This window comes from Argiope bruennichi, chromosome 1, assembly GCF_947563725.1.
Source record: "Argiope bruennichi chromosome 1, qqArgBrue1.1, whole genome shotgun sequence".
Taxonomy (NCBI): Eukaryota; Metazoa; Arthropoda; class Arachnida; order Araneae; family Araneidae; genus Argiope; species Argiope bruennichi.
Genome location: NC_079151.1, coordinates 135,002,136 through 135,074,224, shown reverse-complemented (window position 1 = coordinate 135,074,224; position 72,089 = coordinate 135,002,136).

Genomic DNA, 72,089 nt, shown 5'->3' with positions numbered 1-72,089 from the left:
AAAAGAACGTTATCAGAAAACAAAAATAAGAAAAGCTAAATTTTACAAGAAGTCACAAGTAGATCACTTTTCTTGGCTTCGAAGTAATTCTGGAAAAGAAATTGCTTCAACTTCAGAAATTACAATTCAAACTTCAACTGGGGAAGAAATTTCTACCTAACTACATCGCCTTGCAATCAAAAAGTTGAAACGTAAAATTTGTTGAAGAACCATGTGTTTATACAAATGTGACAGAATCAGAAAATAATCCGAAAATGACAGTAACAAATATGATCAAGAGAGTATAAATGATCCTGGTTTATGGCCAAGTATTATTACTTATAATATTTAGAATGTTTTGCGTTAAACTATGACCCGTGCAAAACAAAGGAAATTTTGTTAAAAATGCTAAAGGTAGAACATTTTCCACTACATACTACTTTTAAAAAATGCCAAATAGTGAAACTCAATTTCGCAACTGGTTAATTTATTCAAAGAAGCAAAAATACGCATTTAGTTTTTGTTGTATATTGTTTTTTAAAAGAAGAAGTGATGACCAAACTACACGATTTATAGGTGGCTATAATAACTGGAGAAATCTGTCAACTATAATCCAAGATCATGAGCGTTCGAGTTGTCATTTTAATTTGTTATTGCTTGGGAAGAATTACTAAAATGACTAAATTTACGTTGAACTATTGATAAAACAAATCAATTTAAATGGTTCTATTTTTTTTTCTTTACAAAAAATTATGATTTTAAATGACTTTTTGCATCCAGGTCCTTTTGAAAAGAATACCAGCTTTGACCATAAGACCTTTAATCCACTTTGTCATAACCGGCTATAAATATATGGCGACGAATTATGTTATGAATTTGTAAATTTTTGTCACTATATTTTTTTCAAATTCAATTCATTATAAGATTCCTTCATCAGATTTATGATTGTCAATGCTACTGATTTTCTGTGTGTGAGTTCTACAACAATTCTTTGTCAAATTTCATATTTTAGATTCATTTTTTTAATTTTTTTACGAAAAAAATATATAATTCTTACGTATATCTGAAAAGCATTGCAGTTGTTGCTACCATAAATACACGTTCTGGATGTTCTGAATTTGATGCTTGTAATGGAATTTTGGGGTAGTAAAACGCAAAATCAAAAGTTAGATATGTAATTTTGTCAAACTAAATAAAATGGCTACGATTTGTTTCATACTTGAGTAGCCTCTTAGCCGATGCAGTTCTAAAGAACTGCAGCGTTACTCAGGGAACAACACGTGGAGGTGGGCTACTTTTGTTCCCCGCTCACCCACCCTCCATCGCTGCTTCCGAACGCAGTTCTGATATGAAAACTGCATCGGGCAGACGACAGTTTGGATGTTAAACTGTGTCCTTCTGTGACCGGTATCTCACTGGGATATCCAAGGCTAAGCAGAACTGGTAGATCTCAAAGAATTCCACTACTGGCACTCCGACAGGAGCCATCCGTGCAGGCAAATCCAGAGCAGAACACAGCTTGTAGACCGTATAGGATTCTACAACAGGGGTATCAGACTTCTGGATTGCAGATGGAGCCAGTTTCGATGGAAGTTCTAAAGCCTGGCAAATCCTAAATACCGTGTAGAAGCCGAACCACGGGGACGGATTCTACTCTAATCGTAGGTGGATCAGATGGTGTATCAACATCTTGATCCAAATCGGGATCAAAAAACAGATCTCCGATTGAGGGTAAGTGGGGGAACATGTAATATTTCAACAGTTCCCAGATCGTCCATAGGACGATCCATCCAACGATGCCCGTAGCCTCATTGAAATGTTCACAAAATGCACCAAGCATAGCTCAGCAAAAAAAAAAAAAAAAAAAAAGTCACACAACGATCAGTTGCGAAAAGAAAAATGATTCTTAACTGAACAGCAGAAAGTTGATTCATTGTTTCATCTATCATATTGTTTGTATTTTGCGCGTTTGTTTAACATTAAACAGTAATATTTCTGCTGACAACAATAATAGGAGTGATTGTTGAAACTTTTTGCATCTAATTACAACTCAAGTATAACCAATGATTATTACTTAGTTAACTATGGAATAAATCTAATAATTAAGCATTGAATACTAGAGGGGGCAAAGAGGGGTTAATTATGTGGGTTAAATAGAGGGGTTAATTATCTGGGTTAAATAGAGGGGTTAATTATGTGGGTTTAAATTTATATATATATTTTTTTTTCGAATATTAACTGGATTTTCATGAGGGATTTAAAACGAATACTATCGATCGAGATTGAAATGGATTAAAATTTGTAAAAAATGTTTTAGTAAAATGTGAGAACAAATTTCCTTTTTACTTAATTTGTTAAGAAATACGGTTCTGCTCTGAGCTGAATTTGTGGAAAACTGCCATATCATATTAGTGTAGTAATTAGTTAAACAAAGAAAGTGGAAGGTAAAAGAAAAGTGGAAGAAAAAGAGAAAAAACGCGCAAAAATATGTTGAAAGATAAAATTCCCGCAAATCTAATGCAGAAAAAAACATCAATTCAAGAAGCACCAGTTTTCAAATTCCCTTGCATGAGCGTTTAGTGCTTCGTAGAAGAATTCAGAAAACCGAATATTCATTTGTCAACCAAAAGAAACTCAAAATTCCATACCAAACTATTTTAATGATTTTTAGATTATTGATAATTGATTGATTACTGATAATGATTATTAGATTTCAATTATTACATTAAGTCGCTGTTACTACGTTTACACGCTTGTGAACGAGCAGATCGACAGACGGTCTACAAAGATTTTAGATGTTAATTCACCGGCATGCGGCCTAGGGGTAGCGCTTCTTCCCCGTTATCTGGGCGTCCTGGTTCGGACAGGGTTGTTTTTCCCCTTATGTTGTATCTGTGAGGTGTGTGAAAGAGCCCACCTGTAAAAAGGGGCTGTGCAAGCAAGTGTGTGAGTGTTATCTTCATGTGAGCCGGAAGTCAGAGTTCTGTCCTCGGGTGTTCACTGATCTTTACCCTCAGAAACTAATGGATCCCTCTTTCCTTTGTAACGTGGATACGACATCATCAGATGTTAAATCTGTACTTCAAATTTAACTCAATTAGCTTTCTTCGTTTTGTTGCTATCGTATTAACCCTTTATTTACTGAATTATGTTGCCATCAATTTTTCAACTTCATTTTTGCACTAGTAGTTAAGTTTTCTTGCAGAATAATCCTAGGGAACCCAAGAAAAATATTTTAAGTAATAGAAATATCTTAATTAATTTAATTATTAATTAAATATTTTTAATTCCTACTTTTAGCTTATATTACCTTCTTGCTATTTGGGTTATATTCTCCTTGTTCTATAGAATACCATCAGCAAAAATTGTTATATTATGAAGATATAACCAGATTTAAATGGTACTTTTAAGTACCGTCAGCAAATAAAGGGTTAAATTGCTTTCGGACCACCGAATTGACACTCTGAATGCACTTCGTTCAAAATTTGATAGAAATTTAAAAATCTGAAGTAGATACCATATACAAAATGTCATCCATCACGCTAAAAACGCTTTTGAATAATCGTGTTCACGCATAGGCGTGATTGTATTTTAAAAAATAAATTTCTGAGATTCTGGGAGATCTAAAACGTGCTAATTTGAGAAAATATGGAGTTCGAATTTTTTTTAAAAACTATTATAAGTGCAAACTATAAAACTGTACTTAAACTATTATTTATAAACTATGAACTATATTTTTTAACTATTATATGTCCACGATTTTGTCATGTTTTGCAAGTAACTAGACATTAATCTGAAGTCTTACCAAACCTTTAATTACTGTGTCTTACTATAAAAAATTATCCAGAAACTGAATGGAAGCTTCAAGTGGCACAAATAATACTCAAAACCTGGAAAGTGAAATACAATCATTCATTTCGTCAAATTTTAATAATATGGAACGTATTAAATGTAATTAGCATTTTGTAGCTTTTTTCATTTTCGGTTAAACTCATCTTAAATTAGGAATCTGTTTTTTACATGTAAAAAATTAATATTTTGAAACATGATGATATAAATAATTTATATACCTTCTTCATACATTTATCCTTTAAGCTTTTTACATAATTTCAGTCTTAAACTCATAGAAACCACAAAGACGTCAGAAAAATTGAAGTTTATTTTAGGTGAGATATTGAGCTATTGAAGGTGTTTGCGTAGCTGTCGTCAGGCTTTGTCACAAGACACAAAATATGAATTAGGGAAATGTTCCAAACACTTTGTAAAGTTTTATAACACAGATGTAGATGAAAACCTTAACCAAGAAATTAGTTTTTTACTGGATTTGATTTTGAATGAAAGAGATGTAAATAACGAACAAGACATATTGCAATGCATGCTAAATAATAATTATAATGACTTATTTCTAAATGTATTAACTGTGTTAAAACTTTTCTTTAATTTGAAAGTTACTACAGCAAGTGCTGATGGCTCTTTCAGCAAATTAAAATTATAAAAGAATTTTCTTCTGTGAATCATGTGTTAAAGTGTTAAATGTACTTGCTATATTGAGTATTGAAAAAGAAATTTCGAAAAAATGTAATTTTTCTGAAGTAATTAATGTAATAGCAATATATATATATATATATATATATATATCTTAATATATATAAATTACGTGTCACGTTGTTTGTCCGCGATGGACTCCTAAACTACTTAACCGACTTTAATCAAATTTGCACGCCGTGTGCAGTTTGATCTAACTTAAAAGATAGGATAGCCCTTTTTTTGAATTTTTAATTAGAATTTTAATTATTAATTAAAAACTAACTTTCCCGCCAAAAAAAATCGTTTCATTTTCCCCACCGCCAAATGAGTACGGCTTCAGTTTTTTTTTCCCAACAGTCATAAGGCTTAAGATTTTTCGGCTGATTATTTGAAACGATTCTATTTATTTTCTTAATGTATGATGTATTTAAAATTAAACATTGTTAATTAATCGATCTTTCAGATTCATTCTGAAGTACTTTTGAATTAAAATAAAACAGAATAAAGGAAATTAAAAATTTCTAATCTGCATAGCGTTACCCCAATGGCGTAGAAAAACTCACGCATATGCGTTACGTTTCGAATCCGAATTATTTATGATCCTATCCGAAAACGTTTCTCAGGAATAAGATATCATTTTCCACAATTATTTTTTAATGCATACAATAAATTTGATACGTTGCAACGGATAAAGTATCACGATCTTATGTTTGAATTTTGTATTACTGTGCACGGTGGCTATTATCAGAAATGAGATATTTTATTTGAAAATGATTTATTGCAAACGTTTTAACGGATCACTGATTAATATAACATCCACAATTCAGCTTTTTTTAATTATAAAGGAGTTTGGAAAAATACTTGGAGGTGCACACGGATAATTATTACTTTTCGTTTTGAATGAATTCCGATTCTTTATCCGACTGTTTACTAAGAAAAATGTTGTACGGCAATAACATTTGTTACCTTCATTGAATATTCAATTAAATGATATTATTTCTTTTGTTAAGGATATCGTAAAAAAGGTAAGTGAACGAACCAATAATAAGTTCCTCTAATCGGATAATAAAAAAATATTAACTCATTTGTATGCTAAATTAAATTAAATCTTTTTTTATATAAATTATTGAAGATATGATAATAAAAAATGGTTACAATAATAGTTTCAGTTTTTCATTTCTTTACTAATAAACTGCATGTACGTATCAAGTTATGTCAGCTATTATCAACTCAGCTATCATTCACTTCAGCTACAATGCTTATCATTATTTAATAAATGTTTCTGAAACTGATTTCATTTTTTAAATGAATTTTGAATTATTGCAACAGACAAATGTATCAATGACGGAATAAATCTCATGGCAACTTCATGTGTGGAATACAGAACTTTTTTTTTTTTAATCTTTCCTTTAAGCTGAGGAAGCCAGAATCTGTATCACTGAAGTTAGAGGATTTATTATACATCATAAAGGGTTTATACTAAGAAGGAAGGTTTTAAGAAGGAACAAATTATTTGTTGATTATTTGACAGTCACAGTTATCTGTTAGCTCCAAGCGATTCTAACAGATGGCGGTATCTGTTGACTGGATTGAGTAAGTATTCTAACAGATGGCGCTGTGTTAAAAGTACCAACGTTTCACATAAGCTACAATTTAATGGCATAACCACCACGTGCTGCTGAGGCTAGAGTATAAGTTAAATTTATTTCGTAGTAAATGCAATACAATGAAATTCAATTGTTCTTACTTTTTTCAATTTTTGGTATTAGCATAGCCGACAACGTGTTATTTAGACTGAAGTATAAATTGAATTCATATTATAGTAAAAGTAATACAGTGGAATTCTTCTTGCTTTTTAATTATTAGTGCTTCATTGTTCAACAATGCATAATTTATTTCCCCATTTTATCAATATACTGTGAAGTTTCCTTTTCAAAACTCAATTATAATTTCTAACTTAACATAATAGTAGTTGAATACTTAGATTTGCTATGATTGTTACTTAAAAGAAATTTCACTGCATTCTATTTTTTGCAAAAAAGGGATGAATCTGTATTTTTTCTGTTATTGCCTGTTTTAAAATTTGATCAAAGCTTTGAATTTTTTGTTATTTTCAAGAACTGATTAAGAATGTTATAAAATTTTGTTACATTTATTGCAGAAATTTATTGTTTCAAGTAAAAAGGAAATATGCTTAAAATAGTTTTTAACTGCCAAATAGTTTAAGTTAAATCTTGATTTTAATTATCATTCTTTTCATATGATATTCTTTGTGGTAGCTATATTATATTTTTGATTAAATTTCCAACTTGTGTCATCATGCGAATTTTTTTTTTAAATCTGAAGCTGATATTGTGTTTTTATACTTTTTGAAAAGAAAATTCAAATAAAAGCTTTCCATTTCCATGATTCTGTTTATCTATTGTATGTTGTTATTTTTGCCTATAAATCCTAGAAATTTTTTATTTTCTGTTTATTGTACTTATTTTAGTTGATACAGATAAAGTCATTTATCAGACTTATTTCATTTATACTTCTTTTTGAAAGCATTGGGTAAAAAGATTTTGAGAGATTTTTAAAAAAATTATATTATTAAATGTTTTTAAAGAAAGTATCGTAGATAAAACTAAGCAACACACATTTTGTTGCTGGGGAATATGATTTATGCGTATTTGGTGCATTTTCATTGTTTCATCATTGCTTTTCTTTCTTTACTAGCTTTAAGATAATTGTAAATTCTATTTTTCTTAATATTTATTATTTCCCAGAAATTTGCATTTTGTTATTTTTGTATGTTTCAATGTCCTATCATATTATTTAACAATTTTAAAAACTATAAACAGTAATGAGAATGGTTTAATTTTTTTTCAGTAATCAAATGTATATATTAAAATGATAATATGTTTATAATACAGTGTTGTCATCGCCTGTTCAGAAGGCTCTAAAGCCAGTTCTATGTTCATTTTTTTTGGATGAACCAGGTGGAACTGGAAAAAACATTTCTCATTTCGCTAATTCTCGCCAAAATACGATCTAATAATGGCACTGCATTGGCCGTTGCATCATCTGGCATTGCAGCAACTTTATTGGATGGAGGCAGAACAGCTCATTCAGCATTTAAGCTGCCACTGAATATTTAAAATAACCCAGATGCAGTGTGCAACATAAAAATACAATCGTCCATGGTCACGGTACTGAAAAAATGCAAAATTATCATCTGGGATGAATGCACTATGGCACACAATTCTCTTGAGGCGTTGAACAGAACACACCAAAGATAAAAAAAAACCTATTCGGCGGCATTCTGTTACTCCTTTCAGGTGATTTCAGACAAGCCCTTCCCGTCATTCCACGTTCAACTTACGCTGATGAGATCAATGCTTGCTTGAAATCATCGCCACTGTGGCGTAATGTTGAAAAAGTTCAGCTAAAAATAAACATGCGCGTCCAAATGTTAAAAGATCCATCTGCTGATACACTCTCGGACCAATTGTTAGATATCGGCGATGGAAAAGTTGCTGTCTATAAAAATACTGGATGCATAAAATTGCCCACTCATTTCTGCACTATCGTTGATTTGAAAAATGCTCTCATTGACCGCATATTTCCCGAAGTACGCACACAATACATAAATCATGCTTGGCTGGCAGAAAAGGCCATTTTGGCAGCAAAAAATGTGGACGTCGACGATTTAAACTTCAAGATACAACAGTCATTGCCAGGCGACTTGGTATCATGCAAATCGATCGACACAATTTACGATGCTAACGAAGCTGTAAATTATCCAACAGAGTTTTTGAACTCATTGACTTTTCCAGGCATGTCACCACACCTTCTACGTCTGAAAGTTGGATCTCCGGTTATTTTACTTCGGAATTTGAACCCACCACAGCTGTGCAATGGCAAGCTATTGGTCATTAAAAATTGATGAAAAACGTTATCGAAGTCACCATTTTGAATGGCAAATTCCGAGCAGAAAATGTTTTGCTGCCGCGAATTCCAATGATTCTCACAGACGTGCCAATTGAATTCAAACGCATTCAATTTCCTATTAGTCGTAAGGCCAAACGATGTCTGTCTGTCTTCGATTTGGACACACCATGTTTTTTACACGAACAATTATACGTGCCATGTTCTCGCGTGGGCACACCATCGAACTTATTTGTGTTGGCTAAAGAGAACTGATAAAAAATATCTTACACTCAATTGCTCTTCGAAACGAATATTGATTTTCTTTATTTCATTTTTATACTTTAGGATATATTACTTTTTTCACTTTACGTTTAACTTTTAAGAGATCAAACAATGTGTATGTTCTTTGCGTTAATGAAATACATTATATTGAGAAAATAAATGGTTGGTGTTTTTTAGTTTTTATCGGCGATCATTGTCTACAGCGCTCCATTCCTCTTTCTGTCATAGATCCCATCCCCACACACTTACAATACATTTGTTAACATCCAAAATATTCAATAGAAATAATTTATATGGCAGAACAACGTTTGCCGGGTCAGCTAGTATATATATATATATATCACGCATTAAATAAATGTACCTTAATAATATATTTTCAGATTTTTTTTTGTTTTACAAAAAAAAAAAAAAAAGAAAAAGAAAAAAGAAAAGGGCTCCAAATGATTTTTTACACTCAAGCCCTTTTGAAGAGAAGGCCAGCTCTGACTCTTGCATATATATTTGAGAAATTATCACCTTTCATTTTTATTTCATTTCATACAGACACGGATTGTAAACTTGTTTTTTAATTTGAGTTTTTTTGTTTATATGTTAGATATATATGTTTGTATTGACTGTCTAAAATAAACATGACATCTTATAGATGTTTAGAAACTATCTTAGGTCAATGGATTAGAGAAATACGACTTGAAAATTGTAATTATTTAATTTAATTAAATATTGAATTTATTTAATTCGATATATTGAAGGATATTACTATGTTAATTGCGGAAAAGGCTTTTAATTATATTAGAAAACGTACTCGAATATCAGAAGTATCTTATCTTATAGATTTTATAAGGGATAGAGCATAAAAATAGAAGAAAGATATCACAAATAATTGAATGGTTACAATTTTGCTTTAATTTTTTTCCATTAGGAACACGTTGGATTGACAATAAAAAAAACAACAACATTTTATTGGATTTACTTCCAATCATCTAGTCCATGTCATTGAGAAAGAAATTCTTTTCAAACAAGTCCAAATTAATCCACATAGTATATTTTTTTGTGGTAAAAGTTTTAAATCACTATTACTATATCACATACGAAAAAATCGCTCTGGGCAAATTAATAGCGCTTTGCCATAGAAGTGATTCAAACGCCAAAACCAACATTTTCGAAGGAATGAAAAGATTTGGGGGCGGGTAAAAGAGGAAATAAAATGATATTACGAGTTTCTTGTTTTTATTAGTTGCTTTCTGAGAATTGTTTTTACTTAGTGGATTTCGGAGAACTCATTAGAGTTCTGAAAGACTTTATGAATTGGTTAGAAAATTGGTAAGGCAGCAATGAATTATCAATATAAAGAAGTTTCTCATCCCTTTTCTTTCATGTCTTCTTTTTTAAAAGTATTTGAACCAATTTTTTTATTCCTGAAATATTATTTCAAAGCCTACTTACAAAATTTAGGATAAATATTTATCGAGTCCATATTTATTATTCCAGAATATGTTAAGAATAAATTAACCATTTAGTAACATGATATTTAAATTTTATATTTTTTTGGTTCAAGCTTAAATGTACAGTAATATGATTGTTAATATACTGAACAAATCTTAAATAAAAACGAAACATAAAACATCGAAAGTAATTGTGGAAAAGAAAATAAATTATATATTATAATTTGATTTTCTGGTAAAATGTTTGAGTTTTAGTTAATTATTAGCAAATAATAGCAGATACATTAGAATTAGTCATTATTGTATACAGGGTGTTCATTAATTATTGTCGGGGTTTCCGTACCTCATAACTTTCGAATAAAAAATATTACGCAAAAACCAATTACGTATTCGTAAATTACAACTCAAAGAATTTTATTAATGATATCAAAGTGTAAAGCTTGCACAATTTGCACTTTGTAGGCATTCAGCTGAAGGCGATTATGTATTCGTAAATTACAACTCAAAGAATTTTATTAATGATATTAAAAAGATTAATGAATTTGCATATGGCTGCCCTTCGTGGCTCGTAACAAATCGAGACGAAATTCGATTTCAAACCCAGTGTTCTCCAGCATTTGTGGGGTAACAATTTGGATCGCAGTAGCAATTCTGCGCTTCAGTTCATCAAGGGAGGGCCCAAGGGTCTTTTACACAATGTTCTTGACAAACCCCCATAGAAAGAAGACCAGCGGTGTTATATCTGGTGATCTCGCAGGCCATGGGATTGGTCCACCTCTTCCACACCACCTGTCGAGAAAGTTCTCGTTTAAAAAGTCACGTACAATCATGCTACAATGTGGGAGTGCACCATCTTTATGAAATATTACATCTGGCTGATGTTGCTGCATCTGATGAACCGCATAAATATCCAGCATGTCAAGGTATGTCACGGAGTTTATTGTTGCTTCAGCAAAGAAGAAAGGTCCAGTAACTTCAGCATGTGATAAAGCGCACCAAACATTCACCTTTGGGCTATCTCTTTCCAATTATCGATAATCGTGCGGGTTCTCCGAGCCCCATATTCTACAGTTATGTTTATTCACTTTTTCTGACACATGAAAAGTGGATTCTTCACAGAAGAACCATTTCCGAAGGTAATTTTCATCATTCTCAATTCGAGTCAAAATTTGTTCAGCGAACACAACACGACGCGGTTTATCATTCGGGTATAAAGCTTGCACAATTTGCACTTAGTAGGCATTCAAATGAAGGCGGTTATGGAGAACGTTCCATATCGTCGTATGCGGCATATGTAACTGCACAGCTGCTTGTCTCGTTGATTTTCGTGGACTGCGAGTAAACGTTTCTTGGATGCGATCAACATTTTCCTGCGAAGTGCTCGGTCTTCCCTCTCCCTTTCGGTGTAGTACGCTACCAGTTTCCTTGAATTGTGTTAACCAGCGTCTGATAGAATTATCCGAAGGAGGATCTTTCTTGTACGTGGTCCTGAAGCGACGTTGAGTAGTTATGACTGATTTAGTTTCGGAAAACCACAATATACACGTTGCTTTTTCTTGCACGTTTGCCATTTTTATTTATGACGTCATAATTACCCAAACTGCAAATGCGCTAAGATCGCATTGTTGCCACATAAAATTCTTTGAGTTGTAATTTACGAATACGTAATCGGTTTTTGCATAATACTTTTTTTTCGAAAATTATGAGGTACACCAACCCCGACAATAATTAATGAACACCCTGTATATTGGTATGATAAGTATATGAAATCTGAAATGAGAACTATACTACTATCTGAATGAAATTTCTGAATCCTCAAATGAATCCTCATCTTTCTCGTAGAATGTAGCGGTATAATGTCTTCATGGAACACACTGTTATAGCTTACAATAAAAAAAATCTTAAAATTGTTATCAAATCTACCACTTATGATAGAATCACAAAACATAAAATTTACTCCTTCAACTGGCAGGAACTTAGAAAGTGATCTCAATGAGCATTTTCAATATTTAAATTCCATAGTTATCATCACATTATTTAGCTAAATTAAAATTATATTTACAGTGTAGGAGGTTGTGAGCAGAGCATTCAAATAATCCTCGTAGTCGATTCTCTTCAATAACTATTGGAAGGTACAGAGTCTTTCTTTTTTGCGTTCAATCATCATCGTCTTAGAATGATTCAGATACTGGATAGCTGCAGACTAATCAGCTAAATTATAGTTCTAAATTTATAACTTAATATTTAGAAGCTAACAATAATCATCCTATTCACTGGCAGACATTTACGTGCAAAAATAATCCTCGTCGTTGATTCTCTTCAATAACGATTGGAAGATACAGAGTCTTTTATTTTTTACATTCAATCATCATCGTTTTAGAATGATTCAGATACTGGATAGCTGCACACTAATCAACTAAAATATAGTTCTAAATTTATAACTTAATATTTAGAAGCTAACAATAATCATCCTATTCACTGGCAGACATTTGGGTGCAAAAATAATCATCGTCGTTGATTCTCTTCAATAACGATTGGAAGATACAATGTCTTTTATTTTTTACGTTCAATCATCATCGTTTTGGAATGATTCAGATACTGGATAGCTGCACACTAATCAGCTAAAATATAGTTCTAAATTTATAACTTAATATTTAGAAGCTAACAATAATCATCCTATTCACTGGCAGACATTTACGTGCAAAAATAATCCTCCTCGTTGATTCTCTTCAATAACGATTGGAAGGTACAGAGTCTTTTTTTTTTACATTCAATCATCATCGTTTTAGAAAGATTCAGATACTGGATAGCTGCACACTAATCAGCTAAAATATAGTTCTAAATTTATAACTTAATATTTAGAAGCTAACAATAATCATCCTATTCACTGGCAGACATTTACGTGCAAAAATAATCCTCCTCGTTCATTCTCTTCAAACGAATGGAAGATACAATGTCTTTTATTTTTTACGTTCAATCATCATCGTTTTGGAATGATTCAGATACTGGATAGCTGCACACTAATCAGCTAAAATATAGTTCTAAATTTATAACTTAATATTTAGAAGCTAACAATAATCATCCTATTCACTGGCAGACATTTACGTGCAAAAATAATCCTCCTCGTTGATTCTCTTCAATAACGATTGGAAGATACAATGTCTTTTATTTTTTACGTTCAATCATCATCGTTTTGGAATGATTCAGATACTGGATAGCTGCACACTAATCAGCTAAAATATAGTTCTAAATTTATAACTTAATATTTAGAAGCTAACAATAATCATCCTATTCACTGGCAGACATTTACGTGCAAAAATAATCCTCCTCGTTGATTCTCTTCAATAACGATTGGAAGATAAAGTGTCTTTTATTTTTTACGTTCAATCATCATCGTTTTAGAATGATTCAGATACTGGATAGCTGCACACTAATCAGCTAAAATATAGTTCTAAATTTATAACTTAATATTTAGAAGCTAACAATAATCATCCTATTCACTGGCAGACATTTACGTGCAAAAATAATCCTCGTCGTTGATTCTCTTCAATAACGATTGGAAGGTACAGAGTCTTTCTTTTTTACGTTCAATAATCATCGTTTTAGAAAGATTCAGATTCTGGATAGCTGCAGACTAATCAGCTAAAATATAGTTCTAAACTTATAATTTAATATTTAGAAGCTAACAATAGCCATCCAATTCACTGACAGACATTTAAGTGCAAAAAAAGTTTTAGTTATTCACTATTCGTGTTCCAATAAATAATTTCCTCTTTTCTTTGTAAAAAAAATGGAAAACAAAATATTAAATGAAAAATAGAATTCCATCTTGCTTCAACAAAAAGGACAGATATGGAACTGATCTTTTAATGAAGAAGAAATGACTCTTCATCCACGTGTCTTTTATCTTTATATGTCCACCAACCGATACCAGACAACAGTAATTTATTTTGTATAAATAACCATAATAAACATCAGACCAACTAAGTTTCCTCAGTTTCCTCAAATTTAGATGTCTGGCATTAGTATTTTCAGATTTCGAATGGACGTATAGAATAGCTTTATTTCTATATGTCCAACGTATCTCTGTTAATCTGTGAAGAAAACAATATTTTGTAAGAACAGATCAAGATGAGTTTTTGTCTTATAAATAATCTTCATCTTTTCTCATCGGGGGAAAGCAGGGATTAATATTGCTCGTCTTTGACGTGAAATATAAATCAATTGCTATGGACTGATTTTTCGCGTGTATTTATGAAATTATAATAAAACATAAACGTTATAATAAAACATAAATATTTTAATACCAAACTGAAATGAGGAAAACTAAGCCATCTAAATAAATTAAATATTTTTTGAAAACTTTTGCAGAAGCCAAACGATTCAACCAAAATGGCTGCTAATGTAGAAAGTATTTTATTTATTTATTTATTTATTTTTTTTCATTTTCACCTCTTGATACTATATTGCACCACCAAACGAAACAACAAATAGCTCAACTATATTCAGGTCCCACTCTCCCTTAATTAACTGTCACACTACTTATTACTGAAAAAGAATTTGTATTTTTAAAATGAGTATTCTTGTAAAGCTTATTATAAGTTGTCATACTGGAAATTAAATATAGTATATCTCATTCCCGACAAAGACACTGCGTCTCTTTAAGATTTTATTTTCATGTAAATTGATAATAACCTGTTATGTATTTCTCTTATATTATTCAGAAACAAAATTGATAAATCCACAAAATTTGATAAAAAGGTAGATATTTTTTTCCAGAAAGTTTTATTTAGTTTTTAAAGGCTGGATAACTTTGTAATAAAGAATTCATCAGGTTCATAATCAATGGTTGCTTTATCACTTAAAAGAATCCAAAAAACATTGCGTAATGGAAAGATTTTCTTTCTTATAAAATCTAATCTATTTGTTTTGAATTGGAAAAAAAAGCATTGGTGATAAAAGCGAATGTTATTCGATGAAATCTTTTCTTTTTTGTTCCAATTACTTTTTCTCATTTTGAAGGAAATCACTTCCAAACAAGGTATTTCCATTTATCCAGCCGAAAGTTTTTACGTTTAAATTATTTTTAGTACATCCTATTTACTCCATTGGAAAAAATCCCTTCAGGCAACTTAAAAGTATTTTGAAAAAGAAGTGATTGGAACTAAAAAAATAATAATAAAAACTAAGAGGTATTTGGTATAAAGACTGAAGGAGGAAAGAGATTAAATGATATTATGTGTCTCTTGTTGTTATTGGTTAGGTTTGAGGTTGATTTTGTACTTACCGGATTACAAGGAATTCATTAGATTCTCGAAAGATTTGTTGTATTGATTCTAAAGAATTCTAAGGATTAACGCGCAGTTTTATGATATTTCTTTTTAGAAAAGTATTTTTTGAATTCTATGAGATACATCTATTAAGAGAATTGGGAATTGAATGGATGCTAGAAAAGTCTAAGATCTAAGATAAAATTTTCTATAGTTTTATATCATCAATGCAAGCGAATATATATTAGGTATTAGGATTTTTACGTCAAACTCAAACATAATATTTTTTATTATTGAAGAAATGCATTTTATGTTGATTGTCTCCGAAATAACTTAAATAGCTTGGCATTGACACGACAGTTGCATTCAAATGTAACAAATAATATCTTTGTGTATATTTCAATATTTTCTTTTATCAGAAATCTAACCTCTAACGCATCTTGATATAGATAGAAAAAAAACTTGGATACACTTATTAAAGAAATTATGTTGCTAAATATGTACACAAATGCAAAAAAAAAGAACTTATCGAATATTTTATTCAAATTTCTAATAAGGATTTTAAAACCCTGAAAAATATAAAAATTTCATGGTTACTATTTTAAATTTTTTTTTTTATGTCTGTTAAGATTTTTTTTATGAAAGCAACAGCTGAAGCAGAAGATGCAGGTGAATAGGAAGAATTCCACGCCATCTTAGATGAAACATTATACAGTACACTTCTGAAATCCCGGCCTAATGTGACGGAGGGGCAGGCCAGTAAACCAAAAAGCCGGATAGGCCGGAGCTCTATAAACTGATTTATTTGCAGACGAATATCATAAGACAAAGTTTCTATACTAAAACTTACTATTATACTAATTTATTCCTCACTTCTTATTGAATGTTTAGCCCTCCATTTTTCCCAAGCCACGTAGATTGTGAACGCTGCCGCGGTTCGGTGAATCATAGAACAGTTGCCGAACAGTTAAAATAGAAGACTCCATATTGGTAGTTTATGTATGCGTAGATACTGTACTGCACGTTCAAGAATTTTTTAGAGAAAAAGTAATTCATAGGGTATAAACTGTTCACATTTTAACAAATTCTGTAATGCCTAAATTAAGTACAACATAAAACTTTTTTTTCGCTTATCACCCATTTTAAAGTTGGGAAAAAAAGGACTATTTTGGGACGGACCTCGTAATTTTGAACCACGGTCAGATGACGAGGACGACACCTGAGCTGGCACCCCCCTCTCCATACCACACCACACCAGCAGGAGGACGTTTGGTCATGACGGATTTAACGTGCACCAGACCCCCTTACACGATGGTTCTTCGGTGGAATCGGGTCTCAAACCTGAAACCCTCCGGTTCCGAAGCCGAGACCTTACCACCAGGCCACCGCGGCCCACCCATTTTAAAATCTTCACTGTGGTACACATAAAAGACATTAAGTATAACCCAAAAACATTTTTCGAATACAGTATATACTGTGCAATTATAATCTGGAAAAGAGGTAGCAAGTGCTTTTCTTTACACACTAATGAAACAATGAACAACGAGCAGGACGCTGCTCTTTTCCTGTCACGAATTTTATTTTGCATAAGACACGTTGAAGATAGAAGCAGAGGCCCGCTGCCAATGCCTTGGCAACGTCGCCAATGCAACATCTTGCCTTAAAAGAAAGCAACTAGGCCAGGTAGTTGCGAATCGGATGCTCCGGAGTATAATATATATATATATATATATATATATATATATATATATATATATATATATATACCTAAATACAAAAAATAAGTCTACGCATTTACACTGGAGCTTTTTTAAGGAATTTGGGATTGAATTGCCAATGATAATGTCATGTATATCTAGTAAGAACATTGCTTTTACTGATAAAAATGTTTACATTAATACAACTATTGATATATATATATCTGCCCCAAATTTTCAGCTTTGAATTCAAATAATTTAGAATAAATTATTGACCACAATATCCTGTCCACTATTTCCTGTCATAATCGTGACCTCTAAAAATATTGCTGGATCTTTTATTCTTTATTTTAATAATTCCTTGTTCTAATCATGGAAGTAGATAAATTACTAGTTTTAGCTTTGTGAAATGTATTCACGAAACTTAACGAATTTCAAAGTAAAAAAAGGAAAATATATAATTTAATATACAGTTATGCAGGAGAAAAGCTCTACGGACTTCTTTGTCGTCCCCTCTGGACTTCACTTTGTCAACTGTAAATCGAGTTTCTGTCACATAAGGTCATACATCAAATCCTTTCCTTTGACATCTTCAGTAAAAGAATGAACTGTATATGAATTTTGGGGTAGAAAGGGCAAAAAGAATGATGGAGAAAGAAAAGAAATCCTAGATCGTGTCATTCCATGCTGGCAGCGAAAATCCAGTTGTAGTATTAAAACTCAAGTTCTGTTTCAGAATCTAATCTATAAATTGCAAATGGTTTAAATATCCACATGATATGATTATCTTCATTTTATAGTATTCATTGTTTCAACAGAATTCAATTATTTCATAATAAGTGTTTGGTGGGTGCGATATTTTTAATTATTATTATACAAAAAGTAAAAGCTTTGTAAATATAAGAAAAAAGTATTTCAGCTGTATTAAGAAAGTCACTTATTTCTAAATAGACCAATTATGTTTTATCTGTTTTTATGTTCTGATTTAAGGTATTAAAATATTCTTTCCAAATATTAAATAATAAAAATTTATTAAATCAATATATGTCAATATTAACAATTATATGAATTTCAGACTAAGAGGTATTTTTATTTATTTAAAAAAACTTTATAATGATAAATAATATTTCCATATATTCAAGAAACACATATTAAAATTTTGAATTCTTATGCTATGACTCCTTAAGAAATTAAAATGTACATGCAGTTGTTTTAATATAAAAATTGGAAACAAAAAATGAAAGAATTTCTGTTTAACGAAAATTTGTCTTTAATTCTTTTGAATTTTTAAATTGCTACATACTTATTTTCTTTGATTTATCTTTCTTGTACTATTTAAAAATAAATTATAAAGTTTGTTTTATTAAATCTTAATGACAAAGTCTTACATGAACTGTTACTCTCCTTAATCAGTTGCTTTCCTCTTTATATCATGAGAAAAAAAATCTTTCAAAATGCATCGTTTCTTTCAACTACAAGCCTTATTGTTACATCATAGGCGTAACATTAAAAATTCAATTATACAAACGGTACAAATAAGTGATTGTCAGTTTCAATGGTTTAAATAAGGGAAATAATATACGATCAAGTAGAAAATATTTATAAATTTTGATATATGTAATGCTATGTCTTATTAGATATTATATTTCCTGAACATCAAAGCTTTTAAAAATAAATCTGTAAATATTTAACACTGAAAGGAAAAAAACATTTCTTACTGCCTTATAAACTTATTATTTTTTATGTAAACAATTTTATTTAAAAATATAATTTCTCAAGGTAATTTATTTTAAATAATGTGTGATACAAAATAAATAAATAAATAAATAATTACATATAAAAGTTAAATTATTATTTAATATGGACACATTTATTTACAATGTTTTATTATACTGCGGCATGATTAATGGAAAGTTTACCCCTAAATAGAATGTAAGAGATACAAAAATTCTATTTTATGTTGTTAACATAATGATATTCATAGACTGGATAAGATCAATAAATTTCATTAGGTAAGCGCCATTGAAAACATTCTGCATGGTAGTACTTAGGATAAAGAAATACGATATTTAGTATGTGGTACTTAGAATAATAGACACTTAAAAATGTGTTTTAGGAATTGTATATAATTTTTTCAATAAAAGAAATCGAAATTTTAGTGTATGCCCTAAGTAACTTCAATACAATCTATAGCCTAATGACAAATTTTATAGCATTTAAAAAATTACAAAATGCTGTTCAGTAATCCTAATATTTATTGCTCATAAATATCTCTGTAATTTTAATTTTGAAATAATATTAAGTATGCTTTGGAAATTACTTTTCATTGATTTGTCTTTTTACAATTATATTCCGATTTGTTACAAGAACCTTAAATATATGTTGTAGGTGTACTTATCACTGCTATAAAAAGTAAGATAAAATTTTAAGAATATCTAAATAAAGATAGTTAAAGCCTAAAAATTATCATTCTGCGATGCTTCAAATTAAAGGTTTGTGTATATTTAAAGGTCTTTTCCAGAATAATTCCTGATATTTTACTATTATCATCTTTCTAATAATAATTGATGAATTATATAGCTGCCTTGCTTCTTTCTAATCCTTCTACAACATGCAGAGTTTTCAAAATAAAAGAATGGGTTCCAATTTTTTTTAAGTTAGAAAATGATACAATAAATACCCATTTCGGAGTTTTGATTCTTTTCCAAGCAAGTCCAGCATCTCTTTCTTAGAGTCATTCATTAAACCTTTCTCTCTGTCATTCTTAGGAAAAGAAAGAAAAAAAAATATGTATGAGTTTATGTGAATATAAAGCATATATATATATATATATATATATATATATATATATATATATATATATATATATATATATATATATATATATATATATATATATTTATAAGTCGTAGAGAGAAAATGGCGAGATATGTTATCAATTCTGTATCCGAAGTACACAAAACTAGCTGTTATAATGATTCTTGTATTCATTTCTAGATCTCGGAATTTGACCTTGGGAATGCTCAAGAAATAGTTGCCTTAGCCACTATCACTCATGGAGTAATCTTTATTGCTCAAGAAATCTGTTGAGGTTGACCTTGGTCTTATTTATTTTGCATCAAAGACACTTTTTCGCTTGTAATATAAGTACCGCTTTTGGTGACGCGGATCATCAAGAATATTGATCAGAATAATTTTTTGTTCCATCCCTTATCTGTGACTTGGTGTTCCTAATTGAATCAAGGAATTTTTAAGCACCAAACTATTTCTATTGTTACAACGGTCGTGCGCATTAATATTCCCAATGAAGTCATGTTACAGGACATCAAAATGCTATAAATAAATAACTGTCCTATATTCTATATTCAAATGCCATATCGTATTTTAAAGTAAATAGTAAATTATCTTTCATATATATCGCATGAATTGTGCAGATTATAGATATAATCTTCTATCTTTGACTTTCAGTCATGGTAGAAAAATATTTCATCATGCAAAGAAAATGTCTGAAATTCACATTAACAGTGAAAATGATTTATCAAAACTAAGCAAAATATATATAGTTAAAAAGTATTACACATTTTAAACGTTAGTTTAATAGGTACTATTAAATACATTTTTTTAATTGTAAAATTATCTGATTTTAATCCACGATATATTGTCATCATTAAAATGAGTACTGTCCTCAAAGTAGAATGTATGAGATCAATCGAGTTCATGAATTATGAAAAGGTTTTACTTTTTATAAACAATACAAAATACAGACGTACATCTATTTATAAAGCGATAAAAACCTAACATTAACAACATTAACATCTAAACATTAGTTCTTTTGTTCGAATTCAAATTGTGGTTCATTGTTTAACTTTTTTTTCTGTTGAAAGGAAAATAAGATAAAACGTACAGGCACTTCAATAGAGAACATTCAAGAACCAATATAACACTTTCAGATTAATATTCAAGAACCAAAAAATAGTTTGTATAGTTTATAATGAATTTTAAAGTTGGTTTCTTTATTTGCCATTTTAGTTCCTTTAAGCAAAAATCCGATACAACCTAAATCTATATATATATATATATATATATATATATATATATATATATATATATATATAATGGTTAGCCTACAAGTGCGAAACCCTAAAGAATTCAATATTCGAGAAACTAAATGGTTTTCGATTCATCTTAATGCCCCTGCATCTGGATATACAGATCTACATATGATTACTTTGCAGACAGAATATATTCAAAAGGTAATCCTTATCCAAATTTTAGTGATAAAATGAATAATGATCCGATTGCATTTTTGAATATTTCATCCGATTGCATTTTTGAAATATTGAGTTTACATGCGTAAGTGAAAGCACAACTGAACTTTCAATAAGATAGATTTCTCCCAAAATTTGACATACATTTTCATATCGATGTTAGGCCAGGCATGTAGTTTCATTCTTCGAGCCATCCATTTTTCTGTTCATAGAATTACGAGCTAAATTCCAAGATAAGTGGGTGGTTTATATTCAAGGAGATCTGAAAAATGGAGATTTGTGAAAATGTTGACACTTGATTCTTTGGAAATTACAATAATTTCTTTCAGATGAGAAAAAAATATGGAAGCGAAACAAAACCAAAAAAGGAAATGGCCATATCATGGAATTCGAAATCATCATTTCCATAGTGGACGTCCTTTGCTCAAATACCCAGGTATCAATCTCAAAGTTTAATCTTGCGAAAGAAGATAATTTAAATGTTATTGAGAGCATTTAATATCATTAAACTCTATTATGTAATATGGTGTGATTGTTATACAAAATAATAGATTAGATAGAAATCTTCATGATTCAACGAGAAATGATGCTTCAGACTAAGATATTATATTGAACAGGTGTCACGGATTTGCCACAACATCTTGCGTGTATTTGGAAAAATGATTCTGAGTTTTACTGAATTTGAACTCAATATGCAAAGTTAATCAAAATTATATTGCGTATTCGTCAAGAATAACGTTTCACACAACAACAGCTATGATATTAAAGTGAACAAACTTCTTAAATGGAATATCTGCACATTGGCTTGAGATTGGAAAAAAATGCCTAGAATTTCAATGAAACATCTCAGATTGAAAATAATTTCAAATTTCAAATGAGATCTACACCCAATTGAATGAGAATTTTTACATTTTGTAAAATATTGGTTCTGTAGAATAATATTAAAAAAAAAATGTTTTCATCATTTTTTAAGTTTTTTCCGGACAGCAGGTAAGAATTATGGTCCGAGGGTACATCTAGACGCGTGTATATCTAGATGTACGCCGAGGGTTTTTTTTTTCTTCCCAATCACGTGCTTGACAGTGCATCATTTTAGACCTATCGCGTTGTGGTTTCTTATGGCACTTGTCATGGACAAGCCGGCTGTTACGAAGTTAAAAATATTCAACTCCTTTGAGGAGGGATAGGGGAATGACTTGGAATTACGAAATTACCTTTTTTTATTGCTTTTATTATAATGGGCATGTGATAAAAAAAATTTCACTTCTAGTCGATGTTGTATTGAAATTATTAAATACTCTGGCTAAATTTCGGACTCAAAGAAAAAGAGAGAAAGAAAAAAAAATAATAATACGTCGTCAAATTTTCAACTTCACGAAGAAAAACGTGAAATAAGTTTTTTTTCCTGATTTAAGATACACTTAATACTTTGATGTGAGTGTAAAATTTATTAGATATTTCTTCAAATAAGATTTTTTTTAAAAGAAAGCGCAATGATCCATGTCTTCTATCTGTTGTTGGAAATTTTTCTTTCCCCTTTTTCCATTGTCTTTCCCACTTTTTCGGAAAGCTGCAAAATCGTAGATGAATTGAGAAAGGATTTCACGGAGAAAACAGCAGTTATCACAATGGTATCAGAAAAGTCAAATAAAAGAAATTGACGACATTTTCCCAATATTTTTTATTATTTCATTTGTCTTTATTGGATATAGATCAATTTCTTTTTTTTTTTGTCATTGTCTTTTCCTATGCTGTGGGCAGCATTCACGTATTTCGAAAAGAAAGTAAATGTACTTATTAATAATAGCTGCACTTTTAAAGTAATAATTGTATATATATCTTTAAAAGAGATACACGAATACTTTTTCTACAGAACTTAATATCACTTTGTCTATCATAACAAGAAAGTTTATACATTTATCATCATTTCTCAAGCACTTTTCTTTCAAAATAAAAAAAAAAAAAAAATGAACTACGTATCACATTTGCAAAGCAATAGGAAATCTATCTCACCTACTCTATAATAAAGTGGTATCCCCCTTTGCGAATGAAATAATGGGGCAAGTCTGTGAACACCTCAACTGCTCATATTTTTATTTTCACAGTCCCACATATGAGTGATGTGTGATCTGTAGCAGAGTAAATAAAACCGGTATTTGTGTATTAATTTTATTTGAATGGCAAACAACAGTTACGAAATATCGATCTTTGATGTAAATCTTGTTGCGATCGTTGGAAATATGTTTGACTATTAATCAATGGCATGCAGTTAATACACTAGTACCATATAATAGATAAGTAGTTTCGCACTTTTCTACTTTTCAACTGATATTGGAAAACAAAAACAAAAAATATTGATATAGAGCTACAATAATAATCCCAAAGATTCCGTATCAAATTTCATTGATTTAAACCGTTTTTGACTCATTGCATTTCCATGTATGCATACGTACACACCGGATGGTGAGTCATGGCAAATTTTTCTCAAAATATGATGAGGTTTGGTATATTAGATACTAGCCGCCTTTGGCAACCAGCCGGTTCGCCAATCTTAATGTTCGATAAATTTTAATAATTAAATATTTTATACAATTCCAACTTTAATAGTTTCTTCAGCAAAATATTTTAAAACTTCAAATTTTAATAGTCATATAATTCACTCATAATATTATAAAGGCCTTCAGTCATAACGTGACATGTATCTCTCTAATTTTCTGTTACCCCTCGTAGAATTTATGCTTTAAATTAAAGTGTAAATGATTAATCTGCGATTAATATAATAATATTTTTTTACTTAAACAAAGCATTTTTTTAATAATATGATTACTGATAATAGAGTCACTGAGCGTTTAAACTTTATGGGCACTAAAGAATATCTTTCTTAATTTATGTAATATCTCAAGAATTTGTCAACAAAATTTTCTCAGATTCATCATAAACAGATCGATTAATGAACAATGTTTAATTTTAAATGCATCAAGCACTAAGAAAATAAAATGAATCGTTTAAAATAATCGTTCAAAACCAGGTTTAAAAAAAAAAACTACTTAAAAAACGATGTACTTAAAACTATAAGCTTATACAAAAAAATATATAACTAAACATAAATACAATTTAATTACAAAAGCATGCAACTAACCTAAAAATAATTTAAATCACCCGATGATAATGGTTGTCATGACAACAATCAGAACACAGTGCGCATGCGTGAATTTTCTTCGCCAGTTACGTTAACGCAAATGCGTGAATTTTTCTACCCCAGTTGGGGTAACGCTATGCAGATTATACATTTTTAATTTCCTTTATTCTGTGTTATTTTAATTCAAAAGTACTTCAGAATGAATCTGAAACATGAATTAATTAACAATGTTTAATTTTAAATGCATAAAACATTAAGAAAATAAACAGATTCGTTTGAAATAATCGGCCGAAAAATACTAACCCTAGCCTCATTACTGTTAGGAGAAAAAAAAACTGAAGCCGTACTCATTTGGCGGTGGGGAAAATGGAAGATTTTTTTGGCGGGAAAGTTGGCGGTGGGGAAAATGGAAGATTTTTTTGGCGGGAAAGTTAGTTTTTAATTAATAATTAAAATTTCAAAAAAAGGGACCCCAGGTGCACATTTCCGACCTCTAAAGTATACATGTACCAAAGTTGGTAGCTGTAAGTTGAATGGTCTGGCTTGTAGAGCGCCAACACACACACACACACACACACACATTGAGCTTTATTATAAATACTAGCCGCATTTGGCGACCAGCCGGTTCGCCAATCTTAATGTTCGATAAAATTTTCATAATTAAATATTTTATTCAATTCCTACTTTAATAGCGTCTTCATCAAAATATTTTAAAACTTCAAATTTTGATAGGCATATAATTCACTCATAATATTATAAACGCCTTCAGTCGTAACGTAATATGTATCTCTCTCATTTTCTGTTGGCTCCCATAGAATTTATACTTTAAATTAAAGTGGAAAGGATTAATCTGCAATTAATATAATAATATTTTTTACTGAAACAAAGTATTTTTTTTTATAATATGATTATTGAAAACAGTCACTGAGTGTTTAAACTTTATGGGCACTAAAGAATATCTTTCTTAATTTATGTAATATTTCAAAAATTTGTCAACAAAATTTTCTAAGATTCATCATGACCAGATTGATTCATTAACAATGTTTAATTTTAAATGCATCAAACACTAAAAAAAAAAAACGAATCGTTTAAAATAATCGGTTGAAAACAGGTTAAAAAAAACTACTTAAAAGACGATGGTCTTAAAACTATAAGCATACACATAAAATATATAACTAACATAAATACACTTTAATTACAAAAGCATGCAACTAATCTAAAAATAATTTAAACCGTCCGTTGATATTGGTTGTCATGTCAACAATCAGAACACAATGCGCATGCGTGAATTTACAACGCTAGTTACGGTAACGCAAATGCGTGAGTTTTTCTAAGCCAGTTGGGGTAACGCTATGCAGATTAGAAATTTTTATTTCCTTTATTCTGTTTTATTTTAATTCAAAAGTATTGCAGAATTAATCTGAAAGATCGATTAATTAACAATGTTTAATTTTAAATGCATCAAACATTACGAAAATAAACAGAATCCTTTGAAATAATCAGCCGAAAAATCTTAAGCCTAGCCTCATTACTGTCAGGAAAAAAAAACTGAACTCTTACTCATTTGGTGGGAGGAAAAATGAATAATTTTTTGTCGAGAAAGTTAGCTTTTAATTAATAATTAAAATTCTAATTAAAAATTCAAAAAAAGGGACCCCAGGTGCACATTCCCGATCTCTAAGGTATACATGTACCAAATTTGGTAGCTGTAGGTCAAATGGTCTTTTCTGTGGACCGCCAACACACACACACATTGAACTTTATATATAAGTATAGATGGTTTTTTAAAGCAAGCGAAGAGGGGAAAAAAACTATTCTAAAAAATTGGGTAAAGCAGGTGTTCTTATTAAATAAGTAATTTTTTAAAAAAATGAAACGAAAAAGGGGAAAAGTTATTCTATAAAATTGTGTAAAGCAGATGTTCTATCGTAGAAACTTCTTTTCCCTTTCCAGCTGTGTTGCCATAGAAACCGGCGCACAGCTGTTTACACGTTTATGTTTATCTATTCAGATTTTATAACATCTAATCAGAGTAACGGTGAATATCAGTGTGTTCGTGTTCGTCAATAAATGTTGATTTTTTTAATAACATGATTAACGAAACCAGAGTCACTGAGTATTTAAACCTTATGGGAACTAAAAAATATCTTTCTTAATTTATGAAATATCTCAAGAATTTGTCAACCAGCCGGTTCGCCCATCTTAATGTTCGTTAAAATTTTTATATTTAAATATTTTATGCAATTCCTACTTTAATAGCTTCTTCATCAAAATATTTTAAAACTTCAAATTTTGATAGTCACATAATTCACTCATAATATTATAAAGGCCTACAGTCATAACGTAATATGTATCTCTAATTTTCTGTTAGTACCCGTAGAATTTATACTTTAAATTAAAGTGGAAAGAATTAATCTGCAATTAATATAATAATATTTTTTACTGAAACAAAGCATTTTTTTATAATCTGATTAATGAAAATAGAGTCACTCAGCGTTTAAACTTTATGGGCACTAAAGAATATCTTTTTCAATTTACGTATTATTTCAAGAATTTGTCAACAAAATTTTCTTAGATTCATCATGAGCAAATCGATTCATTAACAATGTTTACTTTTAAATGCATCAAACACTAAGAAAATGAAACGAATCGTTTAAAATAGACGGTTTAAAACAGGTTTTTAAAAAACTACTTAAAAAACGATGCACTTAAAACTATAAGCATATACAAAAAATATATAACTAACATAAATACATTTTAATTACAAAAGCATGCAACGAACCTAAAAAAAATTTAAATCCAGTCCGCATTCGTTGATAATAATTCGTCAACGCAATGCGGAATTCAGAACACAAAGCGCATGCGTGAATTTTCAACGCCAGTTACGTAACGCAAATACGTGATTATTTTTCTACGCCAGTTGGGGTAACGCTATGCGGATTAGAAATTTTTAATTTCCTTTATTCTGTTTTATTTTAATTCAAAAGTACTTCAGAATGAATCTGAAGGATCGATTCATTAACAATGTTTAATTTTAAATGCACCAAACATTAAGAAAATAAACAGAATCGTTTGAAATAATCCGCCGAAAAATACTAACCCTAGCCTCATTACTGTTGGGGAAAAAAAAACAACGGAAGCCTTACTCATTTGGCGGTGGCGAAAATGGAAGATTTTTTCTGGCGGAAAAGTTGGCGGTGGGGAAAATGGAAGATTTTTTGGTGGGAAAGTTAGTTTTTAATTAATAATTAAAATTTCAAAAAAAGGGACCCCAGGTGCACATTCCGGACCTCTAAGGTATACATGTACCAAATTTGATAGCTGTATGTCAAATGACCTGACCTGTAGAGCGTCACACACACACACACACATTGAGCTTTATTATAAGTATAGATTAAATCTGAATAATAGTGATTTGAGATTTTTTCAAGTTTGAATTCATTGGCAATTTCAAAAGTTTCGTTTCCTATGCTTCTTAGAAGAGTATTAATTCTGAGAATCACTATACGCTTTGATATTATGAATAAAACGAATCCAAATTTTTTTGCTTGTGAATTTCGAAATTGTATCGGCATGATACTTGTTAAAAGGTAAAAAGAATTATCACAAAAAATCCTTATTTTAGGTATTAAATTTGTTCTTTGCCATCTGCATTTCTGACTTGAGTCTTGCTTGTTTCTCACCTATCATACCTTTTGTTATACCATTTGGACAGTGACAAAAGCAAACAACGATTATTTATAAAAGGTCCTGCAATGTTGACGAAAACCTGCTTTTGAGTCTTCTTAAATATAAAATTATTCATTTTTTTTGGCCGAAAAAGGACATTTTATACTCCTGTTCATGTGTTGTGAAGTCACAATTTTGGCATATACGAATATACAAATACGAATTTTAATGACTCTGATCTAAAAATTAGACTATAAAAGGAATCCCACGGTGCAAAATTTATAACTCACTACAACCTTGTAACTTTCTTTATCGTGTGCTTTTATATTTTCAACACTAACTCTGAAATTTACCACCAAGTGTCACTGCATGTGGTCACGTCGATTAGCGGACAGTTATTTAAGAATTCCTTGAAACTACTTTTAATATTATTGCTGCCATCATTTGGAACTTAAGAGGAGGATGTAAGAGATTTAAGTAAACTGCCTTCATGTATAAAAGCGACCGTTTTTTAGATATTAACAAATGAAATATATACTTTTTTCATAATTTGTAATTTAGTTGAAGCACATTTAGACTTGTCAAAATTTTGTTGAATTTCGTGTTTAATTATGATTAGAATTGGGCTTGATCAGTAAGAACATATTTAAAGAAAATATGATATTTCTTTTTAAATTATTTATAAATTATGGCAAAATCAAGGATAAAAAATCTTACTAAAATATTTTAATTTAAAAAAAATATTAATATGAACACAATTTCCTCTTAACTCATCAGCTAAAAACTAGCCCCATTTGAAATGTCTACCATTTTATCATTTTAAAATGCCATAATTTAGAAAATGAGTTCCTTAAATCATATCTTTTTATATATTCCTTCAATTAGGTTGGCAAGAAATTTAACAGTAATTAAAAATTCTTTCATTTTTTATTCATTTAATTTTTTTGCTTAGTTGTCAATCTTTCCGATTAAATACGTATAATTTATGCTAGAAAAAATCAATAAAAATTTTCAGAAAAGTAGGGAATGAATTGTTTTAATATAAAGTTTTCTATTCCTCCAATAATAAATAGATAACTGTTCGATATTTTCCCATAAATAATGTTTTTAAAAACATATTGATCTGAATATTTCATCTACTTTTTAAAGATTTGTTTCTATTTTCAAATCCTCTCTTTTCAAATTGGATCTCAGAAGACGCATTATCCTAGTCTCTTATTTCTAAAACGCAACAAAACACAAGATAAATTTTGAAATTGGGAAAAAGAAGTAAAACTGACTTAATCAACCATTATAATTATATCATAAGGCATAAACGGGTTTCTTTTTTTAACTATCAGAATTTTTTACAACATTAAAAAAGTACGATCAATTAGCATTTTTACTTTCGAGTAAAAGAGAGAGTTTTGCAAGTCCAAAGTGAAAGTAAGTAAATGTTTCATGTTTAGATAGAAAAATATCGCAGCGAAACATTTTTGATCCTTATGGGTCCGGTTTTGTCTCTTGTAAATCGAATTTCTCTCACCTCAGGTCATTCTGCAACTTTTCCTTCAAAATCTTTCCAAAAAAGAATAAACTCTGTATGGGACATTGAAAAAAATTGATGAAAAAAAGATAGCAAGAAAAAAGAAATGACTGCCCAATTTATCAATTCCGTGTCTCTAGTCAGCCAGGAAAAATATCTAAAGTTAAAAGTTTTCCATTTCATTTTATATTTATGTATACCTTTATAATATACAGGCGCTTATGGCATAAAAATCCGTTGTTAATTCTTGAATCACTTAGATACTCATATATGTGTTAGGTAATAAGATATCCTAAATCTAATGTTTTATAAAAATTTCATCCTGGATTGTTAGAAAGATACCAGTATAATCGCCGATTTAATTTAATGTAGGTTTTCACATGCTGATTCTCAATGCAAGGACAATTTTGAAATGATACTAGTAATTTTGAAACCAAGGTGAAATTTCGTATATTTAATATCTGAAGCTATAGAAATCTACCAGTTTGGTGGTAATTTCATATATTAAATTTCAGTCGTCGGGTTCAAAGGGTTATTGAGTTATCGTTTTCTCATACAGACAGACAGGCTTAATGCCAAAATGTGTTTTTCAAACTGGAGTAGTTCTGAAATGTATAGAATGCCATAATCTGAACTTGTAATTCTTTACAATTATAATGCTTCATCTACACTAAGAGAAGTTAAAAACAGAGATTATCAGAAATACAAGAAAATATAGAAAAATTAGATGTAAAATTAGAGCTGATTAAGGATAAATTAATAGGAGATAACTTTTACTGCGCGATTCAGCAAAAAAAAAAAAAAAAAAAAAAAAACATTGTTATTTTTTAAAAGAGGATTTCATAATATTTTCGTTTTGTTTTTTCTTTTTATTTATAATTTCCTTGAGCTTTTCTGAAATTCTGTTTTAAAATAACGTATATAAAAATAAATATTATAGTTGTTCAAAAATAAATTATTGCCTTGGAGTTATGCGATACATAATTTCAAAGATATAGCGATTTCTTTTAAACAAAACCGAATTCCTGAAACAAGAGTGAAATTTACAGACCATAAATTAAAATTTTACTTTTTTCTATAATTGAGTGTCTGCAATATAAATATAAAATTTTATTTAATAAATTTTTTGATACCCGCTTAAAACGGGAGCACATTTCTTTGGGGGCAAAAGTTTATGGTGAAAGTTAAAGCTTTATTTTAAATTTAAAAGTGTACATACAATTTAGAAGAATTTTAAACTTTAAGAAACTAATATTTATTTGTTACAATCATAATATTTTATAAATAATCAGAATTCATAAGAAAAAATATTGCTTTCAAACAATTAATTTTTAATTTATTCTTGTCACATTCTGCGACCCTGTTTGTTCCTCAGCTACGATATTTATCTCATTCAGTCAGTAATGAGAGCCTACTGTATTAAAGTACACCTTATAACATAAAATAAAGCACTGTTTTGAATTATACTTGGAAAAAAGTGGAGTTTTGCAAAATATATAGAGGGGTAATTGATCCAGTTTTGGTTGGAGACTGCATCAAAATTTCATTTTGCGATGACTATTGAGAGCCTTGATTGAGAGCAGATTCTAAAGTCATTAACCACCAAATGAAATAAAAATTGATGAAATCGACATGGTGATAGACAATTTGACTTCAGGAGTTTTTCCATCGGTGCTACTAATATTTTGGAAATTCTCTCGATAATGCAGGTTAGTGAATGATAGGAAACCGTCAATGACTTCTTTAATGTCATGAGCTTTCATGAAAAATAACTGTTGACAAAATTCAACCAGTAGTTAAGACTCTTTGGTTTTTCTTAGTTTTTTTTTTTTTTAATCTGTAGATTAGTAAATAAAATTTACGAAAACGAAAAAGCCGTAAAACCGTTGGATTTTGCGAAAATTTTATTTTTCAGTATGCTTGAAAATTTTAAGATGGTAGTGATTGGGTTAAACCTTCATTAATGAAATATCCGGTTATCAAAAAAAAAAAAAAAAAAACTCTGCACAGCGATTGTGGCTGGGTAATTCTGTTGCAGTTTTTCTCTATTAAAAATGCACAGTGAAAAGAATTTTTTAAAATTTTTCTGAAGAATGCTGAGTGGGGAATGCTGTCAAACCCATATGACTTATTAAATATTTACGAGTTTCTATATGAAAAGTAAAATGGCGAAATCAGAACAATGGTTATATTAATATTGTTACGAATTTTACCGGGATTCGTTTGGATAGTGGGAATTATATGGTGAGGAGAACACTCAATAAGCAGTAGAAAATGAAACAACGACGTTTATTTACACGACGACACACAGGACAGCACAAAGACTACAACTATATACAGCACAGAAGACGATTATCTTCAACCGAGACGTGCAGCATACAGCAAGACTCTCTACTGCAGACAGTAGCGCACAGCTTAGTTCAGCACTAGCTTGACTTCGTCGCTGCTCTGCTAATCTCTGGAAGGCCAGTTCTTTATCGTCGGTTCCGACTACGACGACTCTACTCTGTCGCTACCGACTACTCTACCACTACTGGGTCACGACTCCCCGGCAGCTGCGGCTGCTTCCTTTTATAGGTCTCAGAAGGCGGGGCTAAGAGCCTCTCAACCAATCAGGAACGTTCGAGGCGTATCTCGGTTCCTACTGGACGGATCGGGAAAATTTTCGATGTTTCGGGTATAATCTATTTTGGTCTCCAAACGATGGTCTCCAAATTCATCGCCAAGTCGCCAAATGGGCGCCAAGTTTGACGCCAAGCTCCGGGACCTCCGACGCGACACACGGACTCCGTCCAATACGGATGACTGTAAAACATTCTTTCCGATGGTGGATGGAGCATTACAGATTCGTAACAATATTTATCTCTGATTACTTTAAATATATAAATTATGGTTTTAGTGATAACAATAAATAAAATGGTTTAATGGGTGACGTCAAAAACTAAAGTAGATACTTGATAATTCTTTCACGTGAAATTTATATTTTCTAGGACATTTCCTTTAAAAAACATATCAAAATAATAAACTTAACTTTTGTAGTTTTAATTATTTGCTCCTTATTTTCGGCTAAAATGAAAGATTTTATTTCTTCATTTCAAACTACAAGCTGATATCTCACTTTTATGAAATCCAAGACAAACTAGGAAATCTATCACAATCCTACTAGACGGATATTTAAAAATGCGTGACTTTATTATCTTTGTTATACGCATCACACTATTCCCATTCTTGAAAACATATCAATTTCTATCCGTGTGGATGGTTTTTGACTCGTCCAGTGCTTTTCACAGAGAAAAAAAAATCTATAAATACTTTAATGTATAGGTATAAAAAGAGAAGCTGTATGACAGCCGCGTTCACGCTGTATCCTAGTTTCGCTTTGTCTTCTGTAAATCGAGTTTCTGTCAACTGAAGTCATTCATCAAATCCTTTCTTCTGATTTCTTGGGGGGAAAAGGTAAAAAGAGAGAAGTGTGTAAGCGTTTGGGTAAAGAAAAAAGGAACACAAAAAATAAAGACATCCGTAGAGAGGAAATGGTGGGATATTTTATGAATTCCTTGTCCCAAGCCGTCTGCAAAAACTACCTCCTGTATAAGTTTCCAGATTCCTCTCTGTGTCTAGCTTGAAAAAGATTTTAGATCGCACAGCAAGAATTGACGACTTCAGCGAATGTCATTCTTTATTACCAGGTTACTTTTATTCTTTGCCTCCATAAGGAATTCCGCTTTGACAAAAAAAAAAAAAAAAAAAAAAAAAAACGTTGACAAGAAGTAACTTTCCTATACATATTTATTTTGTAAGCAGCAAAATATCACTTTACCATAGGGTAAATACATTTAGTTCAAGCTCGTATTTTTGAAATTTTTAATTTTGTATTTCGTCTTGTTCTTTGAATGAGATTTATTTATTCTTTTTTCTGTGACATTGTGTTATAAAAGTGTATTTTTTTTGTTTAAACTTTCGTTAAAATGTACAGACCACTACAGTTTTCTTTCATTTTCAATTCGAAGTGTACAGGAAATGTTTTGAATAAAAAACTATTTAGGATAGATACGAAATGGAGATTTCAAAGCTAAGTTCCGAAAAGAATTTGAATGGGATTTGAGGAATTCAAAGCATTTGCCATACATGCATGAAGAAATAAATGATACGAAATTATATTTTATTTTTTTCCTTCGCAGATATTTGGAATAAACAAAAAAATCACATTTAGGATTTCAAAATATTTTTTTGAAATTTCTCTGAAATATTTGATGAATATTCTTCAGTTATATTATAAAGATAAATATTTCTATACACTTAAAACTAATTTAAATCTTATTTCTTTATTAATATTTATAAGTCATATGTTTTACATTTATTTTAAATAACAATAAATAATTAATTATTTTTCTTCCCGTTTATCCTAATAATTTAGCATATATTTTAATGGTGGAATTAAGACGAAGAGAGAGATTTGGCATTTTAAACTTGTTAAATGCTACATAGGTGGCAAAGAAGCCTTTCGTGATTTCAAAGTTAAAAATGTAGCTGGACATAAAACGACCGTCACTGCCTCATACTCTAAAATGTCTAAAACGAGAAAACATTAAAGCATCGGAAATAAGATCAATACAACTAAAAGACCATAATTGTTTTCTATAGTGAAACGAAGATACTCGTATTTGTACAAAAACTTCTGATCGCTATATTGAGATACGTTGCAAGAGGAACTGCTATCCTGAGTGAACAAAATGTACCTCGCCATAAATAAACTATCAAGCTTAAATGCAGAGTCGGTATGAAACAAATTTTATTAGAACACTGGCAAATATGGGCTGTCAGGGTGGGGGTGGGAGTCTAAGATCGACGGCTGACATTTTCACATGTCGGCCTTCCACATCAATAATAAAAAAAATGTAGTTATCCATCATCAAATCCTCTAAAATTCTCCCAAACAACAATCAGTCTCACCGATAACACATCCTTCCTCAATTTTGAATCAAAATAGTATATAAATAGTCAGAAATTACATTTGGAAATTATCAGCAAATCCATATAAGGTAGAAGAAAAAAAAATATAGAAAAAAATTAGTAAAAGCAAAATGAAAAGCAATAAGAAATAAAATATAAAATGATCGAACGATTGTAAATAAAAGATAGATCAGTATAATTAAGAAGTGGCATGTGGATATGCCTTTATCTATAGTATAGTCCAACCATCACTACTAGGTAAGGCATCCTGTTTGGTTTGAAGGTAGAATCCTATTTCTATTTCCATACATTTTCAATTTACTTTTTCTTTTTCTTAGTTCGTAATTTGGCGTTTCATATTTAAATGTCAAGCCACAGTGTCTGTTTTTAAAGCCAGTTTGTTTTTTCCCAATAAAAAAAATGGATGAGTTTTATTATAATTCATTGTTAGGGTGTTATTTTATTTTGTTCATAATTGGATTGATGATTTTCATTTTTTTTCGTATGATTACCAACACGAGTGAGAGGGATCAGTAAATTGAATCGATTTTTTTTCTATACAACTCATGTTTCAATTGCGCAATCCTTGGTTTCTTTAAACTGGTATAATTTCTGTTATGAATTTTAACTAACCATCTACTAATTGAAAAATTCTATAACCTTTTTCCATTTCCTTTTGAAAGGGAACAAACGCAAACATATTTATGTTATATCCTATACATTTTAACATTTTGATTAATGGAAGGAAAATTATTTTATTCACTCAAAAATTTTGTTTCCTTTAGTATTGAAAATGCAGAACGTGGATTCGCTGATAAAGAAAAAAAAGAAGAGTGGTATAAAATAGTATCAATCATGTGTAAACGTATTTGAATAAATAGAGTTTGAAAGACTACGATGAGTTCCGCCTTTAAAACAATACAATGTGAACACATAATCTATCTTTTTTATTTAAAATGCATTATCTTTTTTACATATCGCATTGTTATTTGCATGTTTCTATAATGGCAGAAAATTATAAAACTCTTGATTCTTAGTTCCCGAAAAATAATTATGCTTCAAAACTATGACTCCAAATAAAGGTGACTAGATTCTTTGTCTTAGTTATATGGTATCTACTTAAACAATAGTTCTATAGTTAGAGAAAATATATAATAATACTTTAAGAAAAATGTTTTTTAGAATTAATAAATACTTCTGTACAGTCGACGATCCCGCCACTACTAAACCAAGCAGTATCGATAGGATTAGGTATTAAATAAACTGTTGGGGAAATTAGAAGATATGCATTTTTAAAAACATTTCTGTTCTGTTAGTCTTATTTAATGAAATAATCTTGTAATATTAACTTTCTAAGCAGAACAGTCTCCTTCTCTTAAAATATGAACTTTCTAAGCAGAACAGTCTCCTTCTTTTGAGGCAGAAATCAAAAATAGTTTTTCTGCGTCGAATGTCATTATTCAAACTCATATTAGACAATTTCAATACCGATCTCGAGAATGATACGCCAAACAACTGTGGGCTTTTAAAATTCAGATCAGAAAGTATGAAGTTCAGAGATACATAATTCTATTCTTTACAGATCCATTTATTCAAAAGTTTATTGTGACAAAATATTAGAACATTTGTTTATTTAAAACCTTATTTCGTCAAAATTGATTTAATGATATTTCAAAATTGATTTCATAACGTAAAAATACATTGAGAAAATTCAGATCTTGCAGTTTGATAAAAATTGCCATGATTTATCTTTATTATATCAATAATATATTTATTGAAACCATATTTACATTTTTGATCCAACAGATCTAATATATGTCTTCTCTAAAGGCTTAAAAAACAGATTCTTCACCATGATTGAAATGAACACCCTGTGTATTAATCAAGGTTTTGTAACTAGATAATTGTTTGAATTTCTTGACATTTTTAAAAAAAATTTAATATTAATAATTTAAGTAGGAATAGTACGAAGAAATATTAAATTTTTATCTACAGTTTTCTAAAATAATCCACTAAAATTTTGACAGGATTTAAATATATATATATATGTGTGTGTGTGTGCGTGTGTGTGTGTGTGCGTGTGTGTGTGTGTGTGTGTGTGTGTGTGTGTGCGTGTGTGTGTGTGTGTGTTTTAGTCACTTTTTTGTTCTTATATTCTTTAAATTTGAATCCAAAACATTTTTTGTACAATAAACAGTTTGGGGAAAAAGAATAATAAACATAACCAATACAATTCAGAAAAGGAATATTTCCTTCTTCCTCTTTCCGTTAAATACAAGATCTATAGAGACATATCTGTCACACATTTCCATCGCTTAGTCTCCACAAAGTCCAAGATAAATTAGGAAACGGATTTCACAGAGATTACTGCAGCTGACACAATCCTATCAGAGAGACAAATGAAAAGTTTTTAGAACTATTTCATTTTGTTTTTATCATCATTCCTTTTTTTTATTCTTGGGATAAAGATCAATTTCTGTTTCTACCTTTGCGCGAGGCGTTAACTATGTTCGGTGGCTTTTTCAAAGTATAAATAAGCGAATAAATAAATAACTTGATATATAGGTACCTAAAGAAAAATATTTCTTGATTCTTTTTGCTATTCGCTTTGTGTTCTGTAAATCGAGATTCTGTCAGCTGAGGTCATTTATCAAAGTTGTTGCTCTGACACCTTAGGAGGAAAAGAACGAAATGTGCATGTATTTTGGTAGGGAAAAATACAAAAAAGAAGGAAGACCATATAGAGAAAAAGGTTACAAGTTTTATCAGTTTCATATCCCAAGTAGTCTGTTGAAAGTATTTCCTCTAAATGTTCCAGTTTACTTCTCTGAGTGTGGTGAAAATATTCTGAAAGGACATAGGAATTTGTTACTTCATGGAATGTTGTGCATTTTGCATTGACATTTAATGTTGGTGACAGATAATTAATTCAGTTTCACAGGAGTTTACTCAGAGATATGCTTATGAAACACAAATAATTCCATATCGTTAAGATGTAAAAAAAAATCACGGTTAAGGATTCGACAAGATAACAATAATATTTTTCGAATGTGTGCTACAAGTTTTAAAAAATCTGAAAAAAAAAATCTTGAAATTATGAAAAAAATATAAAAGTATTTAATTTTTTAATTCCAAGATTTATCATAGAGCACAAACAAATACGAAACAATTAATTCTCTTTTATATTAAAAGATGATAATACTTATATGTTATGTAGCGTGTATGATCAGTAAATATGAAAGTCTTAAAAGCCACACGCGCATGTAAAAACAATGTCACGCTTGTTAGATGATTAATAAGTAGTAAAAAAGTGCTTAAAATTTTATATAGAATTTTAATAAAAATAAATAAAACTGTTTATGATATTTTCTCAATAACTCACAGGCAATTATAATGCGAAACCCATTTTTACAGTGCTTTAATATTTTTATAAATAATCTTCTGAGGTCTATCAATTTTGTTTTACATATTTTTAGCTTTTAATTAAAAAAAAAATACTTAATGTGTTTAAATATTAGCATCAATATATTTTTTTTCCAATTTAAATATTGAATTTGCATTCAATATTTAAATATATTCAAAATATCTTTTGAACCTGATAAGTATTAATTTAAATATTAAATTAATATTTAACAATAATTAATATAATGTAATATTAAATAAATATTAAAGTAAACCAAAAATATATGAATATTAAAGTATTAATATGCTACGATATTCTATATTAGTATTTCTTAACTCCTTTAAAAATTTCATTTCCTTTGCTAAAATAGATTAGATTAGATTTTTTTTATTATAATACTTTTCTTGGTTTTAATAAATACAAAAAGGTTTTTACACATAAATAAATGTTGAGTTGGCTATTTTTTCCTGCACACTTATGTTAAGAAGTCATAATAAATTCTTTTTGATGTAAATCAATACGAAATATCTTTATTTACTATGTTGTCTGTTAGAGTTTCATGGCTTCTTTAATTAATATAATTAATAAAATCACATAAAAATAATCAATTTAATTTAATTTCATTAATCTAATTTAATTTCATTAATAATAATAATTAATTTTATTTATCGCCATTTTTATTCATATGTATATTAAATTCCATTTGTGCATTTTATATGTCTTCTTTGCCGGCGTCCTGGCATAGGGGTAGCGCGTCTTCCCCGTGATCTGGGCGTCCCGGGTTCGAGTCCCGGTTTGGGCATGGTTGTTCTTCTGTTGTTCTATCTGTGAGATGTGTGAATGTGCCCTCCTGTAAAAAGGTGATGCGTGAGTGGCAAAGTCGTACTCTTGGCCCTAGTTGGCGCTGCTATAAAAAATAAGAGACGTTCCACTCAGGCTTAAATCGCTGTCTTCGTAACAGCGGGCTTGTCAGTGGCAAGTGCCATAAGAAACAAACAAACAAACAAACAATATGCCTTCTTTAAAGAGATTAACTAACATATATTCATGTTATTTACCAAAACACCACTGTCTTTAAGGTTCCAAATAATTTCTCAACACATTCTTGTTCTCTTTCCCTAGAGAAAAAGGACCTTGTCCTTTCATGTTATCAGTATATTTCAGACAATATGTTTACAACAAGAGCGCAAATTCTAAAATACATTTTAATATTTTGCGAATGTTTGCAAAGAATATTCTAATTGAACTTACATCGACACTCATATTACAGACGTTTTGCCCGCTCCCCAATTGAAACTGCTGAAATAATAATTTCATCTATTACGAGTATAAATTATGCTGACAAATAATTTTCGACACTTTTTTTTTTAATTAAATAACTTTTCGACACTACATTTCATAGAATTCAGAATAAAGGGAGTGCAATGAAATGAGAATATACAGAAAATAACATTGATTCCTTTGAAAATGTCATTTTTTTAATATAATCTTTGGCAATGCTTATATAAAATAAAAAAAAAATAATAAAACCAAAAATGAAAGAATGCGTTTACGAAAAATGTTTTCTTATACAAGTGTGCGATCAATAATATATGAATTTCAAGTTTTTTTTCTTTTGAAATAATTAGAATGAATATATTTGCATTACCTATTCTAAGATATATATATATATATATATATATATATAGTATCAAAATTATGCATTTTTGTTTTTGTTTAAATGTGAGATTTGCTGAATTGTCTTTTAAAAAAAATATATAAATTAGATATAAAAAAATTTGCTGATTTATTTAATTGATAAAATGTAACATTTGAAAATTCCATCGTTCTCATAAACACACATTTATTTGTCTCTGTGCATGTTACGAAACTAATTTGTAGTAAAATAATACCACACTCATTATTTATGCTTTAATTGTCACAATATAATGAAGAAAAATATACCAACTGAAAAGGTTATTTTAATTTAAAATAGCATTCCAGTTATTATATCCCACAACGAAGCATAAAATATAACAAATGAAAAACTATGGATAACTCATTACTATGGATTTCCGCCCCCCCCCCGAAGACACTTTAGTCTTTGGACTATTTATCGCCTTCGGTGTGATTTAAATTAAAGATAATTAGAAAATAAGATATTCAATAATAAGATATATGTTCTTTATATAAAGAATGTTGCTACAGAAAACTGTAAACAAAAATCCTATACCCACTTTTGATACCAAATTATTACGGAAATATTCTCCAGAAAATTAACTAAAGTGTGTTTATGGAATCACACTCAACATACATCAGTAAAAAGTAAGGACGTTTATTAACACGACAACACGAAGCGCAGACAGCAGAAACACAGACGATACGTACAGAAGAAACAGTGAGTATCCCACAAGTAGTACTAAACAACCAAATAAGAACACAAAAAGGCCAGACAGAACTCAGCAAGAAGAGAGGTTCATGTAGCAAGAAGAGAAGTTCATATAGCAAGAAGAGAAGTTCATGTAGTTATTTATTATGGTCCCTCTAAACGTCTGCTATTCTTTACTGTTTCTTCGCTTTGGCTGTACTCAACTGATCCAGCTGACTAAACACTTATTAATTATAGGACTGAAGAGATATGGGGTCCAAGCTCGCTCTGCCAGCCTTTTAGATCTTCTGGATCAGGGCACAGAAGGTTGTGGAAGATTCAGCATAATTCACCTCCTGTTGGTCCTATAGAGAAATGCCAAGTTTGTCGCCATGCCCTGAAGTCATTTATTTATCCGACATTCATTCATTAGAGATATACTTAAAACTGTGTTTCTTGTGGTAGAACTAACTGTGCTAGGAAGCAACATTAGATATTTGTAACAATATTATTATTTCCAGATAGTGTATCTAAAAATAAAACGATATTTGCAAATACAATGACCTGTTGTTCGATTTTTGGTTAACAATTTTTGACAAGCAACGTTCTAAATGATGCTACTTGGAATGATGACAATTGGAATACAAAATGCTCTTGGAATGTCACATTCACAAATCGAAGACGGAAAAATCACAGGAATTCCATTCTCATGGAATCAGCAACTATCCAACAACCGGAAAGCGAGTCTGATCGTCACTTTTTCATTCGGAATTCAATTTTCTTCAATATTTCGTAAAAGTCTAACGAATGTATGGTCAATATTAAATTCTTCAAAATTAAAGAGCAGAAGGCATAGGTAATGCATGAAAAGACTTGCTGGATTCTTTCATATTAGTTGTTCATAATTCGGATTCACACGAAAACTGTGTGAATATTTAATTTTATTTGTTTAAATTAAAGGAAAGTTGTAGGATTTAAACATAAAAGAATATTTATTCTATTATTACAACTTAATTTATTTTTACAAATGATTTGTATGTTTGTTAAACTTTAATATTACTATCCTAAACAATGAATAAAAATATGTATAATGAATTAATTTCAAATAGTCATTTCTTTTATTGGTAAAACTAAGCAGCTTACAGTAAGATCTTTCCTAACTGAGGTCCTAAAGTTCAAGCTGAATAATGTAATGCACTTTAGAGTTTCCCAACTTGAAACGCAGTCTTGAACATGGCGCTTTAACTATCACAACCCTTAACTAGACCTTCAGCTAGACAAATGAAGCAGTCTCTCCAACATGAATTCCAAACTATTGTCTAATGATCGTTTAGTCTATTGACTAACTAATCAATAGTGGGGAATCAAAATATTCATTAGTTAAATATATGATGATCCAGTGTAGTACAGTTCGAAACAGGCGAATTCCTACGTAATGCAGTTCTCATATAGTATTTACCCATTGTAGTAGAGTAACATGTAGTATTCTATATGCAGCTTAGAATAGTTACTTAGTAGTATTCTAACGATCACACAGTTTGCCAGTTAACTATTCCCTTCTTATCCTGAATGAGAATTGGAAGTGTCCTTGGAATTAAATATTCGTAATCTAAATATAGGCAAGCTGGTTCAAGATTAAATTTCTCAGAATTAATATTTTAAAATCGAAAGGAAATTACGTCCATGAATTAATCCCTTATATTTCATTAATTTTGGGAGAATATGAATATATTCTATAAAAAATGATATAATATAATTTTTTTTTTAATTTCTTTTGTAAATATATTAAATATTTACTTCTTTTGAGTGGGATACAATTTTACATAATAATGATTTTGTTAAGTACTATTTGAAATGAATTATTCTTAAAACAGAATTGACAGTATTTTCACATCTTTTTATCTAATAAAATTATTTTATTGAATTGAAATCATGGATTATTCTTTAGTGAATTTTTTAAGATTAAGTTGTGTTATCATAATCAATAACAATATAAGGTAAGGAAAGAAATCCTTTAACAAAATTTTCAGACTTCCATTCATTTGGTATGTTATCAAATTACAAACCAAAAATTATGAAAATTTATAAATTAAAAAAAAAAACTTTAATGCAGATGCCAAATTTGGCAAATTTCATAATCACCGCTTGTCAAAAGCTCGCTAGTTTGGGTTGTTTATATGTTTGAATCTGTGGTAAGTTCAGGAGAATGATGTATTTTAGTTTAATAGTAGCAAAAAAATGAAGTCCATTACTACAATATCAGTGATAAATTATATTTAAAGCTAGTTGACATTTACATATTTTTTTAATAATTTAGCTCCAACAAAATATCTACATAAAAGAGTTCACTTAAGTGTAACCATATTACAATGTAACATCATGCAGTCAAGAAATATAGGTTCTATAAATGGCGATAAATGTTTTATACCACGCCTCTCTATCAAGAAAATTCGGTAAGACATTAATAAGGCAATAGGTATCATGAGCATTGATATGAAACAATGAATTTCTTAATCAGTATAATGAATGTTTAATAATTCATTCGATGTTTTTCATCAAGAAAATGTATCATGCAATAGAGGATTTTCAATTATTTCTTTGGAAAAAGCAAGTGAGCGTAAGAAATTGCTAATGAACCATTTAGAGGTCATGCGCTTTCTTCTGAATTTAAAAAGTGTGAAATCAGTTCGTGATTTGGGTAGGTGAATTCAGTCATTGAATTTCCCTATAAGTAATGCTCTTTAGAATAATTTTTTTTTTTTTCAATTCTCTCAAAACTGGAGGATGCGAATGGCCAGGTGGAAGCTGATGATATACCTTGATGCATAAGATTTCATAGGGAAAAAAATTCCGGAATCCGGACAATGGTTGGGATGGAAGACTGTGGCAATAGTTTTCCTTATTATTTTAAATATGGATAGTATTAGCTATAATAATATTATATAATTTATCTGACTCTCTATTTCTAGAGTGTCTTCTTTCATGATTATTAGTTTTGATTTTTATCATATATAGCAATTATCACAAAAAATCATACAAAATCATATTTATTTTTTTTACTTTGTTTTGATAATTTTATATAAAGTTTTAATTGTTTTGATTTTGATAGCATTCATCTTGCCATTGGCAGCGCCACGTGGATATTGCTGTACCATTTATAAATGGAGGAAAAAAAATTACCAACTTCTTTAAGTTCCATTGCATTTATCTTTCCACTGGAAAGATTCGAATTGTTCAAATTAAGGCAGAAAATTTAGCAACATGAAAGGCAATTTAAGGGTTCAGTATAAAGGTAATTTTACAAGAGACAATTTAAATTTTAAGATTTAGATCCTCGAAAGGGAGGACGAAGTTTTCCAGCGCATTTTGAAAAAAACTTTGAAAATGCCTTGCGTTTTCCATTATACCATTGCTGATTCTAGCTCGTACATGCAAAAGTGGAGAAGAGGATGAGTGTTTCGTTCTTACTTATTGCAAGAGTTCCCGAGTGCATAGACCTATATCCTCGCATTGAACATTTCTAACGAATTCTCTAAGATGAATCTGAACTATATGGATATAATGGAAGGAACACACGATTGTGAAACAGAATATGATGTTGAATATCCTTTAATTACAGCAAAATGATACAATAAAATTTAGATATGAGATGCCATTATTCTGCACTACTAAATATAATTATACCTTCAGTATAGAACTATGAGAGGGCAGGACTACGAATAATACAGCTGCTGTTAGAGAATGCAATGAATAATGTGATTGTCTATCTCAGAACAATTAAATGTAATTATAGACCATGTTTCCTATATATGCTGTTGCCATGCAAAAGCACTTTGTAAGCAGTTAAATTTGGTCTTTGTGTAAAGGTAGATCAATGCGATCGTTCGGACAAAATTTGAAATATATCAGCATAATCGTTTATTCATTTGAAAGTAAATATATCTGCACATGAAACAAATTATTAATATTATTATATTAAATCACCATAATCACATTCCATAGATTTCAAATCGGAGTTGTAGTATTTATTATGCTTGAAGGCTGTTAGTGTTTATTTAAAAATTTTTTTTCCGTATTTTAGAATGGAAAAAAAATAATATAAAATAACATTATGAATTATATTTTCCAATTAAGCTACAGTTAACACTCGTTCAAATGAAAAAAATCAATAAATTTCATCGAAAAGAAAAAGAAAGAACTTTCAATGCCAAGAAATATTTTAGTCTTATATGAAATCCAGGAAAATATTTAAATCCAGATTTAATAACTGTATTATTCTAGTTGGAAATAAAAAAGCGTATCTTCTGTTTTTCATTCCCTTTTCTTTCAAGGCTAATGATGTTCCACCTCATTTCTTTTATATAAGGAAGCATTAGGGCACTCAGCGTACAAATCTTTTTAAACTTTGTAGCTAAAGAAGGAATATGCAAGTCTATATTTTAATATCGGTTCATTAGGTTGAAAAGTTTTAAAGCTTCTTTTTCTTCTAAAACAACAAAAACTGAAAGATTTTGCAATTTGGCATGAAAAACTATAAATTGCAAATAAGTTATGTTTTTGTTTTCGATGCATTTTTAACTTCCTTTCTTTGTTAAAATATATTTTTATGGAAAGAAATTGTAATGTGGAAGAAATTTCTTTAACTTGGAAACGGAAATTGTTTAATTTGTTAGGTGGAAACTCCGAAAGTTTGATTTAAAATAAAGAAGTTTGTTTTGTTTTTTAATTTAGAAATTCGTTTTTTTTTCTCCTTGAAACATTTTAGAACAAGATAATTCACATAATCAGATATTTTATTTGTAATGTCAATAAGAAATTTCTTTCTGAAAAACTAATTTTCCAACAATCTCTTTAATAATGTAAAAACTTTTTTGGAAGTACATAACTACTTTTGTATAACATTTCTATATAAATTTTTGTTTTTTATCAGTGTTTATAGTTATAAATTTATGAATTTTTGAATGCAGAAAATAATTCATAGAAATTCTAATTAATAAACTGGAATTGATTCTAAAGTGTGAATTTGTGAATATCTCACAAATGATTTTCAGTAAAAATGCGTATGAAATACAAGTTTTTATTTTCATTAACGAACTTTTGCCTGTTCTCATTTGAAATTATTAGATATTCCGATAAAAATACTTCTTAAGGAGTCAACGAACTTTGCAGTAATATATAAAATTCGTTGAAAAAACTCATAAACAAAAATATTTTCACGATTCCTTTCCTTCTAGAATAGTCTAGTTTGTAAGAAATGAAATATTTTGCATTTCGGCAGGTAAATCCATTAAATGTTAAATGGAAATTTTCCTTTCATATTTGAAGATGCAATTTACAAATCTTCTGCTTTAATAAAATTCTTTATGAAAATCAGGATAAAAGTTTCTTTTGGAAAAGAGAATTGCTTAATATGCCTTTCGGAAATTGAGAAAGTTTTTCTCTAAGTATAACGCCTTTTTTTCCCCTTACTTGTTTTATCTCTGAGCATTTTGCATAAATTACGACCGGAGATCGATTTCAAAATCTACTTAGGAGATCAAGAAGATCAAAGGATAAATAAAGCGCAAATCATATTTTTCTGAATCCTCCTAAATAAGTGATTAGAAGAAGTACAGGAACTACATAAATATAAGATATTCAAAAGCACACTATTTCGTTACAAATCACACAGGGAAACAAATCATTTAGTATTAAGGAGAAAGTGCACTCTATTAGACACTTTCGAGAATTATTCAGTGAGGTTTATGAAATTTTTATGCATATGTATTAAAATATAAATACGTCAAATTTCTTAAAAAAACATTTTGAAACAAAATATATTATTTTAAAAAAATGTATATATATTATTTAAAAAAATTCAAAATATTCCAAGGCAATTTAATTTTTTTTTTCCTATTAACCTGTAAATTTATTTGGAAAAAAACTAAGTATGATTTTGTAATTCCAATTAAATGCCAATTACTTAGAAATATTTTTTATGCAAACTATTTTTATGCATATATATATATATATATATATATATATATATATATATATATATATATATATATATATATATTAGGCAGAAAAATGTCATAAGCAGTTGACTTTTAAATTATGAAGTTTTCAGATATTATTTATAATTTTTTTTTATTTAGAATTTTTTATTGTTCCGAGTAACTGTTTACAAATGAAGAAAAGCATTATGACTATGCAGACGATCACCTAAATGTTAGTAAATGCGCTTTTCGTGTATACACATATATTTTTTTTCTTACGAGAACGTAAAATAACAAATTTAATACTTTCTTTATAAAAAATAGAAAAAGAAAAAAGAAAAAAAAATTACGACAGTTTAAAATTTCGACACAAATACTTTTTTTAAAATGACACGATTTACTTTATCCTCCAATTGTTTTCCTGCCTTCATTGATTAGGAATTCTCACTAGTCTATCTGCAGGAGCACATAGTGATGTGAAATTACAGAGCATAATATGAAAAAATGTTAATATGTGGCTTAATGCTTAATAGTGGGATCATTACATTTTAATCCAAAACCACTTCTTATCGCCTTTTATAAAAAAATTTTTCATTATTTCTTACAATTTTAATAGTAATTGTATAAGCTGCCATTGTACTTTCGATAAATATCAACACGCTTTCGTACTGAATATAAAATTAATTTTTAATGTTATTTTCCTTACAAGATAATTGAAAAATCAGTTATGAGTCTGTTTTTATCATCAAAATGAACTTTTCAGCCATCGGACAAATAATTATAATTTAAATTAATCTCCAAACACACAGAAAAATATTTTATAGTTTCGAAAAGTAACAAATGATCTATTTACATAAAGCGCTAATATACGAGACACAGTTATCATTCTTTTTATGTACTAGTCGCCTCTGCAAATTAGCTGATTCGTCGAGCATATTGGTTATGTTTAATTTTTGATAAATCGTTTGGATATATCTAAATACTTATGATTCCATGAAATTGTCTGACATTGCAGCTGCATTATTTTGATTATTTTACTTAAGTTCCGTTTAATGTGTGCATGAAAATTTTGCAATAAGGACAGTTTTATAGCAAAAAAAAAAAAAAAAAAAAAAAAATTTAGTGAGGTAAATATAAGATTATCTATCTTCGAATTGTTTCTCTAATTGTATACAGATATTAACTAAATGTTGTTAATTGTATAGATTATATTGTTTGTTGTTTTGAAATTACACAGACATTAACTAAACAAAATTCTTCTTCTTTAGATTTCAGTAATGAAAGAAAATCACGTTCTAAAATATTTGATTAAATAATGAAAACAGTTTGAACTTTTGTGGCATAATGTAATGTACTGTTGAAAATTATCCAATATAAATATATTTTTACAAACTTCCAATACTTGGCAAAAATTCGAATGATTATGAAATTGGGAATTTAAAAAGATATATATTTTTTTTAAATTGCCAATCAGTGTAAAACTTGTTTTGGGGATATTTTATTTTCAAAATATCGTGGAAAAAGCCAGAATTTAGATTAATTTTTAATGAATTAAATTTCTAATTAAAATTTCAAAAAAACTTTCTCCCAGCTTTCACGCCCACCATCCAAGACATATATGTACCAAATTTGGTTGCTGTAGGTCAATAAATCTGGCCAATGAAAGACCAAACACACAAAGACACACATGCACTTTTATTATTAGTAGAGATTGTTTAGTGGTAATATTTAAATATGACATAAACATTATAATTATATACATAACATTTTTAATTTAATTTCTTTTGTAATACATTTGTGAGCATTACTCTTGAAATCTGTGAAATTTTCAGGTAATTATTAAAAGATATATATTTTATAAATGGAAATTATCTTTTAATCCAATATAGACTCACATAATTGCTGTCGAATAATTTGCATCACTTTTTTTAAAGGCATTTCTAAAATAAGTAACTTTCAAGGCATCTTTTATTTTCCCTGGATGGAAAGCACATTTGAAACCATATTTAATGGTTGTGGATTCTATTCCATTTCATTTGAAATGCAACAGAAATTTTTTTTTTCTGTTTCTTTTTTAAAAGCAAATGATGGTTTATCGTGCTTTGACTTTTCATGCAAAGAAGCACTAAAAACTGCCTCAGCGCGCAAAACACTCTCTGAATATTCAGCAAACGAAGAAATATCCAGTTCGAACTTTTATCTTAGTCCCATTTGGTGCATAAATTGTAGACTTTTTTCTTTTTTATGCTTTTGGAAAAATTGAAGGATTTTTTGCATTTCAATATTTAAAATCATTAAATTGTACATAACTTCCTCCACAATTTAAGATACAATTTCAACGTTTTCTATTTAAATAATTCAAGAAATTTTGATTTGAAAATCGACATTAAGTTGTTCATATGACCTTAGGGAAAGGACAGTGTGATGTTTTTCATGTAAATTGAGAATATAGAAAATGCCAAATTTCAGATATATGCTTTCTTTTGGTACAACATTTAACTGAAACTAAACATATTAATTGGGTATCTGATTTGTGGCAAGGATTTATTTTGCATCACAGCCTTTATAATTTATTTGTGAAATATTTTTTTTGAAAAAACACTTGTATTCACGCTTATTTTCTATTTATAATTTACTTATACACGAATATATCACAAGCGAATGCTTTCAAAACTGTTGACTTCCATTCATAATAGCAATCAAGCGAAAAAATCCCTTCCCATGATTCTAAAATTTATTTGGAACTAATTCCGATTCCTCATGTACTAACATTAATTTTGACAATTATTTACCAAATTTTTAAATATGGTAGCTTTGCTTTGTACATTTGCCAGAAGATTCCCAGTGATAACTTCGAAACAATAATTGTCGAATCAAACACAGAGTTGGAATATTTGTCGGCAAAATTCATCTTTGTAGAATACCTTTGGTGTCTCCTTTCGAATTTATAATTGTTTTTATAATTAATCTGAATTATTAGAGCGATATATTTAGGAAATGTAATGTTTTGAAATCTTGTAGATATGGAGGAATTGATTTAAAAAAAATCGAATGATATAAATTGTGTGATATGAATATGGGTTGAAATTTACATAACGGAAGGAAATCCATTTTTTGCAGACAAAGGGGATATGTATTTCAGGTTATGAGATTTATTTTAATTTTGTAGTGTTCTCTGAAGTCAAAACATGAACACTGATTGTAGGAAACTGCCCTCTCAAAACATGATATATTATTGTTTTCAAAATTTACCTGGAATGGTGGCATAAAAAATATATCAATTTGTGGATCAAAATTTATTTCATTTCCTTTCTTTCCATTACATCTTACTGCATTGCATTTCTGCCTGACGTTTATACCATATGATCAAAATATGTCATAAAAACTGTCTTGTGAAACTCTTTCAGAATTCGTAACAAATTTTCTTTTATCGAATTAAGGAACCGAAATCGAAACAGCGAAGAAGCGGTACCTACCTTGGAAATAAGATAAAATCACACGGTGCTATAATAAGTGAATATGGAGCTTGTGAAACGCATTTAATGATTATTTTACGAAACCACGAATGCTAATTCACTATAAAAAAGATTAATTATCATAATGCAAAGTCCATACAAGAGTTTATTGTTTTCTACGTTTCCCGTATAGGAATTTGTTTAATAATGCCTGTAATTATTGAATGAATACCAAGTACTAACTTACTAATTGGTGTGTGAGTGATTAGACGAAGCGTATGATTTTGTAGTTTAATTAGTCTATGACGGATTCTTTAGCTGGTCTAAAATTTTCATTTGTCCATCAAAGATTTTGTTTCAAATAAGCAATTGTCTCTAAACGTTTTTCGTATTATTTCAAATATTTTTGTCGCAAGAATAGATGGGTGCAAATACATTTTTTACTCAATTACTACAGTCATTCAGGGAAATAAAATTAATATAAACTTAATACTTAAAACTTATATCTCATCACAAATTTATTTTCGTACAGTAAAATTTAATTAAGTCTTGATTGTTGCCATACAATTGTAGAAGTTGTGCAAAATATTTGTTGAAAGTTGGACTGTAGGTGTATTTTAAATGAAATATTCATTATACTTTTTGAAGAAAATGACTTAAAACATCGGCTGAAGGAAATATTACTTTCTTAGATTTTTTGTAAAGTTCCGATATTTGTGATTTTATAAAGCATGAAGTTAAACTCTTTATAGAAATATAGGATTAAAAATATTTGGGGAAGAATTTCATTGTATGTTTAGATATTTGAATGTCCGAGCTTTTGTCATTTAATGTACTTTTTTTCTCTCTTTCCTTCTCTATCATTTTTAGAAGTAAACGTGTTTTTCCATTTATGTTACTTAGACAGAATATTTTACCTACAGCTACCAAATTTGGCACATATTTAAATTAGTACGATTATTTTAAATACTTTTTGAATAGTTGAATTTATGAAAAATTATCATGATTTTTTAGAGGAAAGTTCCTTATTACTTTCTAAAATATTATTGCACAATAATGTTTCATAAGTCGTTTAAAATTTTAAAACGCCCTTTTCTAATGATGGCAATTTAATAATCTCGAAAAATATTGCTGAATTTTTAGAATTTTTGAAATTATTTCTTTATTTTCTAACGATAGAATACTTTGTTGCCCTGATATGCAAGCAAGTTTCATAGTTTAGTCAAATATTTAACCCTTAACTGGGGACGTGCGTTCTATGAGACCGCTAGCGATGGATTTTCGGTCACCCCTATTCTTATTTTAGCTCAATTGAATGGATTGACCCAGTAGCTTCCGGTTTTGTGACCTTCAATACACTTGCACTTTTTCAACCGATTTCAGTGGATGCTTTTTTAAATAATTGAGTTATTTCTTTTCGCACGGTTTCAAAGACAGCACCTCCCTGTTAGTGTCCCAGTGATAAACAAGGCTTAGCAGATGGCGCTAAAACTTGGGCCCCGAAATATCATTCAATTTACTTATCCTATTACGAAGCAGTACTCCAGACACTTTTAAATGAAGCAGAAAGTTACTTTAGTGATAAGGATAATTGTACAGAATAGTTTTTCGATGAAAGTTCGCATTCAACTGATTCCGATATGTATGTTCAAACATAATTAATATTTCTAGTAATAATGTATTTTGAAAAAAAAAAATATGAAATATATTTATATACCAAGATATATATATACAGAATTTATAGGTTGATTTTTATACTTGTTCTTAACTTATATGTTTAAAATGCCCAAGAAAACCGTCCTATGAAAGTCACACAAGCCGATAAAAAAAGGGCCAATTTTATCCATTGTCAATTTTTTTTATTTTTCATATAATTGTTGAATTTTACATTATATTGTCTTCTATATACCTTCATTTACTGTAAAATTAAATATGATTTAAAAAGTAAAAAGTAATATGTTTTTTCAAGAATATCATTTATTGTAACATGTAATTTGGGAAGAAAATGCATGTTCCAAAGCATTTACTTTTTTCAATGATAATATATTTTGAAAAATTTCTAAAAATATCTATATATCAAGAAAAATGTCTGCAAAGTATATTGTCAGTTTATCATACTAATGCATTCATTAGAAAATTTAATTTAAGTATAAATGAAATGCGGTCTCTTAAACTACACCTCCCCAGTTATGTCCCAAAATTTCACTTCCCCAGTTAAGGGTTAATCGTATGATTTTTTGCTATTGTTCAAATCTATGAATTAAATATTTATTTAACTATAGTCTGTAATTTGTAAGGTGAGTAAAAAAGGGAAGTTACTCTACCTTGAAAGTATAAAAGAGAAATAAACCGAATTCATAGGTTTCTAATAGAGCTATGATGTCATGAAACCATTAAAATAGAACAGTTTTAATGCCTTACAACTTGACGGAATCATAGACTCTTAGATACGTCTAACAATTTCATTGAAATTAATTATAATCAACATCCCCTGCGAATCAGGTAGTATCTAAAGGCGGCAAATACTGAATAAAAATTTCAATGAACAATTTATAGCAAATAATAAAAAGTTGAAGCATCGTGATTAATTTTTAAAAAAATAAATGAGTAGGATAATTATCTTTTTAAAAACGCTATGATGGCATGGTATTGACTTACATTAGAAAGTGTCACGTTCACAATGAATCGAACATATGAAAAACTACTAAAATAACAGCCCTTTATGTGAATTCGATGCTCAAAATCATATTGTTGGAAGAATCATGAGTATATATTTATATTGAAAATATTTGATATTAAATACAACCAATGTACCCCCGAACCAATGAGTCGTCAAAGTTACAAATAAAGTATAAATATTTGAAATGAAGTCGAAATGTTTATTCATTATTTAATTTATTTATTAAATATATTCAATTCTTGAAATGAATATATTATAGAATTGAATATATTATCTACTAGCTGAACCGACAAACGTTGTTCTGCCTTATAAATTATTTCTATTGAATATTCCGGTTGTTAATGAATGTATTGTAAGTGTGTAGGGATGGGATCTATGACAGAAAGAGGAATGGAGCACTGTAGACGATGATCGCCGATAAAACTAAAAAAACCAACCATTCATTTTCTCAATACAATGCATTTCATTAACCTAATGAACATATACATTGTTTGATCTCTTAAAAATTAAACGTAAAGTGAAAAAAGTAATATATTTTTTGTTCCTAAAGTGTAAAAATGAGATATAGAAAATCAATATTCATTTCGAAGAGCAATCTAATAGGAAATTGAACGCGTTTGGATTCGACTGGCACGTCTGTGAGAATCACTGGAATTCGTGGCAGCAAAACATTTTCGACTCGGAATTTGCCCTTCAAAATGGTTTTTTCGACAACGTTTTTCATCAATTTTTTAATGACCAATAGCGTGTCATTCATTACATAGCCATGGTGGATTTAAATTCCGAAGTAAAATAACCAGAGATCCAACTTTCAGTCGTAGAAGGTGTGGTGACATGCCTGGCAAATCCAGTAAGTTCAAAAACTCTGTTGGATAATTTCCAGCTTCGTTAGCATCGCAAACTGTATCGATCAGTTTGTATGATACCAAGTCGCCTGGCAACAACTGCTGTATCTTGAAGTTTAAATCGTCGACGTCCGCATTTTTTGCTGCCAAAATGGCTCTTTCTGCCATCCACGCATGATTTATATATTAAGTGCGTATATCGAATCAACGATAGTGCAGAAGTTAGTGGGCAATTTTATGCATACAGTATTTTCATAGACAGCAACTCTTCCATCACCGATATCTAACAATTGGTCCCAGAATGTGTCAGCAGATGGATCTTGTAGCATTTGGACGAGCGTGTTTCTTTTTAGCGGGAGTTTTTCAACATTGCGTCACAGTGGCGATGATTTCAAGCAAGCGTTGATCTCCTCAGTGTACGGTGAACGTGGATAGGAACACCCTAATCACCTAGCGTTGTGAAATATACTTTACGACCTATTCTCATACCTGACAAATACACATAAAAAATTTCATGAAAATCGGTCGAACCGTTTCGGAGGAGTTCGAACACAAACACCGTGACATGAGATTTTTATATATTAGATAAATTTTTGATCCTGAAGCCATAAGTACCTCATAACAATCAAAATACATATATCATACAGTGTGATTTGATGTATAGCAAATATATAATAATATAACTATGTGATAATACTTACATTTATATATTTTAATTAAAGATTGTTGAACAATGAAGCACTAATAATTAAAAAGCAAGAAGAATTCCACTGTATTACTTTTACTATAATATGAATTCAATTTATACTTCAGTCTAAATAACACGTGGTCGGCTATGCTAATACCAAAAATTGAAAAAGTAAGAACAATTGAATTTCATTGTATTGCGTTTACTACGAAATAAATTTAACTTATACTTTAGCCTCAGCAACACGTGGTGGTTATGCCATTAAATTGTAGCTTATGTGAAACGTTGGTACTTTTAACACAGCGCCATCTGTTAGAATACTTACTCAATCCAGTCAACAGATATCGCCATCTGTTAGAATCGCTTGGAGCTAACAAATAATTGTGGCTGTCAAATAATGAACAAATAATTTATTCCTTCTTAATACCTTCCTTCTTAGTATAAACCCTTTATGATGTATAATAAATCCTCTAACTTCAGTGATACAGATTCTGGCTTCCTCAGCTTAAAGGAAAGATTTTTTTTTAAGTTCTATATTCCACACATGAAGTTGCCATGAGATTTATTCCGTCATTGATACATTTGTCTGTTGCAATAATTCAAAATTCATTTACAAAATGAAATCAGTTTCAGAAACATTTATTAAATAATGATAAGCATTGTAGCTGAAGTGAATGATAGCCGAGTTGATGATAGCTGACATTACTTGATACGTACATGCAGTTTATTAGTAAAGAAATGAAAAACTGAAACGATTATTGTAACGATTGTTGTAAAATAGGTTAAGTAGTTTAAGAGTCCATCGCGGACAAACAACGTGACACGTAATTTATATATATTAAGATTTATAGAAAGACCTCGAATTTTAGACACTAATTAGTTAATAATAAAAGGTAATCAAATGGATTCTCCAAACCTACTGGATATTTGGGAAAAAATGACTCGTTTAAATAAACATTGAAAAAATAGCGTGACTTTACTAGAATAAAGATACATCAAGAAAACTTACAACCTGTGAGGATAAAATGAATTACCAATGAGATTTGCCAAAGAACGAGATTCGTGTTGAAATCCATATAAGGCCATGAAATCCTCATCTTGATGTATATATAGTGGGATATATTTGATGTTAAGGGATTCTTTGGATTGATGGGCTGCTGTACATTTACAGTTTAGATTACTTTGTGAAAGTCCTTTAAAAACAAAATGCAGGAATGCTTTGGAGTCGCATGAACATAAGTATTTGTTATCAACTCTATTCGATGCATATTTATTGAAGATTTAGGTGTTTTTTAGAGAATATGGGATTTAATTTCCTTAAGATATGTTTTCTATAAAAGTGTTTTATTTTAAAAAATATTGCTTCGTTTCAATAACTTCTGAAATATTTCATACAAAGTCGAAATTGAAAATCTTCCTTTATTAGTTTTACTATAAGTAAACTCCTATGTATTTAAGATACATTTGGAGGGGGGGGGGGAATCTTCTTAAAGATAAAACTAGATGCTATTTAGAATTTTCACATTGAAAGTGGATAAATATACTATTCCACTTTTATACAAACGTAAGATACATTTAAATTTATGAAGAAAGCACAAAATAGTTCTCACTTATGCATACTTAAGTCAAAGAATAGATTAAATAATATCTAATTCTCCTAAAGATATAAAAATTACAAAAAAAAATGTCTAAGAAGTAATTCAGGAATAAGAAGAAAATTGTATATTTTTTAAATCTCAAATGAAACACAAATATGGGCCAGTTCTTCTTGAAAGTGATCCAGAAAAATATACAGAATATAATCCTATCATATTGCATCTAATTCTTTTACCAGATATTTATCTCACATTGAGATTAAGTACTTCAAAATCATTGAACAAAAGAATTTTACACACTTTTCAAATAACAGGCTTTCTTGACACATTTTACCTGATATACCAAGAGAAAATATAGTAAAAATTTTAAAATGAACTGTTATTTGCAATTAAATTATCCAAACTTTGCTCTCAAAATCCATTGCGACTGACATATTTCTTAAGATTTTCCATATGAAGAGAATTATTAGTTCAATATGGTTAACTTTAATTACTGAAGATTTGAAGAAAGAAAATTATATTTAAACTCTATAGCGATAAGAATTCAACGCATATTTCACCCTTCTTTATGCAGAGAGTCGTATTGGAACTCATGGGATTCATTACATTGAGGTGGCAATATTTGTTTAAAGCAATACTTTATGACATATAATTCCTTCTGAGGTGGGAAGGAATTGGATTGGAAAATTATATATCGGTAATTTATGACTTATATCTCTTGTGGCTGCTAAGGTTAACGTTTACCATAAATGAGTGGATGTCATGAGATTTAAAGTACATTCACTATAAGATATTATTTTAGCATATTATTTTAAGTTCCATATTTTATGGACTATTCTATAGTTTAAAACTCACTAATCATTTTATGGTATTTTGATGTTATCAATGATTAAGTTCAATATGATAATGGCATATTATCTGAAACCCAGAATGAATGCTCTAAGTATGAAATACTTATGGGAGTTTCGAGTCAAATTGTGTTTAGAACGAAATATATTCTGAGCTGGATATTCATCTTCAGATAACAGTTTCCCTGTTACGGGCACTGGAAAACAGTATTATTATTTTAAATAAATCCACAACCTGATTTCTAATAACTCTACTTTTGTGTCGCATGGAAACTCTTACTAAAGAATGCGATTTTATCAAAATAATCAGTTTGTAAAGATAATACTGTTTTAAATTACAAAAAAAAAAAAAAAAAAAAAAAAAAAAATCATAATTTTCAGAATTTTTTAATGTTTTAGTTTCAGTATTTGGATTCTTTGGCCTTATTTATAATAAATATTAAGTGAGATTTTCTTCAGATACATCGAATTCGTTTTCAGAATAAGAGTACATAAGCAGTATCATTTCTTTAAGTATATCGTAATAAAACATATTTTGAAATTCCTTTTTATTCAAGCAACAGTTGTCCATATTAGAAATAATGGATTTTTTAAGAGAAATTTTCCCCCTAAAGCAAATTAAAACTTAACATATTTTAAGTTAAGGCTTCATTAACGACTAATATATTCATAATCACGGATATAGAAATATATTTCAGGAATGAAAGATTAAAGAATTCAATCTGTATCAACTAAAAATTAGTCATAATCTTTTTAATATTTTAATGCTTTTTGAATGCCCTAGGTTTAGTAAAAAGCAGTACATTGTTTTTACATTATAATTATCGATACCTTTTCATTCATATCCAACTTCTTGCCGCGTTAGCCTATAAAATCGAAACATGACTACGAAGTGTAGGTAAAAACTGCAACATAGGAAGTGGAATATTATTCTATGATACTGAGTCTCTCTGGTAGAGATACGGTAGGAGCAATCTTTGAGCAACAAAGACAATAGCAGAATTTATTTCATAATCTTATCTTGAAAGAATTTTATTTCATTATTTATATTAATTAATAGCTAATAATATTTATACTATTATTATTTATACTAAATAAGCAATTCGATGAAAATTAAGATTTATCGATTTTTGACAATAAGTCATTAAATCTTAATTTCCATCGAAATGCAATCTTGAGTTTCTCATCAACCTTCAGGCAGTTTCATTCTGTTGATTAGTTAGATAATGTCTACAATGTAAACGGATGAATACAGAGATGTAAGAAAAATATTCTTAACGTAATCATTAATAACTTTTCAGGGTCTAAAAAAGGGAGGGGGGAGGAGCATTTATCATATTCCCTTTCTATAATCATTTTTTGAAGATATTTTAGATTTTGAAATAGAAGAATTCGATATATTCCACAACATTATTTTTTTTTCTTTTATAAAAATTCTGTAAAAGACATCCTAGTTTCCAATGTGGAATATCATAACATAATAATATTTATAGTTTGATTCATTTATTTTTATATTATTTTTTAAGTATTTATTCTTAAATACAACAAAGTGAATGTTCACGAAAACTGTACATTTCATATCGTCATTTGAAGAAATATAATAACTAATACAGCAATCGATATTCTTGTAAACATATTGAAATTATGTACAATCTATTAAGATTCGAAATAAATAACATGCAATGAAAATTGGCCTTACTTAAATACTAAAATTTTTTAGCCATTCAAAAATGAATTTTTTGTAATAAAATGCATAATTGCTATTGAAAGCAAAAAATTATAATTAATTAAAGTAAAATTATTAAATTATAATTAAACCAAATTGTTAAATTGTAATTTAAGCAAAAATATTAAATTATTATTAAAGCCAAATTTTTAAATTATAATTAAAGCAAAACATTTCAATTAATCTTCGCTAAGAATTTAACTGCAAACATTTTCAGAATTACCATTTCTTTTTAAGAGCATAAAAATATTTATGTCTTCCTTGTCGAATGATTTAATTTTGCATCATACAGGTAGCATAACCTAATTTACTGAAAATATCTATCCTATAAAGACAACTGTGTTAAAATTAAATTAGAGAAACGAGATATTCAGTAAAAATAAGACTCAAAATCACACATAAGACTACAATAAGGAAATTCAAACAATATTCCTTATGGTTTAATTACTACATCAATTATATTTAATTCAATTATGTAGTAAAAGTGGCTCGTATAACGATTCGGTAATTTTATAATATTAAACGCTCAGCATAAACTGACACTTAAGCATTCGCAATTGAACTACGGATATGAGCTCATTTACGGAATGAGCTCATTATGGTAGATACAAGTTCATCTACCAAAAGCTGCTGATTTACTAAGAAGTTTGCTAAATATTTAGAAGAATTATTTACGTCTCTTTAGACTGATATTATAATTCGCAAACTTATGCCCGATACTCGGATTAAATTATATTTTTTGTTGAATATTAATATAGATATGCCTTAATATTTTATTAAAATGTAGCTCATTAAAACGTTTAAATAATTCATTGTGATGAATTCTCATTTTTTTAAATTTAATAAATAGTTCTATTTTAGGAATGCTCTGGCGTGTTTAATTTTTTATATATATAGTTAGTCAATAGGCCTTTATTTGAGAAAATAAATAAAGCTATTTATTCTATTGTTCAAAAGCTGTTCTTTTGAAATTTAGAGAAACTGATCGACACTTTCAAAAAAGGACGTTCAGCTTTCCTCCTTTCACTTAAGAAACCTTCATTTATTTCAAATATTAATGAGTTTATTTTTGAGTGGGGATCGTTTGCTGTTCATCTTCCCGAGTATGTTTCATGTTCATACCATTGTGGAGATAAACATAGTTTAGATCACTAACTGCACTGCAACAAAAACCTATCATATTACAAAGGCGAACATTATAAATCTCCCTGCCTAGTATAAAAATTGTTACAATGATATTTTATAAAACTGCTGGGAATTCAGCCGTTGGATATTAGAGTATTGCAGTGGAAATGATGATGAATAAAAAGTATCCAAAGATTGGGTCCAACAAAAGGAAAGATTTAATTTAAATACAATTTATTACGAGGAAATAGAATTGAACACATGATGAACTATTTACAGATCTGACGGGGAAAACTTATAAAAACATAAACGGTCATTACAGGACCTGAGACCAATACCGAACCAAAACATCTTATAAACAATAACGACACGAATTTTATATCATGTCTTAATTCTAAAGTTTTTATATTACAGTTGCTAGGTTACATAAATATCAGATGCGGTACCGATTAAATAGTTAAATGTTTAATGTCACGTGAAGTGATTTATTCATATTAATGACGCACAAAAGCAGGTTCAAAATGCATTGCATCATTTTTTTTAATAAAGTACGGGAGACAAAATAATTTGGAATTTATAACCTTAATGCCGAAATTTCCTAACAAAAATAATATTTGTTTATTTTTATCACTCATGGATTTAATCATTGAGAAACAGTGATAATTCTCTGAAAGGGTTGCATTGTGCATAAGGGAAATTGGTAATTTTGATGTAAACTAAAAATATCGAATAAACTGAGTCTATAAAAATAAACAAGTACCAAAAAATATGCTTGAAAACAAAACAAAAATCTTGATTAAAAAAAAATCTTGACTTAAAACAAAAATATTCAGTGACACAAATTCATGCTTGAAAGCAAAGATGTCCTTGGCACATGAATAATATACGATTCTACATGAACGAAGACATATCTCATCATTAATCTATACTTATAATAAATCTCGTGTGTGTGTGTTGGCGCTCTACTGGCCAGATCGTTCAACCTACGGCTATCAAATTTGGCATGTATACCTTGGACGCCGGGAATGTGCACCTCGGAGCCATTTTTTTTATTTTTAATTAGAATTTCAATTAATTAAAAATTAAGAGAAATTTCAGTGTTTTTCCGCTATAACTCCCGAGATGATTATTGCACAAAAATAATTTTTACATCAAGTTAAAGATAAAAAAAATATTTTTTAATAATACCAATACTTTATATATAAATTAAATTTCGATTTTCAATAAATTTTTAAAGAAATATTTTAATCGTATTTTTCAACAATGTATTTCGGACGAAATAAAAATAAAATTTAATTTGCACGAACACGTCAATGAGAAAAAATTAACTTTTATCAACATGTTGCCATCACATCGGTAGAAGTTAAAATTAAAAAAATAAATAAACTCTTTTGGCAAATTAAATATATAAAAGTGTAATCTCCAACGCGTGTCCGAATGAAGTGAAAAAAAATCGAAATATGATATTCTCTAAAAAGTAAAAGGAGATAAAGTTTTCTATGATCTATTATAATATCTATATTATTAATTCAATAAAATCATTTAATTTAAGGCAAACACAGTTTAATATACAGAGTGGTTATCATTAAACTTCCCCTATAAACAGCATACTACAATGCAAATGGAAGAACGGATGGCTATGAAATTTGGTATATAGGCTGTACACGAGATGGGTTCACTGAATTTCAAATTAAAAAAAAATAGTTCCGAAATGTCCATTAGAGAGCATCTTTTCGGGAAAAAAACACATTAAATTTAACAAAACAAACTGCAGAAACGGAATACAGAAACAATATTAACAATCCAGAATAAGAATTATGAGTAATAAAATCTAAAACCAGAAAAAGTTGTCAGTTCTAGGAAAAAAATGTCGATATTTGCTTGTTTGCGGAGAAGAGGAAGTTTTATGTAAAACTAGTTAGGATAAGAAACGTTTGCAGTCGTTGTCATGTTTTATGTCAATGTTTCCGGCTGTAATGATGACGGTATCTTGTTGCGACATTGAATGGCTTAAAGAAATCCATAGCGCTTCAAGTGCGAAGCATCACAACTGATCAGTCACGATCTGCTGTTGAACGCACTGCCCATCGACTTGAAATTCTGTAGGTGAATGAGGGTGGTCACATGAAACACATTTCCCTACATCATCCTGGACATGATTAACAACTGCTCCTCTTGTGCAATTTCGTCCTAATCTGCTCTTGTTTCTGCAAACTGAACTGTCTTTTCCTTCCTCAAACAGCCTTCTGTTATTTTTTCCTTACCTTTACTTAATGTGGTTCGATGACAAAGGCTCCTTCTAGTAAAAATTTTGGAATTAAAATAATTGTGTTTTCTAAATTCCGTGAGCGCATCTCATGTATAGTTCGTATGCCACTTGTCGTTGCAATCCGTCCATCCATTTTCTTAGCAGGATGCTGTTTATGGGAGGAATTTAATTATGAATACCCTGGATATAGGATAATCACTCTAATCAGCGTCCATCAGCTAATTTGTGCATACATCTGCTAACAAAATGATCTAAATGAAATAAATAATTGTATATTATGTAACTTGAGTCAATAAATGATCCGATGAATTACGAATTTTAAATTTTTACACAGTTCCTCTCCTTTTGAATCATATGTAACAAAATATTCTTGAGACACCAATACTTTAAATAGAAATTGTTGAACTCCAATCAACTACATCAACACACTAAAACTGACTAATTTATGAAATTTGAATACCACTCTTCTTAAAATTTGGTGATTTTAGACCACTTCAGCGACCGTCTCAAAGACATATGCCAATATTCTGCGAAGTTTCTCGGCAGTGATTGGCCTATGATTATGAAAATGTTGATTTTTAGAAAATTGATATATAGAAACTTTATAAATGGGTCAGATTTGATCGTAGAGAATTATTTATATTTTTAAAAGTTGAAATGTCAAGAGAATTTCGAAGAACATGATTCCTAAGGACCTAAGGACTGCGTAACATTTAAACTTCTTAATTTTTTCTTAAGTATATTTATTTGAATGAAATAAAATAAAATGTTTTTATTTGTAACATTTAAATATTTTGAAAGTGAAATTAAAAACTGAATTTTACGATGAATCAGAGAAATTTTTGATGATTAATTCTGTAAGCAATTGTATAAATTACGAAAGTTATTCTGCAGTGCACACACAACTTCAATGGCAAACGACTCTGCTTTCAATTTTCATATTTAAAAAAAAAGACATTTCTGGTTTCAGTAAAAAATGTTTTTTATATTAAATCTAGTTTAAAATTTCCACTTTAATTTAAAGCAGAAATTTTATGGGCGCTGACAGAAAATTAGAGACATAGATGAGTAGTACAGTGAATAGAACTATTTAAGGCCTACATAATAGTATAATTGAACTATTGAATAACATAACAATCAAAATATGAAGCTTAAAAATATTTTGCAGAAATAGCTATTAAGAAACCCGGTTACATAAAATATTTAATTGAAAGTTTTTGTGATCATAATACTGCAGAACTGACTGGTCGCCAAAGGCAGCAAGTCATATATAAATTTATAGAGGCCTTTAGCTTCAAGTCATCCACTGCGGACACTTTCGATATACTCTGTGAGTTAATTTTCATTTTCCTTTTTCCTCTTTAATCCGTGATTCATTCTCTAAATCAATCGGATGTTTTCTAAACGTTAATCTCTTCAGTTCCTCCCTTACGTAAATCAATAATAATCATTTGCAACTTAAACTTCAAAACATCGTTATAAATAAAATTTCAACAGTTTTACAGAGTATTCTCTCTTATCTTGGCCTAATAGCTTATTCCTCAAACCGCAAAAGTTTTACATACATTTCTAATTGTAAAAATTCTTTAATTAAAGAGATTATTTATAGCTTATGTTGTTTGAGCAAATAAATATATTTCTAAAAATACCACGAAATCTGATTTTTCATATGTTGACTTTATCCTATCAGTGAGATGTACTAAAAAGAAAACTATCAACATTCTAAACCATAAAATAAATATCCGTCATGTTGAGATTCAAAGCTATTTAACAAGAATTGAGGTCTCATTTATTTTTTTAAGAAACAATTTTAAAGGAAAACATAAAATGCAAAATTTCAATTGGCAAACAATATCTTAAACACTCTCTCAAAGCACAGGAGTTATCAGTAAAATTCGCCTCAATTTTATTTTTTTTTTCAATTCTTCATAAGTAGATATCAATTTTAATCGTAGAAAAATGGAATTTCTTGAATGCTATATTGTCAAACATATTTTACTTAATATGAATGATAGGGAAAAGGGACTACAGTAAATTTTTATAATTTTATTGAAATATATTTATAAATATACAAAAATACAATATTGTATAAATATATTTTTTGAATAAGAAATATATTTATTCACTCAAACAGCATATAGTATAATTCTTCCCGTTATTTAAAGCCTTTTTTCCCAACTGGAGATATTTGTATGTAGAAATCAATCATAAGACCACAATGAGAGTGAATATGCACAACTTAAAAACTACATAATTCTAAACTTTTTTTTATTTAAAATAAATAATTTGATTATAAAGTCACTGTAGGCCATTAATTAATTTATTTCATGTAAATTTTACATATAAATGACATCACTGAAATAATTCTATGGGTTATTAAATTTTAATTGCGTCAGTCATTTTGATTTTTTGATTCAGAATGTGTATCTTAAAAAAATTCAACCTTAGTGAGCTTTTATATTTATCAAGAAAGAATCTTGAATATTGCCATAGATTCCTCGTAATCATTTTATTAGAAAGCAAAAAAAAAAATATTATTCGTAGAAATGAAAGATAAAAATGATAGCTTCAAAAAATTCTATAAACGAAGCTTAATGCATATTCTAAAAATATCATTATTTTCTAATTAGCTACCAAGGTAATTTGCATAAAAGTAATATTCTAACAATGTAGATTTTTTTTTCTGATTTAATTCTAATTTCTTTTTATTCTATAACTAACACTGATATTTAATAAAATATTAGCAAAATAAGTAATAGCTATTCAATAAAACTTTTGTAGTTTGAAATTTTAATATTGCTTTCATCACTTTACATAAATAAAAAAAAATCATTCACAAAGACAATTTTGATTTTGAAAAAACATTTTAATCCCTAAAATAAATATATCATTTCTTTCAAAAACAAAAATTAAAAACTTATCAATTATTAATTATAATAACTTATAATTTAATACATTAATGATGATACTATATTGTTATCATTAATTTTTTATCTTTTAATCAATATATATTTTATTTTCTTATGCAAATAATTGAAAATAATAGGCTTTATATATGCATCATGAAAAAAAAAATTAAAAAATACGAATTACGTCATCTTGCATCCACAACTACTTCATTCCATTTTATTGTTCAGAATTTAAACAATTTTCTTTTTAGGAAAAGAATAACCACAGATATGCATGATAATGTTCCAAAACAAAGACAATTAACGCATTAAAAAGAATCAGAATAAAAATGGAAATGAAATAATTCCGTCCGACTTTATTATACCATTGCGTTTAATTTAATTAAATCGTAACAACGGGGTTCTAAAACGAGTGCCTCATTTTTGGAAATGACGATGGCTGTTTAGCTTAATGTGCCATCTTGGTATTCGTAATTAAAGGTGCCACTGTGAGTGCATTTCTGGAATGCACACACATTCTAATAAAAGCACAAAAGTTAATCAGAAGTTTGCTAAATACACTCAGTACAGTTATTGTCGTCCTTAGACCATAATTACGCCATGTATGCGTGTGTCCGACAGTCTAATTAAATGATAGCTTCCAGGGAATATTTAAATTAATATGACTCTTCCATAAACATCTGATTACAGTGCAGTTCATTTAATATAATGTACAACCTTAATAATTTAGAGAGTTTAATTTACTACTCTAAATTGAGATGTTTGCATGAAATAAGGCAAAACATATCTCGGAAGATTTTCATTTTTTATAGATAAGTAGTGAAATATCACTATGCCTATTGATATAAATGAATCCAGTATTTACTTATTAATTTTGGAAATTAATAGAGTGTGAGATAAATGAAATACTTTATCAAAATTGCATAATTTATGTTGTTTCAAACAATTTAATTTTATTGTCATATATTATTAGATGATATTTTTATTTTCATATCAATTCTGGAATATGTTATGAAAAAAAGAAAAGATCGCTTGCTGCAAGAAAAATATAATAATAAAAAAAAGGAATCTGATAATGATCTTCCAGAAACTACTATTCTTCAATAAGAAAGTTCTGAATGAAAATGGAAAAAGAGAGGACATGAATATACCGATGAATTTCTTATATTCACACATTTCTTACATTATCACAATTACAAAATGTGTGTTGCTCTAAACGATTTAATTTTACAGCCATTTATTATTTGATGATATCATTATTTTCGTATCAATTCAGCCATATGATAAGAAAAAAAGAAATGATCGTTTGTTGCAAGAAAATATAATAAAAAAAAAGATTCTGATAATGATTTTCCAGAAACTAATATTCTTCAAGAAGAAAGTTCTGCATGGAAATGGAGAAAGAGAACATGAATATACGAATGAATTTCTTATATTCACACATTTATTATCACAATTGTACAATTTCTGTTGTTCAAAACGATTTATTTTTGTCATATATTATTAGATGATATTTTTTTTTTCATATCAATTCTGGCATATGTTATGATAAAAAGAAAAGATCGTTCGCTGCAAGAAAAATATAATAATAATAAAAAAAAAAGGAATCTGATAATGATCTTCCAGAAACTACTATTCTTCAAGAAGAAAGTTCTGCAGGAAAATGGAAAAAGAGAGGGCATGAATATACCGATGAATTTCTTATATTCACACAGAGAACTCCCAAGATATTTCTTGCATTCTATAGATAATTCCCAATTTTTCCTCCGGTGTTTCTTTGATGATATTGGTAACATCTGCGGTGTCTCAGATAATCTTTATTTTCTTGGTCAAGACAGCAATTTCACAGGCTACATTTGTAACTTATCGCAACGTTTCCTTTAACTTTTAAAAAGTAATAAAATGAGAGAAAAAAGCTAAATTGATATAAGTAATTTTTATTTTTTTCTATCAATATTTGTAATTTATTTTCTGTTTTAGAATAATCGAGATAATTTGTTTAGAAGAAATGATTGATTAGTAATGCACAAGTTAACTTATTGTATTCGATCACTGCATCACTACTAATACAAAAAATGTAAAATAATAGACGTATAGGAAACTTTCAGCAAAAAACCATATATAAAACGAAATAAACTTATTTTTTGACTTTCAAAAGTCTCAATGATAAAATCAAATAAAGGTAAGAAAGGGAGAAATTATATTTATTTAAAATTGTATTTAAATATTGTATTGTTTTTCATAAAATCCAGCTGTATATATTCTCGGGGAAACTGTTCTTCTTATGGTGAAATTAGTATATTATTATAGTTTTAGCTAATGAAAAAACGATTCATGTTAGTGTGGTTATTGAAGAATTGAAACTAGATAAATGATTTAGAAATTTTCCTTGTCGATTCATTGCTTGTAAATTTATGTCTATATAAATGATAAATGTACATATTTAAATGTGTCATTGATTAAGAAAACTTTCATTTTTAATGTATACATGGACATTTTTTTTAGAAAGAAGGGGATATAAGAACAACTCAATGAAAGTTTTATACTCTCAACTTTTTAAAACTCCCGCCACATGAAATGGTTTAATTTTATCGAAGAAGAAATTAGAATATGTATTTGAAATTCCTTCTTATTGTAAAATAAATCCAGAATTCTATACCTATAAACAATTCATGTAAGAAAATTACATAAGATTTAGCAAACCAGTAAGTGCCCAGTACATGAAATCCTTCAAGCACGATTACGAGTAGCGAAGCTTTGTTTTTCAAGAAAACGGGAAACAAGGGTAGCAAAACATAGACAAAGCTTTTGTAAAGACATTATTTACAGAAATAAACAGCGTAATAGCAATTAAACTTTAGTAGGCAATCAAAACAACTGACTATGTTTCTCTAAGAACAGCTAGAGAGCTTGGGCCACCATCAATGATTTGAATTTTCTAAGAGAGATTCAGCATGTAACTGCTTCACCTATTATACCTTTCCAAAAGAATATAAAATCTTCTAGGATGATCTTGGTTCCTTAAAGAGATATTACAATAATTTCTGTACTTTCTAAACCTAACTTTTTTTGTCAATTTCGCCTCCAAGTCGCCAAATGTTTTGCCAAGTCCAAAGACATTCAGCATCCATAAAAATATACATAAATCTCTCAATCTTCTTATGACACTAAATGCATAAAGGCGTAATATCACAAATTCTCATCAATATGAAATTTCAATTTTCTAGCTAGGTGCGTTTTTAAATTATAGCGTTCAAAAGCACTCGGAATGCCGAAACTAATATCAGGTCAATTTTTGGTAAGTTTCGAATAAAATGTAACAGTTTTACAATATTGTATTGATATCCATTTGTTTACTTAATCCATGTTTTACAAATCCCTAATTCAAATACGGTTAATTTTTATTTAAACATTTATTCCAATACTTACAAATGTTGCATAAAGACAACAGAGCACATTTTATTCGTATAGCACAATCACTCAAAAAGAGGTAGTTACGGCAAAAATTAGCAGAATCTCTAAATCATAATTTTTAAACAATCAATAAAAGTTCACAATATATAATGTGTGTAAGAAAAAAAAATCAACATTTTTTTAAAAATATATTTTAATCCAGCTTAACTCATTTTATAAATCAATTATTAAGAACAATGAGCATTTCTAACTTCACAACATCTTGAAAGAAGCAAAAAGATTTAACACAACACTAAAAAAATTCTTGATAAGGGTGCTTAGGAAATTTATGCTCTTCACTGAGGAACTTCTGTGGAAGAAAAGAAAGAGAAGAAAGAAATGGAAAAGAACATAAAATCTCTCCTTATATTCTCATAGACAGCGCCCCAAGGTATTCGCTCACATTCTACACGGTTAATTACCCATTTCATCCCGTTGATGGTTTGGCAACTGCTGCATCTCGAGCGATGTTTATTTTTCTTCTCCAGATAAAAAGGAGAAAAAAAATACATATGGCGAACTTACCTTGTACCTTTACTGTTTTCAGTTTCTTCTTCAATTATTATAAAAATGGAACATTGGAAAAGTATAATGTTTGTTTGAAATATCTCCGTAATTTTGTTATTTTCAAGTCTAAAATTTATCGATGTTGATGTTTTATTACTGAACATGAATATGAATGTAGCTGTTGCCAAAGGTAAATTCAAGCGAATGGATGAAATAAATGTATATACTGAAAAGAAAACAATCATGAAAATAGCTACTAAACATAAGAACAATGCCTAACGAAAATGAAATATTTAAAATGTTCTACTTTTAAACTTTTAAGTGATTGCAAATACAGGATTAGCAAGAAGTAAGTTATCCATTTCAGAAGGCTCTAAAATGCGTTCCATTGATTTAAGTGAGATAAAATTTGAGCTACAGATTATTGAGATGATGTGTTTTTTGTTTATTAAATAAATAAAAAAACAGTAGTACAAAAATTCACCTCTAGGTGGTGTTTGCAATATACATAAAACCATTTAATATGGTTTATGATTGTTAAATAAAGTAAAATTAAAATTGCTCAATATGTCTTCCTTCATTTTCAACAATATGCTCTAATCGGAGTACCATATTTTCTATAGATGACCGGAGTGAGCCTGGCGGAGTATTAAGAATATGGCAAGGAATGTTGTCCTTCATATCTGGTAGATATGATGACCTTTGAGGTAGATATTGTCTTTCAAACAATCCCAGAACCAAAAGTCGCAAGGGGTGATATCCGGCGAGCGAGGAGGCCATGCTATTGGGAAATGACGGCTGATAACTCGTGCTTCTGTGAAATGCTGTATTAATAATCACTTTACACGACGATCAATATGAAGTGGTGCACCATCCTGTATGAAAATGATGCCTTGAAGGCATCCAAGCTGTAGAAGAGGTGGGATTACAAAATCCCACAGCAAATCATGGTATCATTGTCCTGTGACGGAACAGTTATGGATTCCATTTGAAGTTATCTCGTCAAAGAAATAGGTCCAATGATAAATATAACTGTAAATACTTACCATACTGCCACGTTTTCAGGATGCAAGGTGCGAGGGATGTTCCTGGATAACGTGAGTGTTTTCCTCTGCTCAAATTCAACAGTTATGGGTGTTAACTTGCCCATTGAGGTTAAAGTGGGCCTCATCCCTCCACAGAATGTTCCATAGCCAAGTTGTGTCACCCGCCATTCAAGCAAGGAACTAAAGTGCAAAAGTTTTACGGACTTCTGTGCCCGCGTCCTGCAACAGGTGCACCAACTTTATTTTGTATGGATAAAAATGCAAAATCTGCAGTACGAATTTTCGCACAGTTGAATACGACATATCTAGAACACGGGAAACAACGGAAAAACTAACACTATTATGCGGCTACAGACTTCTGGCTTCAGCGAGTGCGGTCGCATCATTTTCGTTGTTGGGAGACGGGATTTTTTTTTTCGTCCTCTACATGGAAGAATGCAAAGTTGCCCAGTTTTTTCAAAGTTCTGCATCATTTTTCGTAGTGAAGATACTGGAGATACTGAACTCCTTCGTATCTGCTTCATACGACGAAATTCCTTTAGAGCTGCAAAGGAGTTTTGTTGGTTCCGGTAGAACAATTTCACTAGTATCGCTTTTTCTTGCAACGTAGGCATGGCGAACAGAGAAGGAACTAATGTTCGTGCAGAATCCGTCTTCTTTTCATCCATAGACATGCGCTGTAACGTAAATTATGTTCAATATATGCAAATAAAGGTCATTTGTGTTACCACGTCATCTATTGGTGAATTTTTGTACTATGTTTTTTAATTAATGAATGTAAAGCTTATCATCTGAATAATATGTAGTTCAAATTTTATCTTATTTGGACCAATAGAACGCATTTTAGAGCCCTCTGAAGTGGTTAACTTATTTCTTGCTAACCCTGTATATAAGAACTTTTATATTAACTGTCCCCTCTGTGCGCAATATATATGTGTCTAGTAATTATTATCCTAAATAATGATGCGTTAAAATATTTACAATAACAGTTAAATAGCAGAAAATTTGGTATTAAGATGCGTATAAACACAATTTAAAGCATATATATATATAATTTAAAGTGAAATTTAAACTTTTAGAATTTCTAAAAAATGTTTTCAGTTTCCTGGGAACTATTTTGATGACAAAGTTTCATATAATTGATATTGTGCACACAAGAATTTCAGCTAATGACGTTTTCAAAATAGCACAGCATTCAAAGATACTCATTTCATAAACACTGTCGGAGTTATTTCATTTTACACAGAATCTTCGTTAAATTTGAGTCCAAAGGCTTGTTTATTATCCAATGTTATCAGGTAACAGACAGAAAAAGGAGCAGCTTTGAACTGTTTTATTTATTTGTTGATTTTTAGTGTTTTTACAATAATATACCATATTTTTAGACTGAGACGCTATGTAATATTCTGAAGTGTGGTATAAATAATGAAGTAAAACTTTGAATTGTAAATCATTATAAGTCAAGCACAGATAAGATTGAAAGGCAAAGAAATCGTTTTCATACCCGAATGAATATATTCTCCATCAAAATGTGCTGTATTGTGAATTGTACACTATAATATACAGAATGTTTATAAAGTCCCGGAACCATTTTGATGTTTAATAACTCATAAAATAATAAAGATATAAACAAACTTATGGCATTTATTGATGGAATAACTCATATATTTTCCTTTTCAGGTTTGAATATTTTTACTTTTGTAAATATCGTCTGCGCGTGTGGTTAATTTCAGATAATTTCATTTTCCAGTCTAAATATCTGTACTTTTCTAATTATTGTCTGCTTATTAATTGCATTTTTCTCTCTTTTGTTTTTGGCAACTATTGCAATGTTATGTTTACTTTTGATGTGTTTGTTCTATGTAGTACTTTTGTATGTGATGTTTTATTCGAGCGGATATTAAGGAGAATGCATACACCACAAGAGAAAGCTCAGATTTTATGGTGGTTCATAGAAATGAAATCGATAGTGCAAGCACAGAGAAATTTCAGAAGAATGTAACAAAAAAAAACCTCCATCCAAAAACAGCATCTTGCAGTGGAAAAAGAATTTTCTAGAAATTGGAAGTATCGAAGATAAGAAACGTTCCAGACGTCCTTGCACAAGTGATTTTGATGTTGAGCGTGTCAGAGAGACATTTTTACTCTATCCTAGAATATCTGTGAGATCAGCAGCAACAGAATTGGATATGCCAATTTCGACGGTGTACAAGGTTATTAAGAAAAAAATTAAGACTGCATGCATACAAAGTTCAAATTGTTCAAGTTTTGGAACCGAACGATAGGCCTAGGAGGATGGCCTTTGCAACAGATATGCTAAGAAGGATAGAAGATGCTGCTCATTTTCTGAAGAGCATAATGTTCTCCGATGAAGCATCCTTTCATGTTTCTGGCATTGTTAATCGCCATAATGTGCGGAAATGGCTCTGTGGATGCCGACATGCTTGTCGCTACCTGGCGTGAAATTGACTATCGACTTGATATTCTCCGTGCGACGAAGTGGGCACACGTGGAAGTTCATTGACAAGGGTCATGAAACTTTTTGAGTCTAT